The sequence below is a fragment of the Gossypium raimondii genome, chromosome 4, assembly GCF_025698545.1.
Source record: "Gossypium raimondii isolate GPD5lz chromosome 4, ASM2569854v1, whole genome shotgun sequence".
In the NCBI taxonomy this organism is placed as follows: domain Eukaryota; kingdom Viridiplantae; phylum Streptophyta; class Magnoliopsida; order Malvales; family Malvaceae; genus Gossypium; species Gossypium raimondii.
Window position 1 is genome coordinate 22,236,325 of NC_068568.1, and position 72,089 is coordinate 22,308,413.

At 32.8% G+C, this 72,089-nt stretch overlaps 5 protein-coding genes and 1 non-coding gene across 6 annotated transcripts; 1 reads left to right on the forward strand and 5 right to left on the reverse strand.

Moving 5' to 3' along the window:
• Positions 1-10,700: 10,700 nt before the first annotated feature.
• On the reverse strand, positions 10,701-12,434 carry LOC105766640 (40S ribosomal protein S14). The gene is made up of 6 exons (XM_012586171.2): positions 12,278-12,434; positions 11,692-11,811; positions 11,567-11,612; positions 11,281-11,366; positions 11,067-11,196; positions 10,701-10,975 (listed from the first exon to the last, which is right to left on the reverse strand). Exons 1-6 carry the CDS (start codon positions 12,278-12,280, stop codon positions 10,908-10,910), a joined length of 453 nt encoding a protein of 150 aa, XP_012441625.1. The 5' UTR covers positions 12,281-12,434; the 3' UTR covers positions 10,701-10,907.
• A 1,216-nt stretch (positions 12,435-13,650) lies between these two features.
• On the forward strand, positions 13,651-14,499 carry LOC105767228 (uncharacterized). The gene is made up of 2 exons (XM_012586736.1): positions 13,651-14,061; positions 14,368-14,499. Exons 1-2 carry the CDS (start codon positions 13,651-13,653, stop codon positions 14,497-14,499), a joined length of 543 nt encoding a protein of 180 aa, XP_012442190.1.
• A 27,588-nt stretch (positions 14,500-42,087) lies between these two features.
• LOC105766637 (uncharacterized) lies at positions 42,088-44,210 on the reverse strand. Its single transcript, XM_012586168.2, has 5 exons — positions 43,855-44,210; positions 43,536-43,774; positions 43,288-43,400; positions 42,697-42,837; positions 42,088-42,587 (listed from the first exon to the last, which is right to left on the reverse strand). The coding sequence occupies exons 1-5, from the start codon at positions 44,117-44,119 to the stop codon at positions 42,332-42,334; spliced, it is 1,014 nt and encodes a 337-aa protein (XP_012441622.1). The 5' UTR covers positions 44,120-44,210; the 3' UTR covers positions 42,088-42,331.
• Positions 44,211-45,124: 914 nt separating this feature from the next.
• On the reverse strand, positions 45,125-45,204 carry TRNAL-UAG (transfer RNA leucine (anticodon UAG)). Its single transcript has one exon. It is a non-coding gene; the product is annotated as a tRNA-Leu (tRNA).
• Positions 45,205-45,376: 172 nt separating this feature from the next.
• Positions 45,377-48,155, reverse strand: LOC105766638 (protein ORANGE-LIKE, chloroplastic). The gene is made up of 8 exons (XM_012586170.2): positions 47,822-48,155; positions 47,388-47,505; positions 46,991-47,110; positions 46,707-46,793; positions 46,324-46,400; positions 46,073-46,200; positions 45,729-45,865; positions 45,377-45,642 (listed from the first exon to the last, which is right to left on the reverse strand). Exons 1-8 carry the CDS (start codon positions 48,007-48,009, stop codon positions 45,565-45,567), a joined length of 933 nt encoding a protein of 310 aa, XP_012441624.1. The 5' UTR covers positions 48,010-48,155; the 3' UTR covers positions 45,377-45,564.
• A 3,307-nt stretch (positions 48,156-51,462) lies between these two features.
• LOC128040544 (uncharacterized) lies at positions 51,463-52,745 on the reverse strand. Its single transcript, XM_052629463.1, has 2 exons — positions 52,306-52,745; positions 51,463-51,669 (listed from the first exon to the last, which is right to left on the reverse strand). Exons 1-2 carry the CDS (start codon positions 52,743-52,745, stop codon positions 51,609-51,611), a joined length of 501 nt encoding a protein of 166 aa, XP_052485423.1. The 3' UTR covers positions 51,463-51,608.
• Between the last annotated feature and the right edge of the window lie 19,344 nt (positions 52,746-72,089).

Genomic DNA, 72,089 nt, shown 5'->3' on the forward strand with positions numbered 1-72,089 from the left:
CACCAGCCCTTTAACCAAGAAAAACACATTTAATGGATCTCAGTTCCAATTTTTCATTATCAACATGAGCATACGTAGGACACCTAAAAATATTTAAATTATAATAATCAATAGGATTACCATACCATACCTCTTGTGGAGTCTTTTTCTCAATGGCAACAGATAGAGATCGGTTGATCAAACGACATGCAGTAAAGGTTGCTTTAGCCCAAAACGACTTCCGTAGATTAGCATTTGAAAACATACATTTAACCTTCTCCATCATTGTTATGTTTATTCGTTCTACAATGCCGTTTTTTATAGAGTATGACGAATTGTCAAGTGTCTCGTTATCCCTTCTGATTTGCACAATTCGTTAAACTCATCAGAACAAAATTCCAAGCCATTATTTGTGCAGAGGTGTTTTATCTATTTCCCTTTATATTTCTCAACCATAGTTTTCCAACACTTGAATGCAAAAAACACATTGCTTTTCTACTTCAGGAAGAACGCCCAAACTTTTCTGGAAAAATCATCAATAAGTGTTAACATATAATTAGATCCATCTCTCGAAGGCACTCCAGATGGTCCCCAAAGATTAGAATGAATATAATCCAACAACCCCTTCGTGTTATAGATTCCTGTCATGAATCAAACTCTTTTTTGCTTCCCAAAAACGCAATGCTCATAGAACTTCAGTTTGCAAATTCCTTGCCCATCAAAAAGTTCTCTTTTGTTCAATTTTTCTATGTTGTTCTCACTTATATGCCCTATATGCATATGCCAAATTCTAATAACATCATTACCTGACAAGAAAGAGGAAGAGAAAGCGACGGCTACAACACCAGTAACAGTAGAACCCTATAAAACATATAACTTAGTAGTTTTTCTTTGCCCTTTCGTCACAATGAGGGAACCCTTATTAATCTTCAGAACCCCACTTTCAGTTGTGTATTTGTGTCATTTTGAATCAAGACTACTCAACGAAATCAAATGTCACTTCAACTTTGGTACATGTCGTACGCCAATAAGTGTTCTAACGACTTCATCAAACATCTTGATTTTGATTGTGCCAACACCTGTGATTTTACATGAAGCATTATTTCCCATCAAAGCAACACCTTCAGACACTGTTTCATAAGTTGTAAACCAATCTCGGTTGGGACTCATATGGAAGGTGCAGCCAGAATCAAGAATCTACTCCTCGCTCACTTTAGAATTGTTGGCAGAAGCAACTAGGAGTTCACCATCGCTATAGTCTTCTACAACATCAGCTTCACCGATTTTTAATGGTTGTTTTCTCTTTTGATTCGCAGCCTCCCTTTTGATCTTTTTCTGCAACTTATAGCACTCAAATTTAATGTGTCATTTCTTCTTGTAGAAGTAACAGGTTTTACCTTTGTTTGAAGATCTTGATCTACCCTTAGATTTATTTCGATGATTTCGATCCTTTGTCCTCCCAAAATCATCATCGGTATTTCGTTCTAGTCTCCCACGAACAGTGAGACCCTCTCCCTGAAAGTTAGATCCAACCACAAGATGTTTTATCTTATCATACGAGATTATAGAAGCATAAACCTTATCAACTATGAGAGATTCGTAGCTATACAAAATCGTGACTCTAAAGGTTGAATAAAACGGGGGCAACGAGCAAAGTAGAATCAACCCTAAATCTTCTTTATCATACTAAACCTCAATGGCCTCCAAATCTGAGACAATTTCTTTAAACATAGGTAAGTGTTCATACACAGATGCACCTTCCTCCAAACGATGAGCATAAAGATGTTGCTTCACATGTAACTTACTAGTCAGGGTTTTCAATATGCATAGTAGTTGTAGTTTTGCCCATATGCAACGACAGTCTTCTCCTTCATCACATCCTGCAGAATTTTGCTAGACAAATGCAATGTAGTTGTGTCAAAGCTTTTCAATCTTTACGCTTTTTTTCCTCTATCAACATCGAAGTCATCTTATCTATCCCTAGCAAGGCAATCTCCAAGTCCATTTGCACAAGAACTGCCTGCATCTTTACCTACCACAACGTGAATTTGGTGTTACGATCCAACAGTGGAATTTTATACTTCAGTGACACCATTATCATGATTAAGATAAGCAACCCAAAAAGCTCTGATACTAATTTGCAAAAATTGAACGTTAATAATGAAATGAATTGCAAAGAAAGAGAGAAAAGAACATACAGAATTTTTCGTGGAAACCCTTTCGGGAAAAAACCACTAGCAGAGGAGAAGAAAATTTACTATGTCAAATTCGAATAATACAATAGAAGTATAGACTACGCCTATTAATAGGTTTGTAAAACAATATTCTAATCAAAGTCAAATAGAAGTAATGTAGTAACGTTAAAACACCTTATTCTAATCAAGATCAAATAGAGGAAATAAACTTCTATACGGATTTCACTTGTGCAGCTTAGGGGTGTGCAAAATTCGGGTACAACAAAAAAAATTTCGGTTAATCAACTGAATTCAGTTAATCGGTCGGTTAACTGAATTTTTTGGTCGGTCGTCGGTTAATTACTTTTTGGTTTAACCGAAAAATTAATAAATAAAATTATAATATATAAATAGGCTCACTATTCACCTAAATCCAATCCAAACCCAAGTATCCAACCCAACCCAATCATAAAAATTTCAAATAATTTAATAAATAAAAATAAAATTTCAATTATGTGTTAATTTCAAGACTTATGTAATGTTAGTGATTCAAAGACTTATGTAATGTTTTTAATTATGTAGTGATTCAATTCGGTTAATTCGGGTAATTCGGGTAATTCGGTTAATTTTTAACCAAAATTAAAAAACATATAATTTTTGGTTAATTTGGTTAACCGACCGAATTAACTGAAAAAATTTCGGTTCGGTTCATTTTTTTGAAAAAATTTCGGTTCGGTTAATTTTTTTGAAAAAATTTCGGTTCGATTAACGGTTAAAAATTTTGAAAGATCGGTTAATTCAATTAATGTTATTTCGGGTCAGTTAACCAACTGGACACCCCTAGTGCAGCCTATACCATACCGCGGGGGCCCCAGTCTAGTATTTTGCTTATTGGGGATCTACGATGGGTTGCGGCCTTCGCCTTCGTAGATCCTCCTATCTTGCCACTTGTATTTTATTTTAACAGGAATTTGGGTCACACAACTTCTATCTACGAGAGGTCAATATGTGTTAGTATGAAATGAATTGACATTATAATGTGGTTTCGTTAGATATAATGGCAATGTACCTTGATACCTTATGACGTAGCTTGATGTTGGAAGTTTTCAATTTGCAAGAAATTTAACTTTTGGGGTCATCCAAGTATTTTCGTTATTGATGTTAAATATTTTTAGCATTATCTTCCCTCATTGTTGTATCTCGATGAATGACCTTTGTATTTTCCAATCTGGCAATTTATTGTAGTTTGGTTATTTTCAATTTGGCCAAAGACATTTTCAGTTGCTAAGGAATTTGGTTAATAAAAATGTATATATGTTTTGAATTTCTAAGGTGTAATTTAGTATGTTGTATCTGAGATGTAACTAGAATATGATATTTAGCTAAGGTAGGTTCTCTGACCTTGCATTCACCATACATTTGCTTCATACTCAATCACATTATTGAAAATGCTGAAGTGAAAGCTAGCTTGTATTGCCATTCGTTCTTCTTTAGGTCTATCAATAATATACTTGTTTTAGATCCATTTTTACTAGTTAACTCTTGAACATTTAATGTTCATATTTCCTTTGACAGGATTTTTACTAGTTGAAAACCCAGTTGCAATAACTTCTAGATCGAGGATTTATTCGACCCAGTGTATCGTCATGAGAGTCACGATCCTGTTTGTGAAGAAAGACAAAACTTTGAGACTGTGTATAGGTGAAAACATTTTTAAACATGGATAGGTGAAAGAGAATTTGAACATGATTGAATGCTAAGTAATTAGATACTTGAATTGTTTGCCATGATGTTGGTTTCATGGTTACATTCTTGTATAAGGTTGATGAATGAAATTGAGAATGGTTTAAAGTTCATTGAATTATGTACCAAATGTAGATTTTTCAAAAATAGGGTTAATGTCATGACGAGGAATCCTTGATGTCACAACTTCGTTCGGTAGTTTAACACCAAGCAGGCTATGTATTGAAATCAAATCATGAAAGCACAAATTGGAATAAGGCTAGTCCTCTATGGCCCTCACCTTTCCCTTATCTCGCGACATCCCAATGTTGCCTTTAGCTACGCATGATAAATTCAATTGTAGAAACATATTAGTTTCACACAAACACGTGGAAACACATCAATTAAATATGAATTGCATTTTATTTCTTTTAGTCCCTATAAGCCCTAATATCTAAAATGCTCGTATCTTTTGTTATTTAATATCGAATCAAAATCTAATTGCATATCTATACACTAAGGACCTCTAGCATTCAGTCCGTGACAAAACCTTCTAACAGCTTTCAATCTATTCAATTTAGTCTCTAATACCAAAAATCAACTATAAGGCTAAACTCAAATTCTAGCTTAATCCACTACTTCCTAACATGGCCCAAATATAATCTAACCTATTTAGTCAACTATCCATCTCTTTCAAGCTTTGAATCTAACAAAACTCTTTAATGAAAACTTAATGTACACTTGATAATTAAGAAATTCAACACATGAGTTAGCTTAATCAAGATCCTATAATCAAGAATTCATAAAAATTTAAATAAAAAGACAAGTTTACATTAGGAAATTTTGGACCGAATGGCTAAGAAAACAAAAGATAGTTTTCTTCATTCTTCAAGCTTTGTACGACAACAAGTAGAAGAAGATAGCCTTACGCTTCTCTCTCACACTCACTTAACTATATATATAATGATTAATGATTTTATTAATCCTTAATTAACTTACTAATCTAATGGTTAACTATACTTTAATGATAGTGGAAAATGATGACATAATTTGTACTTAAGTAATAACATGAATTACAAGTGGTTTAATTACTCCAATATCCTTAGTTAATTGCTAACTAAGCACTGTTGCATTTTCTAAATTAAAACTCAATAGCAATTACACTTTTGCAATTTAGTCCATGTACTATAATTAACAGCTTTCTCGATTAATTACTCGATCACTCAATAATATATTCTCATAATAAATACGTAATTCTTTCCATTCATAATACCACTACTCAATTTACGAAATTCATTTTTGAAACCATATTTTTTTATACCGACTAAAATTGAGTTATCACAACATATGTTAGATGAGTGTTGGCCTTCAAAGTGGAGAGTCAGTTCACCAAAGCTACTTTTGAGCCTTGCAAAGAGCATTAAGTACTAGTTTCTAGCGTGCTCCCACAAAATCAAATAAAACAACTTACACTTGAGGGCGTTGGAGGCTCCCATTATCCTCATGTAACTGTTATGTTAAGGGTGAGTAAAACTCGATTCAACTTAAAAAAATCAAAAAAAAATTCGAGTTATTCGAGTCAACTCGAATTCTTTTTCAAACTTTGAGTTCGAATTGAGTTTGGGTTTTGAATTTGAATAACTCGAATAATTTAAATAAACCGAATACCAAACTATAATATTTTATATTTTTACCCCAACCTCCCAAACCTCCTTACTTTCCCCTAAAAACTTTTACTCCCTCCCACCTTTCCCCAGAAACTTTTACTCCCCTCCCATCCCACCCCCACTTCTACCTCAAAATCCATCCCCCCTGCAATTTTTTTTTTAATATTCCTTCCCCCAAAATTTTACTCTCTCAACCCCTAAAACTTTTTATTTTTCCCCTAAATTTTTACTTCTCACCCTTTACCCCCAAATCAAAAATTAAAATCATTCAAGAAAATCTCTAAACCTAAATAGTAATAATTTTATTTATATCTACTATTTATATTATTAAATTAGATTTCACATTTTATACTATTTATATTATTGAATTGTTTAATCATATTGAATTTTATAATTTTTGTTAAAATTGAATTATTGATGATGTCATTAAATATAGTGTTAAAATTTTATATTGGCATCAATTTCACATTTTATCTTTACGATAACTTTTATTAAAAAATCACATTTTTACATTTAATATATTTTTTTAATTTCAAAATACATAGTGACAAGAATTGGAAGATAATTGAAGCAACTAAGCAAGCAAAGAAGCTAATTCATATATAAAAGATTAATAGATAAATTATGAGGCGATGAAAGCTAATAATAAATTTGATTACGGTGGGCAAATTTGATTACAGTGGGTGACAGTGATTACAAGGACCCAAAATCATTTTTTTTAATTTAACTCAAACAAATATATTCGATTCGATTTGATTCGAATTCCATCTCGCATGACTCGATTCAAGAAAATTTCAAATTGAGTTAGGATCATAAAATAGGATTCGTCAACTCAATTAACTCGAAATTTTTTCATTCGGTTTGATTCGATCGAACACTTGCCCCTAGATATGTTGATGTATGTTGTCCCTTGGGTATTCCATTCCCTTATATGTCTCCTTCGGCAATTTAAAGAGAACCGAGACCGGCATCATAACAACATGGTTGATTAATGGATCATTTGCATATTAGACTAATGAAGCCTCTCTCGACTTGTCCAATTCTTTTAGTAAGTCCATTTCTCTTCTTCGTGCCTCCATTTTTTGTTTAAGAAGAAAATTAATTGGTGTCACGCCTGCCCTTTCTCAGTGATGCTCCACTTCTCTTCTTCTAGTCATAGCAGGGTGATCCCTATGCTTAGCAATTGATGAAGCTGCAACTTCATGTCTAACTCTACGTTCATCGTTTCTAGATGACCTCGCTTTACCATTAGCTCTCAAATAATTTAGGCATTCTATTGTATCATTGTAACATCCTGATTTTGGGCCTAGTCGGAACAGTTGTTTCGGGACCACAAATCTGATGAAAAAAATTATTTTATTATATTTTTATGGTCTGCAATTTCACAAAATAATTTCGTGAAAATTTCGTTCGAAAATTTCGACGTTTGGGCACTCAATTTAGTCAAAAGGACTAAATTGTAAAAAGTACAAAAGTTGAGTTCTACATGTTAGAGGTGTCCAATTGTTATGAAATTTTAAATTGGAGGTCCTTATATGGTAATTATACCATTGGTTAAGTTGGTAGACAAAAATGGACATGGTTAGGCCTGTTTCCAAAGTTTTTCATTAAGGGCATTTTGGTTATTTAGTTATTAAAATGAATTAAAAACAAAATTAAAAGCCAATTTTTGTCCATCTTCAACCCCATGGCCAAATTTCACAAGGGGAAACCATGGCTAGGGTTTTTCAAGCTTCCAAGCTCGATTGTAAGTCTGTTCTAGCCCTGTTTTTAATGTTCTTTACGTTTTTTGAGTCCGGTAACTTGATTTAGCTTATTCTAGCAATAATTTAACCTAGGGTTCATATTTGGAAAAATACCCATAGGTGAAATGTGTTTATTTTTATGTTTTATGGTAGAATATGAAGCTTGAAATTATGTTAAATAACTTTTGCTAAGTGATTTTAAGTGAAAACGAGTATATTGACATAATCGGCAAAAATACCTAATGTTCATAAGTAAGTGTTAGAGCAAGAATTTGATGTTGTCATAGAAGGGAAAATGTCCAGCATGTTATAAAACATAAGAATAAGAGATGAAGTTTAATTTCCGAGCTTTGGGGCAAAAGTATAACTATGCAAAAGTTTAGGGCCAAAATTGTAATTTTGCCAAAATTGAGTCAAGGACTGTTTTGATGGATGTGAGTATTAAATAAGCTAAATTTGCTATTATAGATCAAGAAGAACGAAATTTGGAGCTAGATCGGGGAAAGAAAAAAATTGACTAAAGTGTTAGATTTGATCACATTTTTGTATCGAGGTAAGTTTACGATAAATAAATACAATATTTTGATAATTATTAATAATGTTGTTATTTTTCAGCAATTATGTATTTATTTCATAAAAATATCTAATATTGACTTAAGTATGAGATGACAGAGAATTAGTGACATAAGCCCCGTTGAAACATTAGGAATGTATTGGATACAAATGTCATGACATTTGGGTAAAGAGGTCCCATGTAAGACCATGTCTGGGACATGGCATTGGCACCAAGATGAGAGGTCCCATGTAAGACCATGTCTGGGATATGGCATTGGCACCGAGATGAGAGGTCCCATGTAAGACCATGTTTGGGATGTAAGACCATGCCTGGGACATGGCATTGGCACCGAGATGAGAGGTCTCATGTAAGACCATGTTTGGGACATGGCATTGGCACCGAGATGAGAGGTCCCCCATAAGACTATGTCTGGGACATGGCATGGGCACCGATATGAGAACTCCCATGTAAGACTATATCTGGGATATGGCATTGGCAGTACAAAAAACATCCCATGTAAGACCATGTCTGGGACATGGCTTTGCCATGTTATTATCAGAAAAGAGACTCAAGTATCCTTATTATTCCAATGTGACTCAACGGGCTAGAAAACAGATTATGTTCTATGAAAGTTCAAGTAAAAGTATAATTAGCAACTTCAGGTGAATTATAACAGTTAAGAACATATTATGTTATCAGTGAGAACCAATATTTCAGCAAGAGAAGAGTAAGTTGTAATCTTAAGCTATCTAAGTAGATAAGTAAGTAAACAAGTAAATGAGAGTAAGTAATGAGAAAAACTTAAGAACATGATACTTGTATATCATTATTTATGTTAAATGATGACATTTATTTATTTGTAAACTTACTAAGCTTTATGCTTACTTCTTTTATTTCTTTTTCTTTCATATAGTATTATCAAGCATAGTCGGGATCTTGAAGACATCGGAGAGCGTTCACACTATCAACCACCACAACTCGGTATTTTAAGACGATAAATGTTTTGAGCTATAGCATGTATAGGGACTTGGTCATTTCGGTTGTATATCCTTAAGATATAACCAAAAGATGATATGTAAATATTTGATGATAAATAGTTATTAAAATGGCTAAGTATGAAGGTGTTTGTGGTTATAAATGTCTAGGTGATAAATTATGCATAGAAATCATGAAAAAGTAAAAATTGGTAGTGAATCAGTTTTGAGACAGCAGTAGTGACGTGATTTTGAAAAATCACCAAGGATAGTAAAAAATCAATTAGAGGGTGGATGAGATATAGAATTAAATCTTATTGAGTCTATTTTCATATAAAAATAACAGTGTAGACAAAGGAATGATATATTCTGAGATATTTACATTTTAGTTAGACAAGGTCAAAGTGGTTTTCGGAATCCCCTGTTCTAAATTTGGAAAATCATTAAAAATTGTAAAAAAAATATTTATGAGTTTTAATTTATATTTCTAGATTCCTTATTGAGTCTATTTTCTGTAGAAACAAGTGAGAACACTATATGAAGTCTGTACAATGAGATAATTAAATTTTAGTGACGAGAGGTCAGGACAGTCGATCAGTGAAACAGGGGAGACTTTAACTAATAAACTGTACTAATTTGCTGAACCAAAAATTCTGAAAAATTTATGGTAAAAATATATATGAGCCTAGTTTTAGGGAAAATTTACGGATCTAAATTTTGAGTTTCGTAGCTTGAGTTATAATTAATTTAGTAACTGCTGCGCAGGTGGACAGACTTATTATGAATAGTGAATTAACTTTTAAAACTAAATTTTTATGCCCCGAACTTTTAAGTTAAGTCAAGTAACGCCTCATGATCGACTCCGGCAACGGTCTTGGGTAAGGGGTGTTACAATTATTTCTTGTTGGTTGTATTTCTCCATCAAGAGCCTAGACTATTCTTGGAGCTCAATGTATTGGTTGCATTTTGACTTTCATGCAAAGTTTATAATTCAACTGACTCCCCCACCAAAAAAAAAAATTCTGGCTGAGCCACTGTTTGTATGGTTGGGTTCTCATTTTCTCAATGTTGCAATTGTTGGTTGCCTCTATCAGGTACTTTTGATAGTGTACCTAAGTGGTTGCTCTTGTTGATGTTGCTAGTAGTAATAATCTCCTTGTCCACCTAGTTAGCCATACTAGTTGGAACCAATGTGTTCTTGATATTTCTCTCCTTGCTTAAAATATTGCTAATGATTTAACCGTACTAGTATTGATCTCCTTGGTCATATTGATTATCTCCATATTCACACTAATTACCCTGCTCATAGCTGACCTCATTAACTTACACACTTTCGGGATATTTTGATATGGTGAAGTCGTAGTTTTTCATTTAATTTCCCATAGATGGCAGATGTTTTCACAAGGATGATGGCTCACATTGTAAATAGTGCGAACAGCAACTAAAATGGTAATGGATCATACTTTAAATGGTGCGAAAAGCTATTAAAGATGGAGGTTTATATGAGCCAGAAGTGCGTTTAAGCAAAGTGTTGGCTATGATTTCCTTGTCCTTTTTCCCTTCTAAAGTGAACGAGTACCTATAGTGAATCTGACGTGCGACGATACTTTCTTCGTAGTGGCATAGGAAATTCATGCATAAGAGAAATAGGATGTACTCAGGCTTAGGGCATAACATTTATAAATGAATACACTAATACCACATTTTTAATGAAATTATTTAAATCAAAACAATATATATTGTTTATAAATTTTTTAACCTGCTGAAGATCAGAAACTAAAAAACTCGGACAGCGGAAAGAATATTTATCTTAAAAGATTAGATTTCCTACAGGTATTCAAATCATGCAGGGAATTCATTCTTATCTGTCATAACTTCATTACTGACTCCAAAGGAAAATCAAAATCAATAAAAAGCTTAACTTCCAAGAGTTCCACATGTAAATTACGATCAAAATCCATTCTGGAACTAATGTGCAACAACATAACAGGGCAAAACAAGCTTCAATCTAAACCAAAAATTGTTTAAAAAAGAAATTCCACGCATATTGGAGGAGCAGCAACAGTGACCAACAGATACGAAGCAAAGAATCACAGCCTTCTCCCACGTCTGCCTCCCTTTCTACGGGTACTGTCAGTGGGAATGGGAGTAACATCCTCTGAGGTGAAGAGGGAACATGTAAGCTTACAAGAGTTGAAATTATGGGACCCAATGAATTGTGGAGAAATGAAAGGGTGAAAGAATCTTACCTATGCGTCCAATTTTCATGCCTGAACGAGCAAGGGCTCTAAGTGCTGACTGTGCACCAGGACCTGGTGTCTTGGTCTTATTCCCTCCAGTAGCTCTTAGCTTTATATGAAGGGCAGTAATACCCAACTCCTGCAAGATAACAAACAGTAACTGCCATAAGTTCACCACACATAAACCAAGTATTGCAACACAAGTCAGAGAAGGATATAAGACCTTGCAGCGTTGAGAAACATCTTGGGCTGCAAGCATGGCTGCATAAGGGGAAGACTCATCCCTATCAGCTTTCACCTTCATGCCACCTACATTTGAAAAATGAAAGGAACAAGTTAGTGAAATATTGCTCAGAAAAATAACCTGACTGTCAGACATGAATATCATCAAAACATGTAACATTGACACCAAAAACCCAAGAGAGTAAAAGCACAGAGATGGTAATAATAAAATCAAAAGCCAAGATAGCAAAAGAAACCAATTTTCTAAAGAAAATCATAAACCATACCAGTAATGCGAACCATTGTTTCCCTTCCAGACAAATCAGTCACATGCTGGAAATTCAAAATAGCATGTTTAAAAGGAATGAACTCCCAGGCAAAATCAATGTAAACGGAGTATGTTATTGCTTACAATGAATGTGTCATTAAATGAAGCAAAGATGTGAGCCACCCCAAAAACATGCTCGCCCTCTCGAACAGCAGGTCCTAGGTTAGTATTCTCCTCCTTGGGCTCTCTAACCTTTCTCCTCGACTACAAAGCACCACAAATCAATGAATAAATCAGTTCATCTTATTTGCACGCTGTAAATCTATGAATCTGCCATAGCAACAATGCCTAAAAGGGAAGCACCAATGCTCCATTTGAATCCCAAAAACACCGTCGAAAGAGAATGCAAGGTTAAATGTTATCTAATTAGTAAATGGTTCCGAATTGTACTTTTCCATTTCAAGACTAAGACAAAGATTTGCACATTTATATTCATATTTTGATTCAGTTTTTCAAGCAATGAAACATAACAAAAGCTAGTGTACAGTAAAAAAATGCCAATCTAAAATATAAACCCCATAACCTCAAGAAAGTTTATTATTAAATTGAATTTAGTCTGTAAAACTCACTCTTTTCTACAGTCAAATCGCAAACTGTTCTTTTTCTCTCAGAAGCCAAACAAGATTTAGCTTATCAACGAGAATATAGATAAATGCAAAGAGATACTCACCATGGCTTAGGCAAAACAAAGAAGTAGTTAGAGACTAGGGTTTTGTGAAAGCTTTCGTTGATGCTTTGGCCTCCGACGACTCTAGCCTTCGAGGAGAGGCTATTAAATCAGCTGCTACCTTTTTATAGCTAGGTTTTCGACCCCTGGCCTAAATGACGAAAAGGTCCTTGTCTTTATTCAATATTTGCAAATGGGTTAATGCCTCCTTTTTTTATTTTTGGGTAAACTACCTAGTTGTTTACCCAACTTTAGGACACTTTCATTTTGGTCGTCCAAAATGAAATCTTTGTAATTTCATCACTCAACTTTTTCATTTTAGTTACTCAACCGTTAAATCACTAACCAGTGACGAATCTGGGGGAAGTTGGCATTGGCCCCCGCCCCGCCTAAAATTATAAAAATAAATATTTATTATTTAGCCCCTTAATATTTGAAAACTTTGGCCCCCCTTTAAATTGTTGTTTGGCCTCTCTTTCCAACTTTGAACATTAAAAAAACTTTCTTTTTTTATTTTTTTCCATATAATATATTTTAATTTTTTAACTTTAAATATTTATATAATATATTACAACTTTCTTTTTTAAATGATAGTTGTTCACTTTTTAATATAACATTAAATGTGAATTTAGGTTAAATTTCAATTTGTTAACTAGTGAAAAAGAAATCTCTTTTCCTATTGCTATTAACAACTATTGTCATCAACGTTTGTCCTTCAAACGCAGCATCGAGTTCATCTTCTAAGGTTTTTTTTCATCTTTTTACAATTTTTACTATTATTTTTATTATGTTTTAAAGTTTATAGTTTAATTTTATTTTATAGTTATTAATTTTTTTTTATCTTTTAAGATATTGTAGTTATGAAGTCGAAAACAATTGATTCATTTTTTAAAAAGAAAAGTACAGAGACAACACAATCACCTTCAGAAGCGTCACAAATTGAGGTACCATCTTCATCGTTTGCTCCTTGAAACTCTAATGCTCGTCCTTCTAAAATTCCTAGAGTTAAAGATGAAGCACTTGATTTGTCTAACTTAGAACGTGAACCTGGGTTATGTAAGCAAATATATAAGTATACGGTTAATATGCGTGACGAAATTCAAAGAGCTTATATTAAGGTTGGACCATATAAACCTATTTTTTCAGAATATCCTGCCTCCAATTCAAAAAAGCATCTTCGTTATTTTCAACCATCATGGTTTAAACAATTTTCCTAGTTAGAATGTGCACCTTCTAAAGATGCAGTATTTTGTTTGCCTTGTTTTCTTTTTAATAGCAATCCAAGTAGCCTTTTTAGATCAACTGCATTTACTCATAGTGGCTTTAGTAATTGGAAAAAGGTACACGATGGATGCAATTGTGCTTTTTTGACACATATGGGTAAAGATCTAAATTCACATCATAACAATGCACAACGAGCTTATGTAGATTTAATGAATAAAGCTCAACATATTGAAGTATCACTTGATAGACAAACAACACAGCAAATTGCAGCTAATCGTCTACGTCTAAAAACTAGTATAGATGTTGTTCTATGGTTGTCATTTCAAGGGTGTGCGTTTAGAGGTCATGATGAAAGCTCGGGATCAAAAAATCGTGAGAACTTTCTTGAATTGTTATCACTGTTAGCATCGTATGATGAGAAAGTTGAAGATATTTTGGAAAGTGCTCTACAAAATGCTAGTTATACTTCTTCAACAATACAAAAAGAGATGTTGCAAATTTATGCTAGTAGAGTTCGTAATGTGATTCGTGAAGAAATTGGTGACAGAAAGTTTAGAATTATTGTGGATGAAGCGAGAGACGAGTTAAAAAAATAGCAAATGGCAATTATTTTTAGATTTGTTTATAAATAAGGACAGGTAAAAGAACAGTTTTTTTGATATAGTCCATGTTAAAGATACTGCATCATTGACTTTGAAGAATGTGATTTTTAATGTTCTCTTGCAACATAGTTTTGACATACAAAATATTCGAGGTCAAGGCTATGATGGAGCAAGCAATATGTGTGGGGATTTTAACAGCTTGCAAGCTTTGATTTTGAATGATTATCGATATCTTATTATGTTCACTGTTTTGCTCATCGTCTTCAGTTAGCATTAGTTGCAGCAGCTAGAGAAGTGGTTGAAGTAAATCAATTCTTTAAAGACTTGCCTGATATTGTTAATATTGCTTCGGCTTCTTCCAAACGACATGATGAATTACAAAAAAGCCCAAACAGCTGAAATAGCTCGTCTAGCATCCATCAATGAGTTAGCAACTGGAACAAGAATGAATCAGATTGGCACTCTACAACCTCCTGGTGAGACTTGAAGGAGTTCCCATTTAAATTCAATTACTAGTTTACTAAAGATGTGAAGATGTACAATGCTACTAGCACGGTTCTTGAAAATCTAAAAAATATTGCTTCTAACTATTCTCAGCAAGGAGATGCTCATCACGCATATAATAGATTGAGATATTTTGAGTTTATTTTTATTTTGCATATGATGAAGGAAGTTTTAGGGATTACTGATAACCTTTGTCAAGCTTTGCAATGTCATTCTCAAGATATATTAAATGCCATGAGTTTAGTTTTGACAACGAAATATTTAATTCAAAAGTTGAGAGATGATGGATGGAATAAATTGTTGAAAAATGTGATATCTTTTTGTGAAACTTGGGAGTTGAATTTTCCATATATGAATGCTCAATACATTGTGGGTCATAGTCGCAACAAGAAGGAAGATGTTACAGTGGAGCATCATTATCAAGTGGATATATTTTTTGCTACAATAGATACCCAGTTGCAAGAATTGAAGAGCAGGTTTAACGAACATTTTGTTGAACTTCTCACTCTTACTACATCTTTATATCTCAAGGAGTTTTTCAAGTTATTTGATATTGATAAAATTTGCATTCTTGTAAACAAGTTATATCCAGGAGATTCTTCTCAACAAGAGAAAGAACGTCTCTCATATGAGTTGAAGCATTATGAACTTGATGTATGTAAGAATCCTGATTTGAGAAAAATATCAACACTTTCTGAACTTTGTAGAAGCTTAGTTGAGAGTGGAAAGTCAATCATGTACCCACTCGTTGACAGATTCGTTGACAAATTGATTCGTCTTATATTGACTCTTCTAGTTTCAACAGCATCCTCAGAACGTGCTTTTTCTGCTATGAAGATTGTGAAGAGTCGACTTTGTAACAAGATGAAAGATGAATTTTTAAGAAGTTCTTTGGTTGTGTACATTGAAAAAGAAATTGCAGAAAAATTTGATATAAACGAAATAATTGATGATTTTAGTGGGGTCAAGGATCGAAGAGTGCAATTCAAATAATTTTTAAAATTTCTTTCTAATTTATTTTTATTTATGAAATTATTTTTATTTTTAAATTTATTGTTTTTTATTATCTCGGCCTCCTTCTTGAAATTTCCTGGCTTCACCCCTGTCTCTAATAGTGGTTAACTGTATATGACACATCATGTTTACACTTTCATTTTAGTCACCCAACTTATAGGTGGCTTTCATTTTGGTCACCCAAAAAATATCCCTTTTGAAATATTGATTGGAGTAAAAAAAGTAAGGATTAAAGTGAAAAGACAATAGAAATAAAAATAATCATTAAAAATTTTCAAATTTGTGATAAAATAAATAGACAGAAAGAACAAAGAACATGGGAGAGCAAAGAGAGAGGGTGTATTTTATTGATCAATCAGAATATTTACAAAGTTTCTCGAAAATCTCTATTTATAGGCATAAGAAGTATAAATGAAGTAGAGATATACTTCTAATGACTATTAGAATTTAAAGTACATCAAAACTTATCTTGATCTTGATAGACATCCACTTAATAAGATATTCATAACATTCCCCCTTAGACGTCCGTTGGTAGATAATGTGCCTTGTTAAAACCTTTACTAAGATAAAAACTTTGTGGAAAAAAATCCTAGTGAAGGAAAAATAGTACACATATCTATAATAGGCATAACATGTTGCCTCATTAAAAAGTTTACCAGGAAAGCCCAATGAGACAAAACCTCAGTTAAGGGAAAAGGAGTGGAACGCGTATTTACTCCTCATGAAAACATCACATATTTTCTCATATTCTACGTATTCAATTTTTAATAGTAGTTTTTCAAATGGCTATTTGAATGTATTTGTTAAGTATTTATATTACCATTCTTTAAAAGTCATGAGTGAGGGAAAATTTGGGAGAAATATATTTTGATCTCTTCAGGAGATTCAATAATAATCATAACAAACTTTAATCATGATTCTTTTATAAAAACACAAATAGGTATTTTGGATCATTTTATAATTCTCCTTCAACTACTATTCACTAAGTCAATTTTACCACATATGTTCAAATTATTTCAATTCATATAAATGAACAATTTCTTGAGAATTTCAATATGCTTAAAGCACCCTAAATCCTTCAAGGATTTTAATATAAACTTTACTATATAGTCGTTCATAAAGGTTGTAACAACAACCGTTAGACACAAGTTAAATCTTTTATGAATTGTCAAAATAATATATCTAAAGGTTATTGCATCCACCACAAAAGACTATCATATCTTTTCATAATCAATGCCAGGATTTAGCGAAAAACTTTATATTTTTATTCTGCATTTGCAAAACTACATCATTTGCACCCTCACTAGCTTTATAGTTTTAGATATTTGGACTACTGGTGCAAAAACTCCACGAATTTGAGTTACGTCTTTCTATTTTGACCAATCTATTCCATATCTATATTTCTCAATAGATTTATTCAAGATCCTCCTTTTATTTCATTATTTCAATAATAATACTACATGCAAAATCATAGTCGACCACTTTTATTATTCAGTTCCACATTTTCTCGAATTGACATAACTTATCGAGATATTTTATTTTCACTATTTTAATTTTCAGTTTCAGGTACCTGAATCTCTTCTGAAGTTTTACTTATTAGTTATGTCTTAGGTCTCTTCTAAAGCACCCGCCTTCACCATATGACCATCTAAATTTATATTTTTCTTTTATGAGAATTTTGATATTTGAAACTTGTAATGAGTTATCCTTGTTGAACTTCTAGTTCAAATTACTCTCCCCCTAACTCATTACAAGTTATTATTTCTCTCCCCCTAATGTCGGGAAAATTATTGAATCAAAATAGTAATCACAAATCATGTCATAATTTGAATCTCCAATACATTCAAAACATCTAATAATACAATGAGACTTGTAATTAATATATATTCTCAACTTTCTTTGAAGATTCACTCATCTTTGTGCGTTGTGGTGAAGAAATTGGAATATATACGTACATACAAAAATTCAAAGATGAGAAATATTTAACTCTTGATCAAAAGCCAATTGTGATGAGGAGTATTTATAACTTATTGACTTGATGCGTACAACACGTAAATCAGCATAATCTCATAAGTAATGGTTTTGACATTAATCAGAGGCGTTCAATCAATAATTTCTCTAAACCATTATATGCATAAATAACAAACTTTTACGAAATTTTTTCAAGCTCAATCAATAAAAGACTAAGATATAAACTCATCAGCTTTAGCAAGATGAATTGTCTTAATTGCATAATCTGAAATTAATTATTTAAACAAGCAATCTTGCAAACGATAGGTTGCAAATTGATAACACATATGTGATTATTTTGTAGATGCATTTACCAAAATCATATAATATCAAAAGCATCCACATGGGGATGAATGAGTCCATATTCATTTCAGAAATGCAAGACATTAAATCTTAACTTTAGCTAGTGAGTTTCTACTAATCAATTTTCATTAAGAACAAATAGCACATGAGAATTTTTTAAAATTAAAGAATCTTTGGGTTATTTAATGAAAATCCATATGAATTCTCGATTATTTTTTGCATCATATATGATCCGGGATGACCAAAAATGTCATGCCAAATAATAAAGGTATGTGGTTCTACAAACTTCTAGTTTGTAGTAACATGTGCTTCAATTTCACTAATATATAGATATTCAATATTTTTCATTTGTAGTCTCAATATGATATCCATTACAATGAATATCATAGTAAAAGTTTTCATCTTTTGTCGAAAAATTATCCTCCGTAAGTTAGCCAAAGTAATTGTTTCCCTTTTTTTTTAATGGATACTTTGATAAAGTTTTACTAGATGCTTAAACATACGACATATACATGACCTATGCATTTTCATACCACATCAATACCATAAATTTTCAATAACCTTCAAATATTTTGACCATAATTTTCTTGTTTTCATTATTATTCTTTTCTAGTGGTTAGAAGTACCACTATTATAACCACATTGATAATGACTATTAGTATGTCTCCAACCACATCCTTAATTACAACAACAACCATGATCTCTATATTTTCATTTTCATAATTGTTATATATTGCTACATTCACTTTAAGGAATGAAGCAAAACTAGTGGGAAAAATTTCATAGTTATTCATTAGTAACTAATTATTTTGCTTAGCCACTAGAAGATATGAGATCGTTGGAAAATACTTTTAAAATCATTTTCACAATATTGCTACTGCAGGAGCACATTAGATATTTCAATCATATAATGTAATGTATTCCTTCGGGAATATATATAATACAAATACATGAGTATCTCATGGTATTTCTATATATGTTTTTAATGTAAAACACACGAAGGTTTTATTCAACATATATCTTCTTGATCGAAAAACAATATTATATTTTATAAAATTTTGCATCACAAGGAGGTAAAATATTAGCTCTTAAAGAGCTTTTTACGTTTAATGCAATATTAGCTTTTCAGAGTATATAATCATTTTATTATATAACCTTATTGAATGCTTAATTTATTTTAAATAATAAACAATTTTGCAATTCTTTTTAACATGAATGATAAATAATTTCGATCTTCTAAAATTTTATTTATTCATATAAAAATAAAATGAATAGGTAAAAATAAAACATAAATTAAACATAAAAAATAATAAATTTGATATGAACTTGTATTCGTTGTCAAATTTGAGTCGTTTGTTGCCCAATCATAAAATTAAGTAACTAGTTTTGCTTAACAAAATGGACGTTTTAAGGGTTGATAGTTTTAAAACAAAGAAAATGGTTTCAAGATAAGTTGATGGATGACGGAATGTGAACTTAACAGCGGAAGAAAGAACCTCTATTAAACCTCTATTAAAGAATAGAAACCTGAATCTTATAAGGCTATCAAGGTGATAGATGGATAGATGGTAAAGGACCGTGACCCACTATCTAGGAAGATAGGAACCAATCTGTATCAATGGGGTTGAACGTCACACTCAAAGAGTGATAAGTTCAGAAAGGAAATAGATTGAAGCCACTAGCAAGCTAAATAAGTCAATTTGAATCACCAAGAACAACGAGAGTTGAACAACTCACAAATAAGCTAAAATTCATTCAAGGTTCAAAAGTTCTTAAAACAAGTTACGAGCAAGTTATTTATAAGCTGCTAGATTCCAGCCGAATGGACACTAAATAATTACAATTAAAGAAAGCCGGAATTCAATTTAATTCAGCTGAATGAGTCTTGAAGAAACTTAATTAATCATCTTGACAGTTGAAGTCCCCAAACAGTCTTGGAGCTTATCACTTGGAGTTCCCGAACAGCCATGGAGGTGGACTTAATAGTTGAGCTGAAAGAAACATTAATTTGGTCAGTCAATGTTGTTTATAAGCTAGAGTTAATGCTGCATGGTTCACCAAATGGATGATCAGCTAATGAATGTATCTTATGGCAACCGAATGGCCTTTGGTGTGAACACCAATTACCGAACAGTCCATTGATATGAACAAAGATGGCCGGCTGATCAGCTTACGCAAAGATCAATGATTGTCTCATCGTTTCACGAATGGACACTTGAATGAATGCACCAAGCAACTCCAAGGTTCATGAATCAGTCGGGTGCATGTTCCTCCTTAAATAAGCTTCAACGAATCTAGATAATGCATGAATGTCCAGCTGACTAATTAAATAACCTGCAAGACAAATTAAACTCGATTAAGACAAACTAAAACACCAATTTAATGTGTAATAAGCTAAGACACAATTAAGATGTCTGATTAAAACATGCATTGATGTTGTCTTAATTAGAGCATAGTTAATAGACACAAATTAAATTAAAATACTAAGACAAATATTAATGCTGTATGAACTTAGGACACAATTAATAGATTTAAACAATCAAAAATAATCAGACATGTAATAATGCTGTAGGGAATTAAAACACAATTAATATGATTGAAATGACTAAGAATGTTTAAGTCTTATTCAGCAGCTAAATTAGCTAGCTGAATTGGAAATCGGTTTCAAGTAGATTGCACGGGGCATTTGATGAGCACTCCCAAACTCAATCAATGAGTCCAGCTGAAGTTTCCTCCCAAACTTGTTCAACTAAAGCCGAAATTGCTTCTTTGAATTGCTTGGATCGAGCTCGAGTAATTGGACCAGTTGGTAGCTCGATTGGATCACGAACGGATTCGGTTGAGCCTTTGGACGAGTTCATATAAAAATTCATGTTACTAATAAATCATTGTGGTTAGATAATTTTTTTTATATATATCATAACACAACAAAATACAAAATATTATAATGTCAAATTAAAATAACTTTATAGCTATTAAGGTTTAAACATAAACATTTTCTAACCTCCACCTCTTATGACATGATTTCATTTCAAATTTTATAATGATATGAAATTATCACAGACAATGTGAATATCCCAAAGTTCATGACAAGTTAGTATTTTTACTCACATTCATAATAATCATATATCCGAATCAAAATCAATATTAAACCAATCAATTCTATTAAAAATAAAAAATATTTATCTCCACATAAAATTCCAATAACTAAATGTGTGAAAGGTTTTATAAATCCATAGATATACGAATAGTAAATTATATAAATTGAACTTTTAATAGAAATCAAATCAAATTTCAAAAGAAGTTGATTAGATTGACTTACATGGATGAGAAGTAGGATTATAAACATCCTTTGTAATGAAGAGAAAGAGATCATCCCCAAGCAAATATCAAAAGCAAACTTTAAGAGTAGATCTTATTTCTCGATTTCATATAGATAACGGTATCAAATCTTTCACCATCCTTAATAACAAAAAGTAAAATAAGTTAATCAAAACAATGATAACATATAATGAAAGAAGAATGAAAAATAATAATCGGATATAAAACATAAAATAATAATCAGATAGAAAACATTAAATAAAAGAAACTTCTTGTAAAAAAATTTCATCTTGCTGTCAAAGTTATTGGAAATCATGGATGATAAATTTGATCGTCGATAAAAGGAACTATCACTTTGAGCAAGATTGTGCTGATAACGTGTTATAAAATAAATAGACAGAGAGAATAAAGAGCAAAGAATATGGGAGAGCAAAAGAGAGCGTATTTTATTGATCAATCAAAATATTTACAAAGCTTCTCCAAAATCTCTATTTATAAGCATAATAAGTATAAATAAAATAGAGATGTGCTTCTAATGACTATTAGAATTTAAAGTACATCAAAACTTATCTTAATCTTAATGGACATCCACTTAATAAGATATTCATAACAAAATTATATTTGTTTATCATATTTTTGAAATTTTAAATTTTTTCAATATTGAAATTTTAAATTTCAAAACATAAAAATAAGTTAAATAGATTGTTGAAAATTTTTATCCTCGATAATGTTAATCAATTTGTTACTAGAACATTGAATTTAATTAAATTAATATTTTTCTAAATTTTAAAATTTTATTTTATGTTTCCATATTAATCTTGATGAAATCAACTCTAGAACTCATACTTAATAATTGTATGCGGAACTTAAATTTCATTTTATTATATAATCTCGAGTCTTCAATACTAAGCTAAAAACAAAGAAAATAATTACAATTAATTAAATTAATTGATTGTTCTTCGTTTGGATAAGGAAGTGATGAAAAATTGTGGGTTTTGTTTGGCATGGAAGATAAAATTAATCAATTGTAAGGATTTTTCTTTGCTTTTAGCTTAGTATGAAAGACTCGAGATAATGTAAGAAAAATAAATTTGGGTTTCATGTCCAATTATTAAAGATGATTTTATTTGAGTTTATTTTAATTTGAAAACATAAAATAAAAATTTAAAATTTAAAATTTAAAAGGAGACTAAATTAATTAATTTTAATATTATAATAACAAATCGGTTGAAACTATTAAGGAATTAAAAAATCTCAATAACTTATTTAATTTATTTTTATGTTTTGAAATTTAAAATTTTAATATTAATAAAATTAGAACTTTTAGTAAAGGAGTAAGAAAATACAATTTGACAATTTTTAAATTTGACAATTTTAAAGCATTATTTTAGTTTCTCCTTCTTTTTCACTTTAATACTTAAATTTTTACTCCAATCAATACTTAAAAAAAATGATATTTTTGGGTGACCAAAATGAAAGTTTGAACATGATGTGGCATGTACAGTTAGTTAACTGCCGTTAGAGATTTAATGGTTGAGTGATTAAAATGAAAGCGCGTTAAAAGTTAAGTGAAGAAATTGTAAAGATTTTATTTTGGGTGACCAAAATGAACGTGCCCTAAAATTTAGGTGACCAACTAGGTAGTTTATCTTATATTTTTTTGTTTATATTTTTCCATAAATTGAAGAAAAGAGAAATGTAGAGTTTGGTATAAACAAAGAAATTTTTTAAATGGTATTTTAGACGAGTTAAATACAAGTATAAATAAAAAAAATTCAAATCCCTTAAATGTTACCTTTTGTAGAGGATAAAAAAATCATAGAAAAGAAAAAGGGTAAATTCACAATTGGTCATCCAACTTTCATAAGTTTTAATTTTGGGTATCAAAAAAAAAGTTTGCAAAAAGGACACTCACATTACAAAGTTTGTTCCTTTTGGTCATTCTCAGTTATAAGGGCCAATAGAAATCCCACCTTGCGTGCCAACCTATTTTTTTATTTTCCACATGTATTTTCACCTTTTTTTTATTTAAACCCAAAAAAAACTATCATCCCTTTCTCTTTCTTATTACTCTCTTTTTTTTGAAACCCTAGAGAATTATGTTATCGTTGTCACTTCATCTTCGACAATGTAACACCCCATACCTGACCCGATCGTTGGGTCTGACCTACGGGATGTCACATTCATTATTGAAGCAACTGCGATATTAATTTCATTCAATTTCAACAGTTTATACATGTTATTATGTTCAATAGGGAATCACAACAAGATATATAATCAAATTCGAGGCTTAAATAAGCTTATCAAAGCTCTTTCGATAACTCGAGGTCGATTGAAGACTAAAATGTAAAATATCAAAACTGTCAAGTTGACATCGTGACAGACAACCTTCTCCAACGGTCAACACAACCAAAATGCCTCTCTCATCCTCCATTTTTAGTTTTTTAGAGCAAATCTCCCTAAAATAGCTAAGATCTACTCCTTTTATCCTTTTTCTTTTGTTTTTGCACCACCATGAGAATCACCTTTCTATCATAGCCTAAGTAAAATATAGAGATTTTTCAAAGATTATGCCTTGTCTTTTAAAGATATTAATTCAAAATTCGTGATTTGAGAAAATCCTTGGCAAGTGGGACTAAGGTAATGGAGGTAGGCAGTTGAGGCCAAACCTTTATAATTGCTTGTGTTAATCTTTTTTATTCTTTTCACCCTTTAACAATGTCTTTTATTACCAATTTTGCCCTTTTTTGATAAAATTCAATCCATTGAGGCTTTTCAATTGGTATCAAAGCTAGATCTCCATCAAAGGTTTAACTATTGTGAGAAAATATCTTCAAGCTCAAGGTGTTCAGATTGTTGAAGAATTGTATATGACTTTGGATCAACTAATTTGGGTGAAAAGCAATCAATTGCGAGACCTTCATTCTTCAATGGTGAAGATACTCTTATTGTAAGATAGTGATAAATCTATTTATTTAGTCTAATGATTATTTCATTTGAAAAATAATCATAAATGGTTATTTGAAAGTGGCCAAAGATACAGATGATTGGGATGAAAATGACAAGAAGGCTCAACACAATGCAAAGGCCATGTACGCTCTCTTTTATGCATTAGGTCCAAATGAGTACAATCGAGTATCCTAATGTCAAAATGCCAAGGAAGTTTGGGATTAGTTGGCTACCACCCATGAAGAAGCTAGCTAAGTAAAGGAATAAAAAATTAATTTATTTACTATTGCTATGAGCTATTCAAGATAAAGTTAGATGAGAGCATCAAAGAAATGTACAATGGATTCTCTAACATCATCAATGTACTCAAGGCTCTTAGGAAGTATTGCCTAAACAAATAAATGATACAGAAATTACTCTATAGCCTACCAAAGTCTTAGGAGGAAAAAGTTACGGCTATTGAGGAATTCAAGGATTTGGATAAACTATCCCTTGATGAGCTCGTAGGTTCTCTCTTCACTATGATATAAAGTTAGAGAATAGAAAAGAAAAACTGAAAAAAGTAAGTGTTGCTCTAAAATCCTCCATCCATGAAGAAAGTAATGATAATAATAACGAGGATGAGGATGAGGATGAAAATGATGAAGAGATGGTCATGTTTGTTAAAAAATTCAAAAAAATTCACTAAGATGAACAATGACAAAAAAAAGCTTAAAAAAAGGCAAATTTAACAAATTAAGTACCACATTTGCAAAAAGCTGAGTCATACCGAATATGATTATCCATTTGTGAATAATCAAAAGGCCAAAAAGAAAGCCATGGCAGCCACTTAGAGTGGGAGTGATACTTCAATGATGAAGACTAATATGATGAAAGCTTTAGCAACCTCTACTTCACAACTCTTGAAAAGCCCAAGGTATCTTCTAACTCAAGTGAAAAAAAGTCTTATTCGTTTAATGAGTTGCGAGATACATTTGATAAGTTAGTTTTGGAATTCAATACCACGAATTTTGAATACAAGAAAATGATTTCAAAATTTAAAGTTGAAAAATATTTTTATTTTGAAAACAAAGGTGGATTTTAAAAGCTAAAATGAAACTTTGAAAAAGGATTTGGAGGCTTCCAAATTGAAATGTGATTTATTTGGAAAAAAAATCATGAGTTGAAAATGAAGCTTGAGAATTAGAAAAAGGAAAAAGAAATCATTTTTGAAAACTCATTTATTTTAAACATGGCAATGTATATACACTGTCATTATCATGGTCACATATTACATACTTACCCTATTAAGAAAAAGATCCAATATAAAATTAGACAAGTTTGGGTTCCTAAGAGAATAAGAGACTTTGTAATTAACCTTCAATGACCAAAATCAATTTAGGTAACAAAATCCAAGTGCTTATCTCTAGTAGGTGTGTTGGAGCATTAATGAGTAAAGCACATTGATTTGGATGCTTTAGACACACAAAGCAAGATGAGTAAACTATAAAGTCTATTATCTTATCAAATGTGAGTTGTTGGTTGCCCAATAGGGTTTCTTTTTTATTTTTATCTTTAACTATTTATATTTATGTTTTGAAATGTTTTTCTTGGTGCATGAGGAATGGGCCTAATTGAATATGTGTTGTGTTTGATATGGAAATTTATGGTTGAGTTATTAGTGTTTAATGATAACATATTTGGATGTTATGTGGGATTAATGATTTTGTAGCATGAGCTCAAGCTCGTTTTGTGGTTTAAATTATTGATTTTGAAATAACCATGATTAAAATTTTATTTTTTAAAGAAATTTTTGTAATATTTGTTCTTATCATTTATTTCTGAATCTACTACGTATAAAAAGAAATTTGTTTGAAAATGGGGTAGACTTGTATTCACCCTTACTCAGCAATAAAAACTACATACATGTTCGTATTTCTTTATCAATTAATATTTGAAATAAGAAAATGTCGTGAAAGTTTTTGTAACAATAAAGAATCATTTGAAATAAGGAATCATGATAACACCCCTTACTAAGTGTAATGATCGACGCAGATAAGTGATGTCACTCGACACATTCTTTGAAATAACAAATTTTTGAACAAAGTCATCATTTATTCAACTTAACATAAGTTAGTAAAACATTTCACATCATTTTGAAATCTTCAAATACATTCTAAAATAATTTTAAATCACTTTCTAGATGTTTAGATATAGTAATACATAAAACGAGCTTTCGATTGCTAAAAAAGCTTAAAGCATAAAACTTTTGTAAATAGAAGAACAAAGATCTTACTTAAAATCCATGTCACCTAACACAATTAATACTTGTATAATCATTTTAGAGGTCTTAGAAATCTTTTAGACCATTCTCGAAGTCCCATTAGAAAATGAGAACATTCGAACATCATTTGAAGTTAATACAAAGCATGAAAACCCAAATTTTAATGGTGCAAAGCAGCATGTACCTTGCTCTGAGACTACATCAATTTAGCTACTAGCTTACAAGTATTGGTACCAAGTAGGCATATATCAATACTTTGATGCATGGAACTTAAAATTGGCTCAACACACTCCAAATCAACTCCAAACATCATCATATCAAACCGAGGACTTCACAAACCATTTAATTCATTAATAAAACTCATTTAAACTTAATTACATCTCATAAACATGTTTAAATCAATTTCAAAGCCAAAGTTTGACTTGAAAACACCAAAGGTATCATAAGCATCATTGAAAACACCATTAAGTTATAAGGATATCATTGAACAAATCTTAACATCTGTACATGCCATATCAAGCTACTCTAATACAAGACAAATGAAAATACACTCAATACACCCTTAAGATGTGATGTGATCGCGAACGTAGCAAAAGTGAGCATTTCTTATTGAAACTCAGCCTACATGTTTAAATCAACAAATGCGTTAAGCAATAGAAATTGCTTAATAAGTACACAAGGATTTTCTACTTTACCCTTTTTAGTCCATAAGCCTTTTATGACTATTAAAATGTAATTTCAAGTTATGGCACTTACTTTAAGTATAAGGATTTAACTTCATTTATTTAATAGAAGCTTTGATAAGGTCAAGGCATTTGATCATAGTTCACTTCAATTAATCACTTTGCACTTCAAAGTCACTATAACCCATTAGCCATTGCTCATTTAAGTAGCATCCACTTAGGTCATTCCATTTTCAATCATATTATCTAAGTTATAGGTATATTCAATTAGTTAGCTTCATAGTTTTTCTTTTTACACCGTTCTTGCAATATCATTACGTTAATCACCTTTTCCTCATTTTACATATGGTAGTTTAATGTCACATTCTAAATTCACTTTCACGACACTAGATTAATCAATCTTTTAAAGTCCAACTTATAATTTATTGCTCATTCGCCTTCGATTTAAACAAATCACTTTATAATTTAATCATTTTTATAGAATAAGGCACACATGTTAATTCATCTTATTATCATAATTTAAGCACATATCCCTAAGTAAACCTCATTAAAATAAGACTCAATCACTCGAGATTCTCCCCCAAACACAACCATATGTAAGGGTAAGCAAAACTCAATTCGGCTTGAAAAAATTTCAAATTTCAAATTAATTTAATCGAGTTATTTAGGTTTTTCAAGTCAACTCAAATAAGTAATTCAGTTTTTCGAGTCTGAGTCAAGTTGAATTTTACAATTAGAATAACTAGAATAACTAGAATAACTCAAATAACAAAATTGGTCTAAATGCCCTTTTAGTCCTGTAAATTTCTAAAACAAGCAAATTGGTCTCTTTCAACAAAAAATTCAAAATAAATTTAAAAATTCAAAATAATTTTAAAAATTCAAAATATTTATAAAAATTCTAAAATTTCATTTTTTAAAAATCAAATATTATAAAAAGTAAAAATTGCAAAAATAAAGAATATATAATTTTTTAAAAAAATTGTAAAATTTTCCAAAATAATAATTTTAATGACCTAAACAAGTAAATTGCCCATTAAAGTTTATAATACTAAAGTATTTTTTCTCTTATTTTACTTTGAAAGTGTTTTCAAATATATACTAACATAGAATTATTTATATTGTAACAATATTTTATTTTTAAATTTTAGTTTTTTCATTTAACTCAAAAATTTCACTCGATTCAATTCGACTCTGACTCAAATTTCATTTCACTTGACTCAATTTAAAAAAAAAATTCAAATTGAGATAGGATGATAAAATAGGACTAGTCAATTTGACTAGCTCAAAATTTTTTCATTCAATTCGATCAAATGGTTACCCCTAACCATATGTATATTGCACTGATAGTACATCCAACCAAAAATCACATGTAAGTAGGGCACTAAAGATAGCACATAGGTGCTATGTTATAAGGCATTCTATCATATGTTCGTTTTGTATCTCTGATCATAAGTGCATGCACTAATTCCTATCGGATGTCAATTGTATCCTAACTATTCTACTAAACTTACTAGTACAATTTACTTTATTAAACATTCAAAAACTTTTATAATTTACATATATACATTAAATTTCATATTATTCTACATAATGCATAATCACACTACACCAAAACAGGCTTTTAGCGGCACTTTTAGTAGCGTTTGGACAACAGACGCAAGTAAAAATCGAGCATTAGCGGCGCTTAAGAGAAAACGCCGCTAAAAATTGAGCATTAGCGGCGATTCTGTAGAAACGCAGCAAACAAATAATCCAAACGCATCGTTTTGATTTGAGATGTAGTGGCATTAGCGGCGATTCCGTAAAAACGCTGCAAAAAAATAACCCAAACGCTTCATTTTGATTTGAGATGTTGTGGCACTAGCGGCGCTTCCATAAAAGCGCCGCAAAAAATAATCAAAACACATCGTTTTGATTTGAGATGCAGTGGCATTAGCGGCGCTTCCATAAAAGCGCCGCAAAAAATAATCAAAACACATCGTTTTGATTTGAGATGTAGTGGCATTAGTGGCGCTTCTGTAAAAGCGCCACAAAAAAAACCAAAACGCATCGTTTTGATTGGAGATGTAGTGGCGTTAGCGGCGCTTCTGTAAAAGCGCCACAAAAAAAAACCAAAACGCATCGTTTTGATTTGAGATGTAGTGGCATTAGCGGCACTTCTGTAAAAGCACCACAAGAAAAAAACCAAAACGCATCAATTTGATTTGAGATGTAGTGGCATTAGCGGCACTTCTGTGAAAACGCCGTAAAAAATAATCAAAACGCATCGTTTTGATTTGAGATGCAGTGGTATTAGCGGCGCTTTTCTGGAAAACACCGCAATAAGTTGATCATTTTGCGGCGCGTTTCTTAAAACGCCATAAAATTTTGGCCGGAACGACGTCGTGTATCGAAATTTAGTGGCGTTTTTTTTAAAATGCTGTAAAATGTATTTTATTTTAGGGTTTAGGATTTTGAATTTAAGATTTAATGTCTATTGTTTAGATTTTTAGGGTTTATAGTATTGTATAATTTTTTTATTTTGGATTAAGGGGTAATGTGTTAGAGTTTGGGTTTGGGGTTTAATTAGGGTTTAAGGATACTATTTTAAAGTTGAAGAACATTTGGATTTTAGTGGGACATGTCATTTTGTACTACACCCATATTATTTAATATAAGAATATAAAATATATGTTTTGTACTACATACTAACATTAGCAACACGAATTCCTGAAAATATGGTTTAGGATTAATTATGGTTAATTTAGGGTTACGGTTTAAAGTTTAGTGTTTGGGATGTAGGGTTTAAGGTTTATGGTATATTGGGGGTTAGATTTTGAGGTTTATGTTTATTATTTTGGGTTAATAGCTTATTTGTTAGAGTTTGGGTTTAGGGTTTAAGGATATTGTTTAAAAATTGAAGAATATTTAGATTTTACTAAAGATTCATGCAATTTAATATATGAATATAAAATATATGTTTTGTACTACAGTAACATTGGCCACACAATTTCCCAAAAATATGGTTTAGGAATATTACGGTTTGGGATTTTTGGTTTTGACTTTTAGGGTTTGGGGTTTGATGGTTTGTTGTTTGGTTTTTGGGGTTTAAGGTTTAGAATTTATGATTTAAGCAGGTTTATGGTATAGTGGGGGTTGGATTTTGGGGTTTGGTAGCGTAGATATAATTTAAAATAAATTATAAATATTTTTAAATTTTGTTGAAATTTTAAATATTTTTTACTATGAAAGGCTTTAGCGGTATTTATTTAAAAACGCCGGAAAAGTATTTTAACGTTAAGTAAAACGGCGTCGTTTCCTGTGGGACTTGCAGCAGCATTAGCGGCGCTTAAACATAAATGCCGCAAAATCCTGTAACTGGGAAGGGGAACGACGCCGTTTTGTTCTTCTCTATTAGTGGCGCTTTAAAAAAACGCCGCAAAGTTGTATTAGGAGTTAATGAAACTGCGCCGGTTTACGTTGCTATTAGTGGCGCTTTCCATGAAACGCTGCAAAATTGTAATTATGTTTATTGATATGTTGTCGTTTTGTCTATGGTATTAGTGGTGTTTTTCTAGAATCGCCACAAGCTTGAGTTAACTGTTGGGGAAACGACCTCGTTTGAACTTATAGTTAATGGCGCTTTACTTAAAACGCCGCAAAATTGTTCTAACATTTATAGAAACGATGCCGTTTTTTAAATGTTATTAGTGGCGTTTTTTCGAAAACGTCACGGGTTTGAGGTAAGTGTTGATGAAGCGATTGCGTTTTGACTTATAGTTAGTGGTGCTTTGCTTAAAATGCCGTAAAAATGTTTTAACATTTATTGATACGATGCTGTTTTGCTATATTATTAGTGGCGTTTATTCAAAAATGCCACAGGTTTGAGCTATTTGTTGATGAAACGACTGCGTTTTGACTTATAGTTAGTGGCGCTTATATATAAACGCCGCAAATGGTTAATTTTTTAGATGGAAATGGCGTCGTTTTGTTTCCATCCTTCTGACCAAATTTTACACCCGATTCTCCATTACTTATCCCCCAAAGACTCATTCTCCCCCAAATCCCTAAAATTTCCCCTAATCCCTAACAGCTCCCCAAACTCGACCACCTGCTACTCTGTCGTCTCCTGTGCTGCATCACATTCTCCGTCCGTCTCCAGTGCCGCAACCATCGGTAAGTAAAAGTACTTCGTTCTTTTTCTTCATACGTTAATGTATCTCTGTTGCTTCTCCATTACTGTTGTTTTGACTCCTTATTTTTCTTAAAGTATCTCTGTTCAATGCGTATCCGGACATGGATATTGACTCTAGGACCTTCCAAATATGTAGAAGAATTTTTAAAACAATTTAATATACCCGTCTCTAAAACATTTGAATAAATTAACCTTTTAAGCAACTTTCCCAGAAGCTCCAAGGCTGAAACCGAGGAGAAGACTCTACAATTACTAATTTGGGATTCCATCTTCAGTTTTGGCCAGTACCCTTTCCAAGGTATAAAGCTCTTGGTATTAATTTCATCATTTTATTTCAAGCTTTGTGTCCATAGTTCTGATATGGGTTACTTTTATTCGACTCGTTCATGCTCAAAATTTGGTCCTTTTTGAGTAAATTAGTCGATGCTTTTGATTAGTTTGATAGTGGGTACCATACCATGTGTTTCTTTTATGTGAAACACTGCTTTGCTCCTTTGGATTTGGAACTGGTAGACTGTTGTTTGCCTTTAGTCTGCTATATATATATAGCGTGGAAAAGTTATTGGCATTTGTTATATCTAATTTAATATATCACCCCATATATGGTATGGATATATAACCTACCTTTCAATTTTATTAGTAATAAATTTTATAATTTTAAAAATAATTATAAATAATATACATAAAAGTGATATACTTACATAACTTATATATAAACTTATATAAACTTGCATAACTTACATAATAACATAATAACTTACATAATACACAACTTACATAACTTAAATAACTAAGTACATAGTACATAACTTTGATAACTAACATTATACACAACTTACATAATACATTTCTTACATAACTTACATAATACACAACTTAAATACATAATACACAACTTAATTAATATTATACATAACGTACATAATACATAATACACAACTTAATTAATATTATACATAACATTACATAAAACATAATACACAACTTAATTAATATTATACATAACGTACATAATACATATTACACAACTTAATTAATATTATACATAACATACATAATACATAATACACAACTTAATTAATATTATACATAACGTACATAATACATAATACACAACTTAATTAATATTAAATAACGTACATAATACATAATACACAACTTAATTAATATTGTACATAACGTACATAATACATAATACACAATGCACAACTTAATTAATATTATACATAACATACATAATACATATTACACAACTTAATTAATATTATACATAACGTATATAATACATATTACACAACTTAATTAATATTATACATAACATACATAATACATAATACACAACTTAATTAATATTATACATAACGTACATAATACATAATACATAACTTAATTAATATTAAATAACGTACATAATACATAATACACAACTTAATTAATATTATCCATAACGTACATAATACATAATACACAACTTAATTAATATTATACATAACGTATATAATACATATTACACAACTTAATTAATATTATACATAACATACATAATACATAATACACAACTTAATTAATATTATCCATAACGTACATAATACATAATACACAACTTAATTAATATTATATGTGCTGTTTTATTTCAACTACTTTATATGTGTTGTTATTGTTGTAATTAGTTACTAACTTTTCAACTATTTTATGTGTATTGCAGATAAAATGCCAAGAAGAAAAATGCGAGATGTAAGCATTGTTGAAAATGCTCCAAACTCGGCAGAAACAAATAGTGAACAACAGACAGCTATTGGATCTTCGAATGTTCTGAATACACTTGAGGATCCTACAGAAGTTCAAAGTAATTTTACATTTAATTTACATGCATGTTGACTTATAATTGATTTATTTTTTAAATTCTTATATTATAATATACCATTTTTCAGCTGAAAATGGTGGGACGCGCAGAGGTCGAGGACATACGCTACTTAGAGAGTTATACGAGTTAGATCCAGTCGAGCGTGTCAAAGTTGGACGAAACAGTTTTGGTCAGCCTGTTGGATCGGAAGCTCGACTTTTAGCAGGATACTTAGGCATTTTAGCACGAAATGCGAATATGTTGCCTATCAACTACGAGTCATGGCATAAAATGTCCGATAGTAACAAAAACCATTCCTTCGATAATATTAAGGTAACAAAACGTTAATGTCATCTGTAATACTTAGGTTTAAGTTTCATTTATATTTACTTTCTTAACTTGTGTTTTTTGTAGGCGAGGTTTGCTTTAGAGGTCTCGGATACTTATGTAAAGAAGGCATTGGGAAAAAGATGGAGAGACCATAAAAGTACTTTAAAGAAAGATTATTATAAGACAAAAACAACCCTCGAAGAGAAATTGCAAAATGTCTCGCCGGGTATGCTGAGGTACCAATGGAAAGAAGTGGTTAGATTTTGGCAATCGAAGAAAGGCGAGGTATGGCGTACTTCCAAACTCTTGTAATTATTTTGGTTTATAGTATTTACTATTTACGTACTAAAAATTTCATAACGTAGGATCATGAACGAGTTGGAAAAAAAAGCAGTGTAAATGTAAATTCACTCACACAGCTGGGTCGAAAAGTTTTGCATGTGTAGTGAGGCGAGGTATTTTTAATTTTTAATCTTGTCAAATATGTATAACTTTCCATTAAATAATATTTTACTACTATATTATAGGAAGCGTAAATGCGGTCAAAAGTTGGACGCCTTCAACTTTTGAAATTACACATAGGAAGAAAGATGGATCTCCTATGACTCCTGAAGCTGCAGAAATTATGGTACGTTTACTTAATACGATTTGACTTGTTTTAGTTATTTATAGTGTTTATTTTCTAATGGTTTAATTCATTGCTTGTAATGCGACTATTGTTAAGTTATGTTGCATTTGTTTTTTTAATATATATTGCATTCCTAACTATGTGATTTATTTATTAGGAAAACAAAAGAATAAAAAGGCGGAGTACGAAGCGATTGCTTCCAGTGAGAGTTCTGTTCATCTTGAAGACATTGATAACCAGATTATTGCTGAAGTTTTGGGTCCTGAAAGGTATGGTTGGGTTAGATTTCAAGGATCTTTTATTAACCCAACCCAATATTTTAGATCCAGCTCGCGGCAATACATGCCTTCGACGAGTCAGTCTCAAGCTGAAGTTCAGAGGTTAAAAGACCAGATGACTCAGATGCAAGCGACCACAATTAAGGTTCAAAAGAAATATGAAGAACTCCAGCTACAACTTAAAGCAGAGGAGGCGGTAGCAAGGGAAGTAGAGGCGGCAGTAAGGGAAGCAGAGCAGGGAAAAAAGTACGACGAACTCCAACAGCAGCTTTAGAATTTGATGAAGATGTTTTAGCAATCATAACATCCGCCGTCATAGTGTATTGTATAAATATTTTTATCATTTTAACTTTTAACATTTTTGTAAAAATAATATGAATTATATTTTATTTATTGATATTAATATTATTTTATTCGTTTAATTTTAAAATATTATATAGATTTATTGCTTTTGGCTGGCTTAGATTGGGTTGCTTTTGATTTGTTGCTGCAGGATGGCTGAAAATATGAAAAAGTTAATTCTGCAAAAATCCCAAAATTAGTGGCGTTTTTAGGAAAAGCGCCGCTAAAGGTCATCAAACAAGAGCGGCGTTTCTTAGGGAAGCGCCGCTAAAGAACATGACCTTTAGCGGCGTTTTTGAGAAAGGCGTCGCTAAAGAACAAGGGTTTTAGCGGCGTTTTTGAGAAAAACCGCCGCTAAAGAACATGACGTTTAGTGGCGTTTTTGAGAAAAGCGCCGCTAAAGAACAAGGGCGTTTGTGAGAGAAGCGCCGCTAAAGAATATGTTCTTTAGCGACGTTTATATTAATAAATGCCGCAAACGTTAGTGGCATTGACAATAGCGGCATTTTTTACAGCGCTTTTGGAAGCGCCGCAAATACTTTTAGCGGCACTAATAAGCGCCACTAAAGTTCTAAAAAAACACCGCTAAAAACCTGTTTTGGTGTAGTGTCACAGTCTAAGTCTTACATTTTATTTGTTTTTGTCCATCTCACAACAAACCTTTTAAAACAATTCAATATACCACATTACATATAAAATCAAAGTCCCTCTCACATTTTTTTTTTGATCGAAGAAAAGAGAAAAAAATGGCAAGGAAGAGAATTTTCTCTTCCCCTTTCTATGGTAGCTAAAAAGTTTTGGCGTGAGGATAAGTTATCTTTTATTCTTGTATTACAACTTGAAAACAATGGCCAAAGTGGGTTTTTTACTGGAATATATTAAAAAAATTAAATACCGAAATAGGTTGTCAGATAGATTAATTACCGAAATGGTATTTTTTTTAATGGCGCTTATCCAACAGGAGCCACTAAATTTTTTATATTAATTTTTTTGTTTAAATAAAATATTCTTTTTTATTAAAAATATTTAAATATAAAATAGGTAAAAATATGGTCAACGTGTCATAATACGGGTAAAAAACGGGTCAACGGGTCGCGCCTGTCAGATAGGCGCCACTAATTGCGCATGACAGGTAGGCGCCAATGCCCATGCTGTTGCCTCTGTCCCTTCCACCATGGTGTTGTCCCTTCCACCAGGCTATTGTCCCTTCAATGGGAAAAAATTACAAATGGGGGACCTTATAAGTATGGTCCCCCAAACCCCATGTATCAATTGGAAAAGAGAAAGAAAAGAGAGAAAAGAGAAGAAGAGAAGAAGAAGAAGAAAGAAAGAAAGAAGGTAATGTATTATTTTAGTAAATAATTTTGTTTATAATTTAAAGAGTTTAATTAAGATATTGTGATTTTTTTGTTATTAATTATTAATTATAAATTATTTATGTTTAGTGTTTATAGTTTTGGATTAGTATTTTGTATGAATGTAATTTTTTTACTTTTTATAATTATTTTAAAATTAATTTGTTAGTAATTTAGGATTATGTTATAAATTTTTTGTTTTAATTATTTTAAAATTAATTTATTAGTAATTTAAATTTGTAAGACTTCAATATTATATTTGAAATTTAAATTTGTTTAATCTTTTATCTTTTTATTATGAAATTATAAATTCGCTAAGGGATTAATAACATTTGATCTATTTAAGAACATAAATAATAAAGATGGATGGGTATAAAACTAGTTTTATCTATGCTAAAGATAAGTCATTGTTTAAAGTACTAAAGTGGGATTTACCTTGGAATTTTTGTTATAAATGAAAGTTTTTTTGTTAAAAAGAACACAAAGAAATTTATCATTGACACCTTCACAATCTCTTAATTATGAATTTCATCTCTTACTTTACAAAATTAATTTATTAGTAATTTAGGATTAAATTATAAATTGTTGTGTTTAGTTTAGTATTTGGTGAATTTAACATATAAGTTTATAAAAAATTAAAATCCTTTCATTAAAAGTTTAATCATAACGACTCTTTTAATCATATAGTTCTTTGTTAGCTCATTTAATTTTTTTATATCAACTTGGAGGTTTTTCACCCAATATATTAAAAAATTAAATACCAAAATTGGTTGTCAGATAGATTAATTACTGAAATTGTATGTTTTTTGTAATCGTGCCTATCTGACAGGCACCAATCAATTTTTTATATTAAAAAAACTTTAATCGCGCGTATATGACAAACGCGAATCAATTTTTTATATTAAAATATATTTTTTTAATCGCGCCTATTTGACAGGCGCGAATCAATTTTTATATTAAAAATATTTTTTTGTTTAAATAAAATATTAATTTTTTTATTTTTATTAAAAATATTTAAATATATATACAGGTAAAAATACGGTCAACGGGTCAAAATACGGATACAAAAGGGTCGTGCCTGTCAGATAGGATTAAGTTATAAATTGTTGTGTTTAGTTTAGTATTTGGTGAGTTTAACATATAAGTTTATAAAAAAAAATTAAAAATCATTTCATTAAAATTTTAATCATAACTGACTCTTTTAATCATATAGTTGTTGTTAACTCATTTAATTTTTATATAATGTAATTTTTATATAATATAATTTTTTTTATTTTTTTTATTTATTTAACAGTTTTATTGATTTATTAAAATGTTGATTAAATTTGTTGTTATATAATTTTATAGGTTGTTTGAACATAAACTACTCGAGTATGTATCTATTTCTATTTTATTTTTTAATTAGTATGTTTTAAGATAGTTTACATTAATTTTAATTATATTATTATTGTAATCGACATAATTTTTTTATTGTAGGTAAATTATGAGAAATTATTAGATATTTATTTACCGTGTTTTGTTTTTGAAATTTGAAATAATTTATTCTATTTTTGAAACAAATTAAATGTCATTTTTTTAATTGCAGATTTGTAGCAAATGGATTCTTTAATTAATAATAATCACATATCAAGTACTATTAATGAGATGGTAATAAAATTTTTATTTGATACTCATGTTATTTGTTGAATTAAATTATATTGTATTAACTATTTTGCTAATTTAATAATGTCAGGGTCCGTACCGCTTATTGAGGGGTCGTGTTAATAGTGTAGGGTTTCTGCCAGATGAACGCCTAATACCGCGTATTGAGGGGCACGTGTTCCCTCATAGCGACTATCCATCCCTGTAACTCATTGTACAATGCATCGAAATCTCCGAACAATTGCTCCATTGCCATCTGTTTAGCTATTTATGCCTTCCGGTATGATACTCGATACTGGAATCGTGCTTGTATTTCGGCAATCAGTACCGAAACTTTAATGGTTGGCATGTCTTTCACCATTGGCATAATGCACGTACAGGTAGTTTTGGAGTCAAGTTTTCGATGATCTTTTGTCATACGTGTTGAAGTGCATGTGTGAGGCCCAAAAAATTTTCGTATCTCCTACATCTGCGGCTTCTGGATCAATGCAACTCGTATCCGCCAATTGCAGCCTTCTGCCGACCTCCAACACTCTCCAATATATAATGTTGGTTTAGACACGACGACTTTGTAGTCTACTAATATATTCATGCTATACTGCTTAATGGTAAATATGCATTCCTCCTTACTTTCGAATCTCTGGCCCACGAACAACTCCTCTGGATCAGAATATACGGCCATCTGGTGAATAGGTAGTATTTCAGGGTACTCTCAAAACTCAGCTACCCGCGCCGCATCGGGGTCTATCCGAGACATGTGTGCCCCAGGATTATTGTGTATCACAATACCACAAATCTGGTTTCTGACTAAAGATGTGTTAACGTTTCCATCCTCATTCACGCCTTCGTCGTCAATATCATCCGGGACCTCGTCCACGTTGGGATCACTCTCACTATCAACTTCGTGATCAACAGGATCACTACTATAGTATACATCATCACCAACCACATCAGTCTCGGGTGTAGCATTAAGATAAATATCGATCCCGTGTATAGTTGATTGACTATCAACATATGATACTAGAACCACCATACATGACTCTTGAACTCCATCTTCTTCACCTAATGGAGTGGGATCTTCAGTTGCCTCCACACCAGCTAACTCAGCAAATAACTGAATCGATGCATTTTGGTTGCTCCGAGTCCCACAATAAAGAGTGACCATTATCTCCACGTTTTCATCGTCTACAAGTTCCATTTCGGTAAATTTTATTGGATCCGTCGAAACTGGAAACTTGTAGAAAAGTTTTGATATTCTTTTCCCACAACGTCTATAAATTTTCACTAATTTTTTCCTTCATATCATCAAACGAGATATTTCTATTAAATCTCATTGCTACTTGTTTGCGACATTCAAATATACATCCCACGGTTATTGTCAAAATTTCTCCATCGAAATAAACGCATACAAAGATCTGATTCTCCATCTTCAATACTAGATCTGTTAAAAAAATTTCAAAATTCTTAAAACAGTTTCGAAATGTAAAAAAATTACATAAAATTTTTAATGCAAAATTTTTCATTCGAAGCTAACAAAATTAATCACCTAACAAAATAACTTTCAAATAATAAAATTACTAACAAAACTCTACATTCTTTTTAAAAAGAAATAAACCAAAATACATTATCCTTCTTCTTGTTTTCCTTTCTTTTTTTCTTCTCCCTATCTTCTTATTTCCGTTCTACTAAATTTTGTGTATGTTCCTCTACTAAAATTTATGTCTGTGCTCATTTGATTTTCGGGGGTATATAGGGAAAAAAATAAGCAGCAGCTAGTCGCGCTTGTCAGATAGGCTCCACCATTGGCGCCTCCGAGATAGGCGCAACTAGTCGCTCCTCGTATCTATACTCAGGTCATATACTGATCTGGAAAAAAAATATTTTATTAAAAAAATTAATATAAAAAATTCATTGGTGCCTGTCAGATAGGTGCCATTAAAAAAAACATACCATTTCAATAATTAATCTATCTGACAGCTTATTTCAGTATTAATTTTTAAATTTATTTCGGTAAAAAACCCGGCCAAAGTCAACATAAATTGTGTGATACACAACTATCCTATGTTTTTAAACTCAAATCAATGGCTATATTCTCATGTTTTTACATGTTGATAAATTCCCAATTCCAAATATTAAAAGTCCAAAATATTCTTTTATGGAAATTTACACTTGTAGTCTCTTCTCTCTTATTACCATTCTTTTTAACCGTTCAGGACAATTAGCCCATTTAGGCTTCACAAAACATAACTAGAGTCCATGAAATTATCTATTCAAGGGAATTTGCATTAATGTCCTTACTTGACAAAATAGAAAAATTACAATTTAATCCCTATATTTCTCACCCTTATTCAATTTAGTCCAAACGTGACTTTCTTCATTCTCACTCATGCTCCATGTCATTTTCATACCAAAGAATCATTATTAATCTGCCTTTTCTCTGTTTGATCAAATTTCATACTTTTCAAAATTTTAATTTAGTCCTTTTCTATAATTTCACATTCACATTCACCCTCACTAATTCCCCTTTTCAATATCGAATTAGCTCCATAAATTAGTTCATTTAATAACTCGTTTTTCAAAGCTTCTCATAATGCCACTACATACGTTCTTGAAATAGTGTCATATACTGTATTGAAAATTTGAGGGATTACAATATCAATCACATGATTTGAACAGTGGCAGCAACACGATCTCACGATTGTTATTTTGCAATTTTGATTCTCTTCGTGAGTGACGGTCACCGTATTTGGAAGATAAAAATGCCCTCTGGATCACAATTTAAACCCCTGCCTTACGCTAGAAGCAGCTGTTTCATCCTATATATGATCTCAAAAATGGGTCGTCAACAACTTGGTCAGATCCAGTGTGCTTTTGGAGAAAATTTTCTAAAGGCTTCATACTAGTAGGATTCCCTTCTCTCCTACCTTAGAAAGGGATCATTCCTGGCATCTTCCAGTTTCCCTTTATCATACATATGTACCATCTTAAAATGGTGCATGAATCTTTGAAAATGGAAATGACTTTGACTGTGGCTCTCGATTTCACTCGCCAAAAGCAGCTTCTCTTTTTACACTAAATTGTGCCGAAATCGATATATATTACCAAGGCTTTTTCCTTGTAATTGCCGAGTCAATAATTCAAATATACACATATTCTAAACGCTTTGCAACAGATGAAACTCCATGCAGCCTCCCCCCCTTTTTTTCATCTATCGGATCTCTCTCTTCTTCAAGTATAAGAAGCATTTCTATCATTTAAATTCAGGTACCCAATCTGATGCGACAACGCTCATTGTCAATAGACATTGAACCCTTCTGTTTTTATTCAGCTGATTTTTTCAAAACAATCAATGTTGAAGCTTGGAACCAATTACGACTACCATTGATGAAGAAGATATCCCTGAAGCTAAAGTACCACAACAATTCATCTATGGCGATAACAGCAGGATTCTATGCCATTGCTTTGTTTCTTAATCAAGTTGGGTTAGTGCCCAGATATGGTTCAACCCCAAAGGGTAAGCTAAACCCTAAAACCAAAATAGTATTATGAGGCTAAAATTTTACCACTTCTTGGAACATTTGCCTCTAGTTTACTAACTATAATTTTATTTATTTATTTTGGGGGGGGGTGTTATTTGATAGGTCAGCACCCCAGAATGGATCTTTCTCACAATCAATGTTCTTAGTGAGCTTCTATCAGCAACTTTTGACCAGCTTTCCTCAGTGAATACACGCCTCACTATGCTTTAATTGCCATGGTAATGCCATTTTTTGCTGCCATTACATGCATCATTAAGCTTGCTTACAAGGCTGGAAAGGAAGGAGTTGTCTGGAGGTGGGAAGGCAAGTTACCCTGGTTTTATCATTCATCTCCGAGTCACAGGCGTTTCGGAACTTTCCCTGAAATGATCGGATTAGTTTGTGCCTTGTTGCAGTCCATTTTATCAGCAGTTGCTTTCACTTTTTACGATCAACATGTTGATTATCCCCTTAAAGTATCTTTTTGGCCAGTAGTCTTTGCTTTGGGACTATTTTGCTCTAAATTTATGTAAAATCCTAAATCAGAATGCTTTTCAAAGAGATTAGATCCTAAGTCATGAATGTTTGATTCATTTCCCTTCCTTTTGACTAACACAATTCTAGACCTGCTCATATAACTTATAAAATGCAGATAAACCGTCAAACAGATATTCCAAAGGATCAACAACTGCCTCAAAAAAAGATATTTTAAGAATTGGAAAAGAAACAAGATTTGAACTGTTTGATATCCAGGCTGGTAAATTGGTGGATAAAAACTGTTTTCAAATCTCCCTGACCTACAATAGTCGAAAACTTCAAAACAAGAAAGAAGGGAAACATAAGCAAAATGATATTAACCAATCAATCACATCGCCTTCAAGAATGCCAAATGAAACAACAATAATAGGTCTCATTTCCCAACAAGATTATTGCAATCCTAAGAAAATTCATAGGTAAACCATTTTGCCCCGCAATAAACCAGCTCAGCAGCCTAATGACTAAAATGTAGAGCAATTTATGAATCCCAAAGCAGAATAGGTTCAAACCTGTATCAGAGCCTCTTAAAATTACATTAAGGCATTAGAGACTTCAGCTTGGGTGCCATAATCTCAAGAAGGCCCTTGGGATTGTCCACATGGACCCAATGGCCAGAACTGGGAAGAACATGAACTGAAATCTTCCCAGCAGATCCATCTCCTTCTGGACTAGCAAGGCTTTCAAGCCGAGTAATAACATCAGCATCCCACCGATCACTTTTCTCCGCACGTACAATTGATATCTCCAGCCCTTTCGGAGGGTGCTCCAACAAAGACCAATATGACAGCTCCCTAGAGAATTTTACATTGATAATTCACTAATAAGTTAACAAAGAAGAAGACATAGGCCAAGTAATAGTGGATTAAGTAATATCAACGTAGAATCATTGATTATTACTACCTGTAGGAATGAAACATCTGGACAGCACCTTCAAGATTAAAGGCCCATGTCTCTTCTCCCCCAGCTTTCTTGAGGTTGGTGCCTATCCACTCCGACAAAGACTTAGAGAAGCCCAGATCAAGCATATGATTAACAAGCCACCTGAGAGCAGATATCATGAGTACACAACAGGCAAAAATGTTTGATCCAAATCACCCAAAAAAACAACATAAATAACAGTCAAATGAGCATTAGTAACTACGTTGTCATATCTAACAGAAGAATGAATTTTGAGCAATCAGCATACAGTTGACAAATGCACTACACCCAAGCAACTCAGACTGAATGGCCAACACGCCATCGGAGCATAAGCATCCCCTCAACTAAAACGTGCAAATTATTGTTTACAACAAATTGGCTTATAATGCAGAACAAGAATCTTCATTTTGAACGCAAATCATCAGTAGAAAAGATTCTAGTGATTTCAATTCAAAGCTTGATGATGGGTAGACGTAGGCAAATTAATGAATGAAACGATCCAATTGACACTAGAAAACAAGAGCAACAGTGCCTAGAATTAGAAACAAGTTAGAGGAGGAACAGAAGTTTTACTTCCGTGATGGAACTGTTGAAGGTAAACTTTGCAATGTCTGCAAAACCTTTTCTACTTCACCATCACTGTTGTCAGATGTTACTTCTCCAGGGACAGAATCGAGTACCCAAAGCTGTTCTGCACCAGTAAATAAATTAAAATTAAAAAAGAAAACAAATCACAAATTTTAATTCTCAAATACATACAATTAGCAACAGCAGCAAAGAAAAGGAATGTATGGGGGTTTAGGCAATGGAGAAGTATATACCTGTTTGGGAAGTTTGACATTTTCACCATAATCTCTGTTTCCACAACTCTTGGCAAATTGCAAACCAACTTTGCCACCCATGGAGTGGCCAATGACAACATCAGGCGACTCCCAGCCTTTGGAATTGATCAAATTACCCAAATCTTTAGCTGCATTTACCAAATCATGGGGCGGATCCAACCCTTCCATCTCTGCTGAGTTCCCATGATTCCTTAAATCCACCAGCACCATCCTCCACTCTACAAAATAAACAAATAAATTAGAGGCTTGTCCTTTCTTTCGAATTTTCTAGGGAAACAAACGGCTCGGGATCAACTACCGGAAGGAGAGTCGGATAGAGAGGAAACGAGGGTGCGAGAAAACGAACGCCAGTTGCGGGCGGAGCCTAAGAGGCCATGGAGGATGAAAGCCGTGTGAGTATAGGGTTTGTTTGGATTGGCTTGGATTTCTTCATAAGCTAGGGTTCGAAGAGATCTCTTTGAGGTAGAGTAGTAGGGAAGAGTCAGGAGAGAACTCGGTGAGTTAAGAAAGCGAGTCAGGAGAGTGGAGGGTACTCCTTGTTTGTTCCTAATGAGTCGAGCCATTTGGAACACTCTGGCTTCTACCAAACCCTGTAACGGCTGCCGGGCAGAACAGCTAAAATAAAAGAGTAGACGGAAAGAGAAAAATACATAAATTAGAATCTCGGATTAATTTTCCCTTTAGTGCCTCTACTCTTTCAAGTTGTGAAATTTAGTTTTCTTTTTACAATTTTTGTATTTATATGATTTAAAAATTAGATTAAACTTGCCATCAACTCAGTAAGAGGAGGTCCAACTAGTGATGTAAAAACAAAAATCAAAAATCAAAAGGCTTATGAAAGACCAGAAAATTAGGATTTTGTTACACAAATTTTGGATTTTTAATTATGTGTTTTTATAAAATTTTAAAAATATTTTTTTAAAATTTGCTAATTTTCTAAAAGTTATTAAACCATGCGGTACTGAGAACGGAAGGGTACAACTTCCAATTTGATATTACCATTAATTTATTTTTCTTAAAAGTTAAATTTGTGAAAAAATATTTTGTTTAATATAATTCATCCTTATGTTAAATTTGAACACGTGTTATCAATTGATTTATTATCACTTTGGACTTAAAATTTTAAATCAAACAAATAGCTTTAGTTTAAACAAGTAAAAGGCTATTAATGGTATTTTCAATTGGATTTTAAATCTTAAATCTAGGAGAGGAACTTAATTTAAAAACAGAGGGGCAAATTACAAGCGAAAAGATTAAATTTTTAAAATTCAAAAAGAAAAGACTAGGAAAGGAATTTAACCAAGTACTGAGAGCTGTGGATCTAGATCTAGAGGGATAAAATTCTTGAAATTAAAAATAAAAGGACCAAATTTCAGAAATCCCAAAAAGCCAGGGACTATTTTCTAAAATTCAAAAAATAAAGAGACTAGAAAAGAAATCTAACCTAATTATAACTGAGAGCTGTGGGATGTAGAGGGATGAAATTCTTGAAATTAAAAATAAAAGGACTAAATTTCAGAAATCCCAAAAATACAGGGACAAAGGAGAATATTAACAAAAAATTTAAATGACAGCTGTGGGATTTGAACCCACGCCCTTTCGGACCAGAGCCTAAATCTGGCGCCTTAGACCACTCGGCCAAACTGTCTTATTGCTTAAGGGGGCATAAAAATCTATATAACGATTAATCCTCTAAATGCAATCCTTGATACGGTACTTAGTTGAGTCGAACGGTTGTGTGAGGTTGATTATGGGTAGCCAAGTTGAAGATTAAAAAATTGATTCCATTCTAAATTGATTTCATCATAGCTTATTCAAACTTCTCACAATAACAAGGGAACATATTATTACTTGTATCTTTCGGAATAGGAGTAAGGAGGAGAATCCATAAGTCATTACTAGTTATGACATTTGCAATCATATAAGAACATTCCTCCCACATTTCCCTACTCTCTATCTTTCATTTTCTTCTTATGAGTGGAGAGCAGTCCTTGAGGAACCGATCTTCTTAGTCAAATGGATCAATTCGTGGGTCATGCTCGCTAGCCATCAGCATCCCGGTGCACAGACAAGTTGGGCACATCACCTAAAGTAGAAGAAATCAGCCACTGGATTCTGAAAACTCAGAGACGGATATAGTCAATCTTAGACTTGTGCAATTATTCAGTTTACCTTTCCTGAACCAGAGCAGTTTGGACACCTTTCAGTAGTGGGCACTTTCAAAGTATGACCAGAAGCACTGGATACAGATATAGGATCAATGCTCAAGCATACACCACTTGCAGAACATCTTGCACAGGCCAAATATCCTGCTCGTAGAACCATCACCCAAAAACAAAAGGTGAAAATTAATATAACTTCATCTTATTTCTCTCTGTTGTTGTTGCCAGGTGAAGAGTGCATTAAGGCATTAGGCTAAACAATACCACTTCAAATAGTCCAAAGGAATAAGAGAGTTAAAAATCCACTAGTAAATCAAGGAAAAGTGCATGGCCACAGAACAAACTAACGCATACCATTTCCGTGGCAATATTTACACCTTTTCTTCTCTTGTTGTTCAACATTGTTGGCTTCAATTAGCATCAAGGCTGAAATAACACCCACTGCACCCCCTGAAAAGGATGCCACGATCGGATCGACCTGACTGAACCAAGAAACCGGTAAATTGTTACCGTAACTTTAAGTGTCTAATTATAGTCATTTTGCATCCGAGCGCTAGTTACTCCAGGTTTTAAATTTTGCAACTGAAGGTAAGCTCATCAAATACCTTAACTGCAATGGTAGATGCATGTTGCATATGAAATCTTCATATGAGGTGCCTCCTAGACCTAATTTCAGCTCCAGCTGCCATGAAATGTAGATTATATAGTTATATCATCAACTGGGATACAAGAAAACATGTATTTGGCATTTGGCTCAAGTGAGGGAGTGGTTGGTTGGGGTTAGACAAGGAGCTAAATGAGAATAAACATGACTTCAGTCCAGTCTAGGTAACCTTTCATCTGGTCCATAGACCTTTCTGTATTTTTTTCACATACAAGCAAATTCTCATAGTTTGATCATAAATACTAGAAATGAGTCCATAAATACTATACATGGTAGCCAAAGGAATGGAAAACTAAAATAAAAATAGAAGTTCTTAGTACGTACTGTTGGTGCAATAAGGCCTCCGAATACAATTACTCCAGATATAAATGCCAGGCTTGTGAAGTAGAGCTGCTTCATTGTCTTTGGTGTCTGCTTCAACGCAAAGGTTAACAAGGAGACTAAACAATGAAAAAGTCGAAATAGATCAATAACCAAATATCTCAAAACGGCGTTTTCATGCATTTTCCAACATAGACAGCATTTGCTTGTTCAACCGTCTCTTGTTTGCTTCAACTAATTAAGCATGAAATGCTAAATATACAAAACATATGAATCTTAAAACTCACCACATGAGAGAGAAAAGGAATTGAAGATGGAATGTCAGGCATCTCATCTGTTTCTTCTTCGCCATTCTCATTGATAACTTTCACATTCTTTATCCGCTGTTGTATCCGTAATCTCCTTACCTATATACAAAATGACATTAATCCAATCCGCAAACGCATAATCTACTCCTTTTCCATTTCAACTTGTATTTCATAGATTCAAGATAAAATTCCTTAACAGCTTGCACGTGTATAGTATATATTTATCTTCTGTAGCAAATATATATATATATGTATGTATATTACGTAGTTGCTGTTGATTGAGAATTCGGAACGTCAAATGGTTTTTGCATATAATTTGATATTTGGAGTTTCAGATTCCTAGGAAAAATCTGTGTATTTATGAAACTTTAATTACCTCTTCCATGAGGAGAAAGATCTTATTGCGCCTGCTCTTTATATTATCTTCAATTTCCTGAAGCTGCATCTTCACAAAATCTTGAACAGTCTCCGGTCCCTCAATGATGCAAAAGTTACTGAAAACCGAAAAGAAAATACAAATTTCCTCTTAAAATTTTACAATGAACGCAGCTCATAGTAAAAACCCAAAAGATAAATCCCTTATATGATGATAAGCCAGAAACCCAATTTCAAAATCAAGCAACATAACGGAGATATTAAGAAAACCGATAATTCTAACAACTTTTAACGCATACAATTTCAAGCTATATATATATATATATATATTTGTGTGAATAGGTATGTGATACTGATATCTGGATTCTACACCAGAAACTTGACGAAATAAACAGAAAGAAAAAAAGAGAGAAGAAAATAAGAGAAAGAATGAACCTGGGAACGCTATCGCCGGAAGGGGAAGGATTGTTTTTAGAGGAGAAACAGAGGAACGGAGAAGGAGAAGAGTGTTTTGGGGAAGAGAGAAATTTGCGTTTTCCGTTTAAGGGAATTAGGGTTGTCAAATTTGGAGAAGTCGTAGGATGAAGAAGAAGATGATGAGAGTAGAGATAGAAAGTGCCCATTTCTCTCTTTTTTTTTTAATCAATTTCTCATTGAATTAATTCTTGTGAAGACAGACCGTGTTTAAGCTGGGTACTCTTTTTTTCTTCTTTCTTTTTGGTGAAATGAAATATTGAATTACATCAACTACATAAAACAACCATTAACTTTATCAAGTTGAAGTAAGTCTAAAATTTCCTTAGCAGGCTCATCAATTACTTGTAAGCTTGATTTCCAGCTTAAACTCAGTTGACGATCTGCTGCCAAATTTTGATTTCTTGGAATATGCTTAATCTTCCACTCTTTTTCCAACTGGATGATGTGTTGAGTTCTTCGAAGTACAGTAATCCTTGAGTCTTCCAAATTCACATCAGTCAAATTCTGGGCAACTTCAAGGTTATCAGTCATGATGATAATCCGACTATAGCCCTTATTTAGCAAAATAAGGATCCCATCCAGAATGCCCCAAACTTCAGCCTCAAACGGAGAGCATACACCTAAAAATCGAGTGAATCCCACTATCCAATTTCTATCATGATACGAGCCACACTTCCTGTTGCAGCATATCCAGAATCTCTGACCACAACTCCATCAATGGATAAATACACCTAAGTGTCATCTAATTATTCGTGGAATTTGAACTTTGATTATTATTTTTGTGACCACCAAAATGTGATTTGTATTGGCGAGCCCAGCAACTAGAGACTTTCACCACTTCAGTTGCTGCCCATGAAATATGCTGGAAGATGAATAAATTTTTATTCTTCCATATACGCCAAGCGATTAATCCAAACATACATGACCAAGTGAGACCACTACCCTGCAATCTTTCATGAAAACAAAGGTTAAGAATAAGCCAATCCTGAAAAGAGACAGAGAAAAACCTTTGTTTTAGCTGATCTGGAACCACAAGCATCCACACATCTTTCGCAGAAGAATAATCTCAATGAACATGCGCCAAATCCTCAAAGTCATGTCCACGTAAGGTACAAGAGTTGCTGTGACTAATTCCCCATCTAGCACGTTCATATTATGAAGTCTTTGCTTAAAAGCTAACCAAAGAAAGACTCTTACTCTTTAAGGACCCGGATATTTCCAGGTAATCTTCCAATGCTTCTCTTGAGAATTCCAAGTATCCTCTTTCAAAGACCAATAAACACTGCAAACTGAGAAGACTCCTAACGCTGAATGGGCCCATATCACTCTATCCGAACCGAAATCTGAGTGTGGAGGGGGAATACTAGTAATCCTACTAATCACATCTTCAGATACCCAGACACGAAACAACTCAAAGTTCCAACTTCCATCTAAATTGACCATTTCTCTAACACAACAATCCAAATCAAGGTTAGCAGAAGATGGAATTTTTGAGATTAAAAGGCCTATACCTGGAATCTAAGGGTCTTTCCAACAGCAAGCACTAGCACCATCTCCAATAGACCAAACTAAGTTCTCACGAAGAAACGGCCATATCTTAGAAAGTGCCTTCCATAAATGAGAGCACTGTTTCCTACTAATAGAATCAGGAAACTATTCTTTCCAACCATATTTGGCACAGAGAACGCGAACCCAAAGTGCATTGCTTTTAGAAATAAGGCTAAAACCAATCTTCATTAGGAAGGACGAATTTTGGTCGTTCAAATGTCTGAAACCAAGACCACCCCGAGCCCGTGGTTGACATATAGAATACCATCCCACTAAAGACATTTTAGGATGACCATCTGTACAACCCCAAATAAACTGTCTAACCAATCTTTCAATATCAGCACAAACACCTTTCGGAATCATCAAAGGCTGCATGAAATAATTAGGGATGGAAAGAAGTACTGATTGAGCCAAGGTAACCCTTCCTGTTATAGATAACTTCCTGGCATCCCAGCTCTACAATTTCTTTCTTATCTTATCAACAAAAAAACTCATAGTATTCTTGGTAACCCTATCATGCAGAAGAGGAACACCTAAATAAGTGCCAATATTCTGAACTTCCTGGAATCCGAATAGCTAACTAATTTGATTACGGACATCAACTCCAGTATTCTTGGAAAAAACTATTACTTTTTCTAACATGGATTCTATGACCCGAAATCTCACAAAACTGAGTAAGAATGCTATCCAATAATCTTACTTGGTCAAGCTGAGCTTTGCAAAAGATCACCAAGTCATCAACAAAAAACAAATGAGAAACTGCAGGTCCTGTGCGTGAAAAACGAATTGGAACCCAATTACCGATTTCTATTTCAGCCCGAATAAAATGACCTAACCATTCCATGTAGAGCACAAAGAGATAGGGTTAAAGAGGACATCTCTGATGGATTCCTCTAATCAGTTTGAACTTCTGAGTAAGCATGCCATTCCAAAGAATTTGCATAGAAGAGGAAGAAATAGCTGACATAATCATATTTCGTAAGAAGACATGGATCCCAGCCGCAATCAAGGAAGCACTTATAAATTCCCAACTAACTCTGTCATAATCTTTCTCCAAATCCAGCTTAATAGCCATCCACTTCCTCCATTTCTGATTGCACCGCATAGAATGGATGACTTCTTGTGCTAAAATAATGTTGTCTGAAATGTTTCGTTCAACTATGAAACTAGCTTGTTCCTGAGAGATCAATTTAGGAAAAATCACCTTAAACCGGTTTGCAATCATTTTCATCACCAACTTATAAAGAACAGAACACAAACTTATGGACTGAAAATGACTGAAATCCTCAAGACTCTTTTTTAGGTATAAGAACAATCAACATATTATTCAAATCTGGCTCAATTGGCCTACCAGCAAAGACATCTTTAACCCACTGACACACATCATTTCCAAAGATATCCCACTGACTTTGGAAGAAATGAGCATAGAAGCTATCACTTCCAAGAGCTTTCAAAGGAGCCATGTCGAACAACGCCCTTTTAATATCCTCATTAGTGATAGCAACCTCCGAAAAAGTAATCTCTGAAGAATTAAGACATGGGAAGCCAACAATAGGAATATCCCTCAAGATAGGGGGAGGCTCACCATAGAGTCTTTCAAAGAATTCCACCGTCTTAAATTGCAGGATGTCATGATCTGAACACCAATCCCTATTGTCAATACGTAAGGTTGTGATTCGATTGAATTTTCTTCTCCTGATCGTACGACTGTGAAAAAAATTTGTATTTCGATCCTCCAATTGAAGCCAATCGCATCGAGCCTTTTGTCTCCAAAGTAAGTCTTCATGATTGAGAACATTTTCCAACTCATCCTAAATTTTCAACTCTTTTTTAGCTAAATTAATAGAGGTAGAGTGATCTAAGGCATTTTGAATATTTTTGAGCGATCTCATGAGATTCCGCTTACGAGTACCCAAAAAGCCATACATATTCCTGTTCCAATCTTTAGCAAAAAAAGTAAAATTATTTAAGGATTCAACCATATTACCTACAAAGTTCCACTTTTCTCTGACAAAGTTAGGGAAATCATTGTGCTTCGTCCATCCTGCTAAAAATCTAAAAGGTTTGCCTTTAGGTATACTAAGATCCGGTTTACTAGATAGTAAGAGAGGCCGATGATCGGACTTAATACGAGTGAGGTGATGAACTAAACACTGCAGAAAAGCAGTCATCCAAGCGTCATTTGCTAAAGCCCGATCTAGTCTGACAAAAGTACCACCTCGTTGCCAAGTGAAAGAAGGTCCACTATACCCCAAATCCTGTAGCTTACAAGAATAAATAAAATTACCAAATAAATCACAACGCTTAACTACAGTAAATGGGCTCTTTTTATCTGCAAGAGATAAAATGGCATTAAAATCCCCCATAATTAACCAAGGAATAGATTGATTAAGGATTACAGATTTTAAACCCTCCCAAAGAAGCTTTCATTTAGACCTATCTGGACTGCTATACACAAAAGAAATAAAAAAAGAATTATTGGGAGTAAGATTATTAACACGTAAATAAATAAATTGTGGATAGTTTCGAATAATTTGAATTTGAATAAAAAATCCTTCCACCCCACCTAGATACCACTTGAAAAATCAATGGCTTCAACCCGATGCGAGCAATTAAATCCTAATTTCTCAATAATAAAATTAGCCTTTTTACCACTCACTCTCGGTTCAACCAAAGAAACAATATTGGGCCTGTGCTCCGCATTGTATTCCCGAAAAGCTCGTATAAAATTCCTGCTAGCACACCCTTAATAGTTCCATGTAAAAATTTTTAGATTTAACCCCATAATAAAAATAAATTAATTTAATACAAAGAAAAGTGAAATACAACAAACCCTAAATTTCAAGATAAAAAATTATCATAAAAAACAAAAAAACGGTAAAAAAAAGTCTTACTGTCCAGGGATATTAACTCCCTCTTTCTGCTCATCAGATTCAATGAACACTTCAGCATCAAATATGTTTTTGGAAAAAGCCGAAATGCTCTCTGCGAGTTGTTCCATTGATTCCTTCAGAGGCGCCCGTTGAACTTTAGAGGTTTTGAAACGAATATTATTACCATGATGAATTTTGTTATGTTTTTTAGTAATTCTTCTGCCTCTGTTTCTAAATCCCTTTCCCGAACCGGAGAAACCCAGCGGAGACAAACCCAGGGTGTTGTTCGAAGAAGGAGCACTGTTTTTGTTCTTGGAATTATTGCTTTCATGAAAGACCACTGCCGAATGCTTGGCAAAATCAAGACTTCTAACTTCCACTACCACTTCATTTCTGTCACGCCCATCACTTTTCAAATCTGCCCAAAAAGTTGAAGCCTCGCCTTCGAGATGGAGATCCATCTCGGCGTTAGTGTCGCTTTGCAATCCTGCCACCGCAAGGGATCAATTGCAACTACAGCAGCAACAGAGTTATGCTGGGCCACTGAATCTGGAACAAGTTGATCCAGAAGATCCCGGGCCTGAACATCTGGACTATCCCCAAGGCCCAAGAAATTGATCGACTCCTTAGTAACCTGTAAGTTTTCATTAATGCTGTTGAGATTCGATCTGGGATCCAAATTTGGCCCAACTTTCTCTTTAATAATCGGGCTAAGACCAACAATAGAAACTACCTCCTTTAACTTACCTTTATTATTATTTCTTTTACTTAATTGTATTCGACCGTTATAATGGGAAGCTGAATCTTTTCCAAGAAAATTTCCATTCATAATTTCTTTCCATTTAGAACGCCGAGAATCAGACAAATCCCCCTCATAATCATCTTTGTACAAATCCCTATTATTAATGACCCTAAAACAAGATCCTTCCTTTTCACTCTCTTGATTACTTAAGGAATTTTGCACATTCTCTCTAAATTTCCGCCTTAATTTCCTTTCTACGATCATCCATGGCCCATAAATTCCTTCCTTCTTCTCTGAATCATCCACGGCCGTGTTTCGATTCTCCGTTGTCATTCCAGGCATGGCATTTTTCTTTTCACCAGTGGGACCAAAATTTCTAAAGGAACAAAAGTTTTCCACATGACCATACCTCCCACAATGAAAGTAAATTGTAGATAAAGATTCATATTCTGCATTCTGTTTTCGACCATTGATCAAAATATAGGAAACCAAAGGCTTTTCCAAGTCAACGTAAACTGCCATTCTAGCAAAGCGCCCCCTAGCCCTGTTATCCGTGTTCATGTGTAATTTAACCACTTTTCCAACCATTTCCCCTATCTCAGTAATAATTTTGTGAGTATACAAGTAACCAGGTAGGCCAAGAAATCTAATCCATGCCATCACAACACTTAGGTAAGCCTATGTGGGGTCAAAAGCTAACGTCCAAGGTTGAACAGTCAAATATTGACCAAAAATGGTCCAAGGACCTTCAGAAAAAGCCTTTTCACAATCCAACTTATTTTGAAATTTGACCAGAAAATATCCATTTTCAATTTGATGAATCCTCTCCGAGAAAGTAATAGAAGACACGCCATTCACAATTGATTTTTGAATGTCCCCATCCCATATATCAAGATCTTCTTTTCCTTCCGATCCATTGAAGACATCCTTTGATGATTGGTTGACGAGCTTATCTTTCCACGAGGTAGGCTGTTCCGAAGACAGATCGATCATCATGTCATTACTCGTATCATCATCTTTCCCTCTCAATCGAAACTTTTTAAATGGAAAAGAACATAAATAAAATGCTTAATGCTTAAGTTGCCCCCTGGCTATTGTTTCCACTATTCGGCTTAATTAGAATGTGCTAGTGGCACATCTGTTTGACCTATCACAATGTATCATGTAATAATTATATTTCACTTTGATTTACTATTAATCGAGCGTTTGATTGGTTGTTGACTAATGTTGATTGGAGTTCATCATTCATGTGTTGTTATTAGAACATGTCAACTATTATTATTTTTTAATATACATACCCTACATCATCGAACAATTTTAGTTTCTCTAATATAATTTTTATTGTTGATATAAAATTATTGTAATAATTAATTATTTAAAATTTTCTTTTCAAATTGTAGTAATGTTAATATATTATGTAGTAATTATAAAAATTAAATTTATGATAACTATTCAGGATCATATACATATAATAATTCAACACATGTTATCATGAAATCAATCATGTTAGTTTTGATTTTCAATTATTTTAATATAACAAACTTTACTTTAAAATCCCTTAATCAAATTTGCATAAATTTTTGAATCTTATTCAAATATATTTCAAGTGTTACAAACTCAAAACACAGTTTCTAAATAACTTAAACTTTTTGTAAAAGTTCTTGAGAACTATCAAGTCCTTTAAAATGTTTCTAAGCCGCATTTTTTAAACTTCTCAATATTGTCTCGAGATAGACCAACATCGAAGTTGAAATTGCTTCAAAAGAATCTTGTCTCGAGACAAAAGGTCTTTTGTCTTAAGACCAACCAACATCGAAGCAAAGGTAAGCTTCAACGGAGCATTGTTTCGAGACATATGATAGATTGTCTTGAGACTTCTAGCTCCAACAGTCATATTTAGTTCTTCTTGTCTCAAGACAAGGTGTTTGTGTCTTGAGACACACTGCTACAGTACATAGAAATATTTATGACTTTTTGTTTGTGTTTTCATTATTTTGATGTTATTTTTGTTTAAGTTTGAGTCCAAATTTTTTATTTTTATACGAGGTGCTTGAGCTTGTAGTGATGCAAGTGATTGGTTAGAAGCATGATGGGATTTGTTTGTTTGATACATGTAAATTTGGCATGATAGTGAATTTACTCTAGGTTCTTAGGGTCAGACTAGTTAGAGCACTCTATTGCAACAAATAATAGGTCAAAAGTGGTTAAGTATACCATATGATAAATTGCTACATAGGGAGGCATATATGTTTGTTTTGAATTGTAAGTAGCTATATGTATCAGGATTACGTGCAAGTGTACACTGTCGGTACAAGTAATAAATAATAAGTAAAGAGTTATCGTCTCCACAGGGACTGATGTGTAAGTTATTTGCAAAGCCAATTATAAACAATTTAGAAGAAAACAAGTAAAAGAATAATGTTGTTGAGAGACAAAAATTATGATATGAATGTAATCGATTTCAAATACCCAAAAAATAAAACAACACATAATGCAAAAGAAAAATAGCAACAAAAAGATTAAACACAAGATTTAATAAACATCTTTCGATATCACCCATTCGGGCTTTTCATATAGTTTATGCATACAAAAATCATCTTTCGATATCAACATACTATGCATAATTTCCATTACCTCTTCTTAGATTAAATAGCTAATTACCTAAAAATGTTGGCCTTACACTTATAAGTGTTAACATTAATTAAAACCTAATTGAATGAAGCAATCATTTGCACAAAACATTCCTAATATAAAAACCAATCAACTCAAATCATGATGCACACTCATTCTGAATAAACAAAATTAAGTCACGCTTTATTAAATTGAAAACATAAAGATGAGATGTAAACATTTTTTCAACACAGAAAGAAACAATTAACAATAAAGTGAAAAGGAAGAAGGATAGTCGAAGGGGTTATCTACGACCATTGCACAATAAGAAGAGAAAACAGTTGGACTGTAGGGGGTTATCTGCGATTGCTCCTTGTGGCTTCTCATGGTGGATTTCCTCCTCTTCTTCATGTCAAATCACCTAAATGCTCTCAAGTCATACTTTCTAGCTGCTCTCACTCTCGGTAAGAGTTTTGGCTTATTTGTGGCATGCAAATGCTTAGCAAGCTATAAGGAAAACAAATGACTCTCTAAGCTTTTTTCTCTGAAAACTAATGTTGTCGATTCATTATGCTTGATGCCTTATTTATACTTGAAGGTCCTTAGCTTCCCAAGCTAAAAATAGCATATGAATCCCTCTATAATCTTTATGAGTGTGTCATCCTTTAATTGGTGGAGAGTGGGTGAGTGGTTGCTTGCTTTAAGGAGTGGCATGCTTGATTTCCTCCTTTGTGTGGTCGACCCTTACTAAGTGGAAAGTGGGTGGCCATTGGTTGTGGCTTAAATCAAGGGAAGGAGTTGTCGTCCTTGACTAAGGGAGAATGGAGGTTGAATTTTTTCTATTTTTGGGAGTGGAATGGCTGACCGTTGAATGTTAATAGGGAAGTGGATAGGTGATGGCTATTTTTGGAGAGATAGTTACTTGAAATAATGTTAGAAAATCTTCCTTGATTCTCTCTTGGTTATGTCGTCCCTAATTCATGGAAGGTGGGCAAATTTATGCTTGAATTAGGGATGATTTTAGCTATAATCAAGGGAGGTTGATGGACAGGGTCTTATGGATGGTAGGTGGACGGTTCTGGGCCTCTATGTGGTTGGGTCTGGATTGAGGTTACTTTGAAGCCTAATGTGATTGAATATGGATCCTTCAAGCTATAGTTGTTTGAGCCCTAAAACAATCAAAATTCTGTTATATTTTCCCTTAGCCCAATTATTCCTAAAAAATAATAAAAAACCATGCATTTAGCATAAAATTAACTAGATTAACACATTTCCATAAAAATTACAAAATATCACAAAATTAAGAATAAAACTATAGAAAGCGTTATTTATTTACTTGGAATTTGCATAAATTATACATTAAAGAGTGCTAAAAATATCTATATATTTTAGAGTCTACACTTTTACACTATAAATTCATAATTAGCATGATTGAATCTATGAATTTTGAGATGCTTAGGGATGACCTAAGGCATTGTTTGGTTAAATTAGAGCCTAAAAAGCTAACCCTACATTTGTATAGCCTTAGTACCTATATTTGGGTCTTAAATCAACTTTCTTGACGAACCTTAATTGTGAAATCGTGAATTAAATTTGAATATCTACTTATCCTTTATTGGTCTTATCTTTATTGGATGCACAAAATTAGACGCCGGACCATAGATGTTGAGGGTTAGGTAGAGACATTACGGAGGTTTCAAAAGCAATAGAGTGGAAAAAATAAGAAACGCTACGATATAGTGAGTATAGGAATCTTGCGAAGTATGCTCAAATGGAAAACAAATAGTGTGTGAATAAAAGCATTGTGAGGGTTAAAAACAAAGCTAGAAATAAAAGCATAAAACAGGTTAAAAACAATATGAGTGAAAAAGAGTGAAATAATGAGAATGTGATCAAAGAAAAATCACATATATGCTTAGGGTATTTTGTATTCATATTGCACTAAAACTTGCTAAGCTTACTGTACTCATAAATCTTGTGTTATGTCTTCATATGTTAAGAGAGAAAAGGAAGGTGAGAGAAGGAGATATAAGGCGGTGAGCTAAAAAATACACTAGGGGGTGAGTAGGGAATAACATCATGTGCCAAACTAGCTTTCGTGCTTGAGCCATTTTGATGCTTCCATTCCTTGAAATCCAAACCAAGCTTAAGCCTCAAAATGTTACAAGCTGAAAAGTCTTATGTGACCTAGGTAATTCGGTTTATGGATGAAAGTCATGATAAGTTGTACGAAATATGGTTGCTTGCATTCTTCTAACATAAATGTTTTAACTCTGTAATACATTTTGATGGAGTCATATACATAATCACCTTTTTACTTGTGTTTTAAATTAGTAAACTCTCATGTTTAACTTTAAAAGTTATTAGTGGTTTGTGTAACATGTTGAAATTACATGCTATAGGAAGCATTCTTAGCTTCTATATTTCAAGCTAATTACCTGTCATCAACCATGCTCAAGGGATGTCTTTATTGCATGTTAGGTGTTTTGTTTGCTTGAGAATAAGCAAAGACTTAAGTGTGGTGGAATTTGATCTGCCATAATTTATTATGACAAATTAAGCTCCTTTCACTATTTAAGGATCTTGTATTCAAGTCATTTTATGTATTTTATGGTTATTTATAAAATTATTTAGGTTTTGAGTTTATATTAAATAAATTGAGCTTTTGTTTTGTTTTATGACCTTTTAGGTTGATTTAGGCCTAAGGAAGAACTAACGAGTTAATTGACTATGTAGGACAACAATCTAAGCCGAGGAGTCAGTGGACTACCATGGATGTCACAACATTCAAGGACAAAGCTGTGACATTGAAGCAAGCCTCAACACTTAGTCAATTTTCCAACCTAAATCCACGAGGCAAGCTACTGGAGACAAGTCGTAACATCAAAGAGGCAAAGTCACGATATTCACCTTGAGTTCCAAAGGTTAAGCAGACTGTCAACAAAGTCGCAACATTAGCTATAGGGTTTTGCAACATTGACTTGACGAGCCCAATAATTCTACAAGGGTGTTTTTGTCCGCACTACCTCATTTAACCTGTTAACCAGTTTGTAATTGACCTAATTAGGCCATAATATATTAAAACTATATATATTAACTTAAGAGAAGAAATTAAGGAGGTTGCTTTTATTTCATTCTTAATTCTTTACAATATTGTTTAGGGTTTTAGGTTCAGATTTCTAGATTTCTTTCATTATTTTTCAAACACTTTATTATTTTCAATTCAATTTTGTTTTCAATTTTTATTCGTTTACTTATTTTCTGTTACACTTTCCGCCAAATCAACAATCAACCATCGTTCGTGGGTTCGAGCAATTGTTCATTCAATCACAACTTTTAGATTTTTGAATTCTTGAGCAACTCTTATCCTTCTATTTTATTTTGCATTTATTTGAATGTGTTATAATTGGGTAAGAATGTTTGCATCTAGAATGACCGGTAGCTAAAACTTTAGGAAGCTTGATTGACCAAAGTGGGAGTGGTTAGCTTGGATTTAGGGGGTCATAAACTGGTTAGTTGGATTAGGTTGAAAGTGATCAAACCCTTGAATTAATGACTCTAGGAAGTAATTTAGGTAGATGAGACCGAAAGGGTATTCTACTTAGCACTAGCTCAACTTATCCCGATTTATTTCATCGGGTCGATAGATAAAGTGAATTAAGTTGGTTAATTAATTTAATTATAAGTTGAAAGATATTAAGTAGGTTAGTTTTTAACTAATTAGTAAAAACCCCAGAATCTAAGTTAATCATAACCATGGAAGTTGACCACACTTTAGTTTGCTTAATTTGATTATTAATTTGATATTTTGTATTTTATGCAATTTAGTCCTTTTATGCAAAATCTTAATTTTAGTGTTTCGTAATATAATTAGTAAATCAATAGCTATTTAGACCAAGGTTAGTGTGTTCATATTTACTATTAATTTAGTTTAAACAAACCTCCGTTGGGTACGACCCTCAGATTCGTTGTAAAATAATATTAAAGTTAGCTTGTTCGCTTGCAGATACCTCACTTTAATCCAAATTCAATTACATATTTCTAATCCCCGGTGCACGCAGGCTGGGGTGCGGTCAATTTTCTATGTACCAAATTAAAAAAAAAACTTAATTTCTATTGCATGTTTATTTAGAGGAGGCTTGACAATGGCTTTTAATAATAATGTTGCAATATTTAGAAATCGTAATCTTATCTGTACTAGATGAATGCCTAATAGTCTCTATTTTATCAAACCAAAGATGTTCACACTTCTTGAAAATGAAATTTCGAATAAAAGACTTAAATCTTCTCACTTTAATGAGTCGTATCTTTGGCATTTGAGACTTGGTCATATTAACCAAGAAAGAATCACTAGACTTGTGAAAGATGACACTTTAAGTTCTCTTAAAGAAGTTGATCTTCTACTATGTGAATCTTGCTTGGAAGGTAAGATGACTAAGCGATCTTTTAATGCAAAAGGAACGAGGGCCGTGAAACCCTTAGAACTTGTGCACACTGACATATGCAACCCCATGAACGTTACTGCAAGAGGTGGTTATGAGTATTACATAACTTTTATTGATGATTATTCTAGATATTTGTATGTGCACCTAATACACCACAAAAGTGAAACCTTTGAAAAATTCCAAGAGTTTTGCACGAAAGTGGTGAAACAACTAGGTTTACCCATAAAGACACTTCAACCTAATCAAGGTGGAGAATATTTATTGGATGAGTTTTTAGGGTATCTCATAGAGAATGAGATATTATCCCAATTAACCTGCCCAGGAACTCCACAACAGATTGGCATGACAGAGAGATGAAATTGGACTTAGCTAGACATGGTTTATTTGATGTTAAGTTATTTGAAGCTGCCAATCTATTTTTGAGGATATGCCCTCTAAATGACTTGCTATATTCTAAATGATGTACCAACTAATGTCGCATCCAAAACTCAATACAAATTGTGGCAGGGAAGGAAGCCAAATCTAAATCATTTAAGGATTTAGGGATGCCCAGCCCACGTATTGGATAAAGATGCAAGAAGTTGGATTTACAGACATAATTGTGCATGCTTGTGGGATATCCTAAGGTAAAAAAGGGTGGTTTGTTTTATAACTTGAAAGAGCAAACAATGGTAGTGGCAACTCATGCTACTTTCTTTGAGGAAAGTTACATGAATGACTTTAAGCCTCGAAGTAAAGAAGTACTCGAGGAAATTTTGAGAAATACACAAAGCCCTACAGTAACGATTCCAGAACCAATTCCTAATAGTAGACCTAGAAACGATCAGTAGCATAGGGAGCTTTATCATAATGGGAAAGTCTTTTGCAGGCTTGAGTTCTTTCAATCTAGCAGAAGTGTTCTAAACAATGAGTCTACTGAATAGGAAGATGATGATCCACTCACATTTGATAAAGTGATGAAGAGTGTTGATTCCAAGCTTTGGGAAATAGCTATGAAAGTCGAAATAGATTCTATGCAATGTAACTCAGTGTGGGAACTTGTAGACTTACCGGAAAGGATAAAACCCATAGGGTGTAAATAGATCTGCAAGAAGAAAAAAAATGTGGAAGAAAAAGTGGAAACTTACAAGGCCAGACTTGTAGCAAAAGGTTATACTTAAAAAGAAGGAATCGATTACGAAGAAACCTTCTCTTCAGTTGCCATATTCAAGTCAGTCCACATATTGTTATATATTGTGGTGACTCTCAATTACAAGATCTGACAAATGGATGTCAAGACAACATTCTTAAATGACTATCTTCAAGAGAGCATCTATATGATGCAATCCGCTAGATATATAGTGTAAAATCCCTTGCTCGGTCCGATTTCCAGACCTGAGCTACAGGATGTTACCACGCGAGATTTGCATAACATACACATACATACAACATACATGGCAGACTATGGTGTTAACTAATATGTGTGGTAGACCGATCCTGTGAGTTGCCTAATTGTAGTATTTCTTGCAGACACAAAAATTACAGAAAGTAAGGCGAACACCTCATTTTGTAATTTCCTGTGGATATCTAAATGGTAGATTGTTTCGTAGATGTCCCACACTACGATAGGTTCTGCAAGACTTAAAAAGTGGAACATAATAAAACCTAAATTCATTTTATTAACATACATCAAGAGAGATCAAAATAAACATCTTCAAAATGTAATATATTTGATTACAAAATAACCATCTGTTTGAATACATGCCACTTAGACAAACTAAAGTAAAACAAATGTCTACAGCAAATCTTGGTGGATAGTATGAACTTCTTGCTAATCCGATCAACACGCTCTAAACTTTCAAAACCTACAAGATAAAAGTAACTTAGGTATAAGTATTAAGAATACTTAGTAAGTTCATACAAATTTAATAATTAACTTACCGGACATAATAATTATGTGATAATATAATACACAAACATAGTTTACTTATCAACCAACACAATTTTTCAATAAGGTAAATGCATATAATGCTTCACATACCACATATCTAGTACGCAACATGGTGTTTTAACACTCTTCATATCTTATTCATTCCCATACTTTTCATCATTAAACCCATTTACAGATAGATTACTAACATTTCAATTACAGAAAATCCCTATGCAGGTATTCTCATTCGTAACTTACTACCGATATACTTCATAACATCCTTATTCTTAACATGCAAAATTATCAGACTTACCAGGAGATAGAACACTTTGATTTTATCTAAGGATCCTTAGCTTTTAGATCACATAAGAAGAGCAACCAACAATAACATTTAATACAGAAGAAATTAGAGAAATAAGGAATTACTCTAAAGGAAGAGGAAACCTTCTCACGAACCTTTCTCACATATATATAATCTACTTCCATTTAGTGGAACTTGACAAGTGTCCTAAAATTTCAGAATATGCCTTTCATTTTGGCCTGCAAAATCTGAAGAAAACATAAATGAAAGTCTTTTCCAAATGCAATTTTTCCAATCAGTTTAGTTGGTTTATAATCAGATCTAGTTATTGAGACTTGCCCTTCACAATATTAAAACAAACTAGGCATAATATACCTTTGGCGGTTACCTATATAAAACTAAATTTTTCCTTTTTATTGAACTCTCTCTTTTACTGAATAACACATTGAAGACTAAATCTTGATATACTTCCTAGGCGGATACTCAATTCGCCCAAAATATTAATTCACCAGAAGCTATAATTTGGTGAACTAACTTTCGAAGTGCGCCAGAACAAACATCTTTTCATCTACGCACCTAAAATTTGAGTTATACAAATTTGAGGTGTGACAACAATTTCTAGATCTTGAAATTACTAGGAAATAACATGTAACCATGTGTAAGAGTCTTTTACTAGGTTCATCAGGACATTTTCATTTTAAATCTCATTCTCATTCCTTTGAATCATAATTCAGTATATTTTCTCTAAACTCTTAACAAACCAAATCTAACTTACCAAATTTTCAATTATACAATTAAAGAACAAAAGAAAAGAAATCTAAACAATGTTTATATTGCATGTACTTACCTGAGGGATTGATAACTCGCTATAATAGAGTCTACTCAAGAACTTTTCATTTCATGCGATCTTCTCTTGGCGGATTCAAATCTTGATCTATAACTTAATTTAATTCAATGCTTATCAACCAATATTTATCATTATTTTATAAAGCATATAAGTCAGTTCAGTACTATCACTCAAAATTCCCTTAAGCCTAACACGTTATATAGTTGAGCCCTTTTATAACAAATTTTATAGAAATCTTAAACTGGTTTCAAAATGTCAATACTTTAGTCTTGTTATTCAAAACGACAAGCTCGATTTAGCTTACCATGCAAGAGCAAAAAGCTTGACTGGCTTTCCTAGCTCAACCAAGAAGAAAAATGGCGATGGAGAGGATGAAGGAAAGAAAATAAGTTGCCTCTTTCCATTCATAATGATTCGGTATATATATGTCTAATCTAATTATTAATTAAGATTAAAATCATTATTAGTAATGGCAATACCTATCCGACCACTTTATATAAAGAAGGCTAAATTATCATTTTAGTCCCTAATCGATCAACTCATTATCATTAGTAAAAGAAATCTATAATGGTCACTTTTACCACCTTTACGGTTCAAACACTATACTATAATCAATTTTCTAATCAATCAAATTACCAAACTAGATTTTCATATAACAATATAATAGACTAATAATTATTAAATATTAAAACTTATGGACTCAATCATCGGTAAATGGGGTTCCCAAACCACCATTTATGGCGTCACTAAAAACGACCTATTACAACTCCCCCTCTAAGAAAATTTTGTCCTCAAAATTTCTTCCCAAAAAATAGGTTCGGGTATTGAGATTTTGTTGAATCTTTTGTATCCCACGTAGCTTTCTCAACACTATGTATGTGCCATAGAAGTTTCACTAACGATTCTCTTTTGATACCAAGTTCTTTTACCTTTCGTGCTAATATCTTTATCGGCTTTTCTTAATATGATAAATCAAGTTGCAATTCAATCTCATTGGGAGCAATTACATGAGAAGGATCTGACCTTTACCGTCGTAGCATTGAAACATGGAACAAATTATGAATCTTGTCAAGATCTGAAGGTAAAGATAATCTGTACGCCACTGGACTAATTCGCTCAAGAACCTCACACAGTCCTATAAATCATGGACTAAGCTTTCCTTTGCTACCAAACCACAGAACTTTCTTTCAATATGAGACCTTCAAAAATACCTTGTCACTAATCTAAAACTCAATGTCTTTCCTTTTCGAATCCGCATTTAACTTTTTTCGATCGGAATCAGCTTTCAAATAGTCCCTGATAACTCTAACTTTTTCTTTTGTTCCACAAACTAAATCAGTTCCTGCCAACTTATTCTCATTTAACTCAGACCAATACAATGGGGTTTTGTATTTTCTTCCACAGAAAGCTTCACATGGTACCATTTTGATCCTCGTTTGATATCTGTTATTGTATTCAAATTCTATTGTGGAAAGAATTTCTCCCAGCTATCCTCAAATTCTATAGCACAACAACATAACATATCCTCAAGTATCTGTATCACTCTCTCAAACTGTCCATCTGTTTGTGGATGAAATGCTATACTGAAATTCAATTTGGTAGCAAAAGCTTTATGTAACTTACCCCAAAATCTAGAAGTAAACGATATGCCATGTAATCTAACAATTCCAACCACATACAATTCAACTAACTTATCAAGTGAGAAATTAGTTTGGATTGGAATGAAATGGGTGGGCTTGGTTAAGCCATCAATAATTACCCATATCACATTTTTCTTGCTTAATGTCAAAGGGAAACCTGATACAAAATCCATGGTAACACATTTCCATTTCCATTCAGGGATCATCACAGGTTGGAGTAGGCCAGATAAAACTTGGTGCTCAGCTTTCACCTGCTTGCACACTAAACACTTTTCCACAAACTCTGAGATTTCATGCTTAATTCCTAGCCACCAATACATCTTTTTCAAATCATAATACATCTTGGTACTACTCGGATGAATTGACTAAGTACTACTATAAACCTCCTGTAAAATATCTCTTTTAACCTCAGAATCGTTTGGTACATATATTTGATTTCTAAAACATAAACTATTGTCACTACCAATACTAAAATCAGGCATCTGACCAATTTGAATTTGTTCACGTTTAGTGACCTACCGCTAATTGTGAGGGTAGTTTAGATACATTTCAACATTTAAGGAGCTTGTTTTCTTTTTAGTATTAATTATTGCATTTTTGGTACTTAGTAGCTTAGTATTAAATATTAGTAAAATAAGTGTTTTTACAAAATTTTGAGTGTTAATGACCTATTAGGTCGACATGAGCCTTAGGTAATTTTTACTTGTGTAATTGAGTGCGCAAGATGTTGAATTTAAGGCCCAATGGACGTAGAAACTTGGGACGAGTGATGCACAAGCTTCCTGAGCTGCTAAAGTACGACACGAACTAAAGAGTGCTCAAAATGTATGCCGTGTCGCGCCATAACTTGTGTGTGGCGCGACATAGGATGAACATAGGTTATTTTTGTCTGCACAATCAAACTTATATGAAGACCTAGGACATGTTGAAGACTTAACTTGGGATGCTAACACTTCTATAAATAAAACCTTAGGGGTTTGATGTCACTAAGTCGTGTTAGACACATCCAAAAACCCTCGTAGTTTAGGAGTAGAATTTAAGTTTAGTTTTCTCTTATTTTTTAAAACGCGTTGCTATTTTCTCTTGGAATTGATCTTGATCCAAGATTTCTTTTATAATATCAAATTTATTCAATTTAATTTCATTTGTAAACGACAATTCTTGTTATCCTAGTTGAGAGATTTCCTACTCCGCGCTTTAATTAACATCCACAAGCTTATTTCTTTATCTCTTTTCTCTTTAGATTTAATCGTGTTTATTTACATGTTTATTTCAATTGAGATTGAGGTTATGAATACCATAGTTAGCTAATTCTCTTAAGGGATATTAATGAGTGGATGGAGAAGTGATTAATGGAGGATTAAGGGTTTGTCAATGGACTAGTTGGTATAAATTACGCATTCTTAAACCCTAGACTTGACAACTGTAAGAAATAATTAAAGTTTAAACAAGGTCTAAAGATAAGTTTGCCGAGTAAATCATAATTTATCCTGGTTGAGAAAGTGAGGTCAGAAGATAAGCGAGTATCAACTAATTGATTAATCAGTTAGAGGCCGTGAGGTAATAATTGGTTAGTTAATAGCTAATCCACCCTAAAACTCGAATCTAAAGTTAATTACAACACCTAAAACGAGTTAATCTTTCTGATTGGTTTGATCTGTTTAGTCGTTTGTCGATTTTATCATTTATTTATTTTAGTTATTTAATTTCCACAATTCAGCTCTTTTATGGTTTATCGTAATTTAGAATTTAACAATTACTATTTAGAGTTATTATTGTAAAGAGGTTTTCAATAGATTTAATTCATCCTCCCTTGGATACGATCCTCAGAACACTTTCCTATGTTCCATTGTAACACATTACTATATTAAAAGTTGACCCGTATACTTGTAGACACCGCTGCTTCAATTTCTTATATATTTGGTGTAGTATTCTCTAGTCAAATGCTCGCACGTTTAGTAATGATAATTCAACTATCAAATTTGGATAATCTTTTTGTAACTCCCGAAGCCTCTGAAGAAATTATGGTTTAACCTTTAGTTCGACGATAATGGAACCATCCCGTTTCAAATTCAACTGAGCATTCATAGCCCTTAATGCAAATAAAGATTTCCTCATCAAGGTATCAACTACAACATTTTTTTCCTGGGTGGTAATCAATCACCAAATCATAATCTTTTAGTAGTTTAAGCCACTTCGTTGCCACAATTTTAACTCTTTTTGAATCATCAAATACTTCAAATTTTTGTGATCAATGAAAATGTGACATTTCTCATTGTATAGATAATGCCGCCAAATCTTTAGAGCAAAAACAATAGCTTCCAACTCAAGATCATGTGTTGGGAGTTTCTCTTGTGCGGCTTCAATTGTCTAGAAGCATAAGCAATCTCTTTGCCTTCTTGTATCAGAAGACATCCTAAACCATTGAGTGAGGCATCATTGTAGACAGTGAATTCCCTGTTAGATTCTGGCTGCGTCAACACGGGAGCCTCTGTTAGCATTTGCTTTTAGTTGATCAAAACTGTGCTGACATTCTTTAGACCAAATAAATTTAAACTCTTTCTATAATAGCTTAGTCAATGGTAACGCAATCATTGAAAATCCCTTGACAAATTGTCTATAATATCTAGCTAAATTCAAAAAGCTTCTCATTTCACTAATATTCCTTGGAGGTTTCTAATTCAAAACTGTAGAAATTTTGTTTGGATCAACGTGTATACCATCCGCAGAGATCACATAGCCAAGAAATCCTATTTCGCGGAGCCAAAATTCACATTTACTGACCTTGGCATGTAACGCCCCTTACCTGAGACCGTTGCCGGAGTTGAGCATGGGGCGTTACTAGACTTAACTTATTAAATTTGCTTTTAAAATTTATTTCACTGTTCACCATAATGCTGTGCACCTGCGCAGCAGTCACTAATTTAACTATAACTAAAGTTAAGAAACTCGAAATTTAGATCCGTAAATTTTCCCTGAAACTAGACTCATATATTATCTTACTATAAAATTTTTAGAATTTTTGGTTTAGCCAATTAGTACAGTTTATTCATTAAAGTCTCCCATGTTTCACTTCCTGACAGTTCTAACCTTTATTCACTAAAAATCAATTTTCTCATCGTATGATTTTCATATGGTATTCTAACTTGTCTCTACAGAAAATAGACTCACTAAGGAATCTATACATATAAATTATAACTCATAATTATTTTTTACAATTTTCAATGATTTTCTAAACTCTAAATAGGGACTCATAAAACCGTTCTGACCTGTCTAACAAAATTCAAATATCTCAGAATATAAAATTCCTTTACCCACACGTTATTTTTATATAAAAATAGAATCGATAAGATTTAATTATGTATATTATTCACTCTCTAATTCATTTTATACTATCCTTGGTGATTTTTTAAAGTCATGGGACTGCTACTGTCCCAAAACTGTTTCTTTGCAAATTTTTACTCTTTCATAATTTCTAGGTATAAACTGTCACCTAGGCATTCATAGTACCAAACATATTCTAATTTAGCCATTTTAATAGCTAAAAATTATCACATATTTGTACATCATACTTTAGCAATATCGTAAGAACATACATTCAAAATGACTAAGTCCCTATACATGCCATTGCTCAAACATTGATCATCATAAAATACCGAGTTGTTGTTGTTGATAATGTGAGCGCTGTCCGACGTCTTTAAGATCCTCGAATTATCTTTGCAATACTATAAAAAAGGAAAATAAAAGAAGTAAGCATAAAGCTTAGTAAGTTTACAAGAAAATAAATAACAACATTTAACACAAATAATTATACTCAAATGTCATGATCTTTAATTTCCTCTTTACTTACTTTCTTACTCGTTCACTTACTTGTTTACTTAGATAACTCATGATTATAACTTACTCTTCTCTTGCTGAAATGTTGGTTCTCTATTGATAACATAATATGTTCTTAACTCTTATAGCTCACCTGAATTTGCTATTTATGCTTTTACCTGAACTTTCATGGAACATAATTTGTTTACTAGCCCGTTGAGCCACATTGGAATAATAAGGATACTTGGGTCTCTTTTCTGATAATAACATACCAAAGCCATGTCCCAGACATGGTCTTACATGGGATGTTTACATGGGATGTTTCTTATACTGTCAATGCCATATCCCAGATATGGTCTTACATGAGAGTTCTCATATCGGTGCCCATGCCATGTCTAAGACATGGTCTTACGGGGGACCTCTCATCTCGGTGCCAACGCCATGTCCCAAACATGGTCTTACATGGGATCTCATTCCCTTAATGTCATGACATTTGTATCCGATACATTCCTAATGTTTCAACAGGACTTTTTAACCCTGATTATCTGTCATCTCATACTTGAGTCAACATTAAATAATTTCATGAAATAAATACATAATTGTTGGAAAATAAAAAAATTAATAAAAATTATTAAAATATTGCATTTATTTACCGTAAACTTACCTCAGTACAAAATATGGCCAAATCTATCAGCTTAGCCTTCAACCTTTTTCTTTCCTCGGTCTAACCCCGGATTTCGTTATTCTTGATCTATAATAGCAAATTTAGTTTATTTAATACTCACATTTATTAAAACAGCCATTGACTCTAACTTTGGAAAAATTACGATTTTACCCCTAAACTGTTACATATTTACACTTTTTCCCCAAAGCTTGGAAATTAAACTTAATCCCATATTCTTATGTTTTATAACATGCTGAACACTTTTCCCTTCTATGGTAACATCAAATTCCCATTCTAACACTTATGAACATTAGGTATTTTTATCGATTATGTCGTTTTACTCGTTTCACTTAAAATCGCTAAGCACAAATCGTTTAACATAATTTAAGACTTCATATTCTACCATAAAACATCAAAATAAACACATTTCACCTATGGGTATTTTTCCAAATATGAACCCTAGGTTAAATTATTGCTAGAATAAGCTAAATCAAGTTACCGGGGCTTCAAAAACGTAAAGAACATTAAAAATGGGGCTTGGGATCACTTACTATGAAGTTTGGAAGCTTGAAAACCCTAAATATGGCTTCCCCCCTTGCTAATTTTGTCCAAATGATTAGCACAATTTGCCATATTTTTCCCTTTTAATTCATTTTAATTACCAAATTACCAAAATGCCCCTAAGTTAAAAATTTCCTATTTCACTTATCTCATGTCCATTTTTGTCCATAACTTAACCAATGGTGTAATTACCATATAAAGACCTTCAATTTAAAATTTCATAACAATTGGACGCCTCTAACATGTAGAACTCAACTCTTGCACTTTTTACAACTCAGTCCTTTTGACTAAATTGAGTGCCCAAACGTCGAAATTTTTGAACGAAATTTTCACGAAATCATTCTGTGAAATTTTAGGCCATAAAAATATAGTAAAAACAAATTTTTCCTCATCGGATCTATGATCCCGAAACCACTGTTCCGACTAGGCCCAAAATCGGTATGTTACATTTCTCCCCCTTTAGGGATTTTCGTCCCTAAAAATCTTACTTGTGAAGATTTCGTGAAAATTGTAGGCCATAAAAATATAGTAAAAATAAAATTTTCCTCATCGGATTTGTGGTCCCGAAACCACTGTTTCGACTAGGCCCAAAATCGGTATGTTACATGGCATACAATCGTTTTTCTCGTAATATTTGCAATAAACTTCATAAGTGCTGGGTGTACTTATCTTCATTATTCGATTAAATAAAAATATCATCAATGAAGAGGACTAAAAATAAATCTAAGAATGGTTGAAATACCCTATTCATTATATCCATAAACATAGAAGGGACATTGGTTAAACCGACTAACAATAATAATAACTAATAATGTCCATAATGGGTTCGAAAAGTAGTTTTTGATATATCAGAATCCTTGACTCGCAACTGGTAATATCCTGATCGAAGATCAATTTTCAAGAATATAGTGGCTCATTTCTACTAATCAAATGGGTCAGCAATGTGCAGCAATAGGTATTTGTTCTTTATGGTGACCTTGTTCAATTGGCGATAATTAATGCACAATCTGATTGTTCCATCTTTCTTTTTAACAAACAAAACTGGTGCACCCCAAGGTGACACACTCGGTCTAGCAAATCTGGATCCCTGTTTTCTACCTCTCTACAGGGTGGTTGATGATTTAGTGATCTACTCAGAGCTAGTTTTGATTTTTTGAGAACAATCTTTCAGGAAATGCTTCACTGATCCACCAAAAAAACATAATCCACTCTTCAATCGACATTCATGAAATGATTTTTACAATAATTCTCACATATCAGTTTATTCGAATTGTGGACACTACCCGCATTGGCAACTGATGTGGCCTAGGGTCTCGGACTTTCATGTCATGATCGATCTCTCCTTGAATAACTAGAAAGAGGCATGAACTTATTTGAAACATCTCTTAACCTTTTTGAAACATCTCCCTAACAAGGTGTCTAAAATTATCATGTAACATCCAACTGGGAAGACAACAAAATGACCTATAACCTCTATTGAACGACGATCGTAGCGATACTAGAATTAGTCGGTGATTAGATTTTAGTCTATTTAGATTCTGAATTGAACAGTCAGGTGCAAAAGAACCTCAATATTCATTGCAAATAGCTCTATACAACCTCTAAGACAAGTTCCCTCTACACCAAGTAAATTGAGCTCCGCTGGCACCTAAACTTGCAAACCATTATTAAACAAGAATTTGTGAAACTGTCTACATCTAACCTTTAACATAGCTAAAGAACCTGCCTTTTCAAAAGTATTGATGATCAAATTAGAATCCCTAGCTAAAACCCAAGGCCCAACCAACGACATTTCTAGAGAATCGAAAAACTACTGAATTTTTCGCCGCTTTGCTAGTTGTGGACTAGCATACACTACTGAACAAAGGAAACTATCTGAACTTTGTTTAGTACTAATCCTCAGATGGACAACCTGCAAATAAACATCTAGCACATCCACTAGAAAATCCTCATTCCAACAAACCCATTGGCTTGAACCTGAAACAAATTAGGATACCCAATTTTAGTAATAATATCGTTTATTTTAGCACCAATAACCCAAGTTTCAAACAAGAAAACAAAATAAAGAGAAAATTCATTCATCCACTATATTATGGATTCAGGGATGCCCAAATCCTTAACAATTCCAACAGAGAATCTTTGTATCCATAAAAAATAAATGAGAATAGTAATAAAACAAACCCCATAATCGAACAACTAACTCAACAATTAACCTTGTCATTATAGACGCTCTCGTCTTCCATAACCTCCTCTCTTGACAGCTCGTCGTC

What these genes read in the sequence shown, in the direction of transcription:
- LOC105766640 (XM_012586171.2), bottom strand. An exon ending in AACAATGGTTCGCATTACTG is followed by an intron (nt 11,367 to 11,566) that starts GTATGGTTTATG and finishes TTTCAAATGTAG; the next exon opens with GTGGCATGAAGGTGAAAGCT. An exon ending in ATGTTTCTCAACGCTGCAAG is followed by an intron (nt 11,197 to 11,280) that starts GTCTTATATCCT and finishes GTTATCTTGCAG; the next exon opens with GAGTTGGGTATTACTGCCCT.
- LOC105767228 (XM_012586736.1), top strand. Translation starts at nt 13,651, where the DNA reads ATGGGTAAAGATCTAAATTCACATCATAACAATGCACAACGAGCTTAT. An exon ending in ACAGAAAGTTTAGAATTATT is followed by an intron (nt 14,062 to 14,367) that starts GTGGATGAAGCG and finishes CATCGTCTTCAG; the next exon opens with TTAGCATTAGTTGCAGCAGC.
- LOC105766637 (XM_012586168.2), bottom strand. Translation starts at nt 44,119, where the DNA reads ATGGCTCGACTCATTAGGAACAAACAAGGAGTACCCTCCACTCTCCTG. An exon ending in TCTATCCGACTCTCCTTCCG is followed by an intron (nt 43,775 to 43,854) that starts GTAGTTGATCCC and finishes TTTATTTTGTAG; the next exon opens with AGTGGAGGATGGTGCTGGTG. An exon ending in CAGATGTTTCATTCCTACAG is followed by an intron (nt 42,588 to 42,696) that starts GTAGTAATAATC and finishes AAAATTCTCTAG; the next exon opens with GGAGCTGTCATATTGGTCTT.
- LOC105766638 (XM_012586170.2), bottom strand. Translation starts at nt 48,009, where the DNA reads ATGGGCACTTTCTATCTCTACTCTCATCATCTTCTTCTTCATCCTACG. An exon ending in TTCCTTTTCTCTCTCATGTG is followed by an intron (nt 46,794 to 46,990) that starts GTGAGTTTTAAG and finishes GCGTTGAAGCAG; the next exon opens with ACACCAAAGACAATGAAGCA. An exon ending in TAAATATTGCCACGGAAATG is followed by an intron (nt 45,866 to 46,072) that starts GTATGCGTTAGT and finishes TTCTACGAGCAG; the next exon opens with GATATTTGGCCTGTGCAAGA.
- LOC128040544 (XM_052629463.1), bottom strand. Translation starts at nt 52,745, where the DNA reads ATGGATCTCCATCTCGAAGGCGAGGCTTCAACTTTTTGGGCAGATTTG. An exon ending in GGAGTTAATATCCCTGGACA is followed by an intron (nt 51,670 to 52,305) that starts GTAAGACTTTTT and finishes TGTAAGCTACAG; the next exon opens with GATTTGGGGTATAGTGGACC.